The sequence below is a fragment of the Pogona vitticeps genome, chromosome 4, assembly GCF_051106095.1.
Source record: "Pogona vitticeps strain Pit_001003342236 chromosome 4, PviZW2.1, whole genome shotgun sequence".
Taxonomy (NCBI): Eukaryota; Metazoa; Chordata; class Lepidosauria; order Squamata; family Agamidae; genus Pogona; species Pogona vitticeps.
Genome location: NC_135786.1, coordinates 204,741,281 through 204,813,369, shown reverse-complemented (window position 1 = coordinate 204,813,369; position 72,089 = coordinate 204,741,281). Strand labels below are relative to the sequence as shown.

The window sequence follows — 72,089 nt, the reverse complement described above, 5'->3', positions numbered from 1 at the left end:
AGTTAAATAAGCAGGGTTGTTGTCTTCGTTTCCCTTATGAGAGGCTTCTAACTGGCAGGCAGACACAACACCATCTCTGTGCTGGGATTTAAAGCTGGATTTCCTAATCTAGCACTTTGACCACTACATCCCATTGGCTGCCCTATCTCAAGCAGTTTTAATCATCCCCTCTTTGCACTCTCTCTTTGGACATGCTTTGCTACTTACTGGTATTTTGTGGCTATGTGAACCTGCCCTGAGCTTCATTATCCATCCTGTGTTGGATGGATTTATCAGTTCTTTTTTTGTCCACTCAAATGCCTCTTGTAGGAGTTGCAGCTTAGCACACAGAGAGCAAAGCTCTTGAAATGGATGTATCCCTGGCTGCAGACTCTCTCAGAATATAATGACACTTAAACAGATGCATGGATGTGCAAACACACACCTTAACTAAAGACTGAAAAATAAAGCAACGTTGAAACAAATGACTTGTGACATCTCCTAGCAGGTCATTTTTCCTTTCTCGGCTCATCAGAGCCCTTACATCGTTTTCAGAATCAGATTGTCCTTGCACAAAATGTCATGCCTCAAACAGAAAGACAGTTTGGGCAGGATTCAAGGTGTCTGTAAAGTCACAGGTAACGACTGAGGATGTCTAAAGGGAAAGGGCTCCTCTATGGACATCCTAAAGAATTAGGTTACAAAGAATTTCCGAGGTCCCTTCCTGAAATCCTCAAGGTAAAACAGCAACAGTTGGTGCATGTTTTCTTGTAAATAGTCAACTGAGATAATGATTGTCAGAACATCTCATTGTAACTGGATTTATCCCACTAATTTGAAAAGATTTCAAGTCGCTCAGTTCTTAGCAAATAGTATGATTCACAATGATCTGTGATGCTAGAGGGGACAAATAGACACCAAATGACAGAGGCTGTTCTTCCTAATGTTTAAATATAATTTAATTTCTTGTAATTGGAATCCATTTTGGGATGATGCTCCAACCTTCTGGAGCTTCAGAGATCAGGTTTATGCAATCTTGTGTGTGACTGTACTTCAAACATTAAACATGGCTGTTTATCAATCCTCAGTCTTTTCTCCTCCAGCTCAAAGATGCTACAGTTGACCAATCATTTCCCAGAGGGCTTGTTTTCCAGATCCCTCAGCATGTTTCTTACATTCCCTTGGACATATTCCAAGTTTTCAACATTCTTTATTTTCTGTGCTACGCAGAACTGGGCACAAAAAGCTACATGAGATCTGGTCTATGTCTGCTGATGCCACCCAGAATTCCTTTAGCTTTTATTTGCCACTTATCATGATAGTTGTTTGCTTTGTGGTCCTTTTCATATATGCTACTAGGTGTCAACCACACTTGTGCATCTGATTCTTCCTGTCTAAAAATTTACAGTTATCTCTAGACATTTTTCCCCCACTGGCATCTTTTCCCCTTATATGATAACAACGACCACCACAGTGCAACTGGGCACAGATAAAACACTGGAGTGGTAAAAGGTGTCTTGATGCAAAAGCATGGACTCACTCACTGGAAACATTGAGGACACCTATCTGTGCTCTGCATGGAAGAAATAGATGTAAATGGAAAAGGCTAGGGTGAGCATTCACTAATTTCAAAAACAGGCTGAGCAACTCTTGAAGCTACAGAAGAATGACAGAATGGAAAAGGAGAAATATGTGGATATCTCACTATTCTTATCAGCTCTCTCTCTTTTTTCCTGAAGAGGAATACAGCCTGCAATAAGCTGTATTGTTCAGTAATTACATATTTGTAAGGCGCCCCGAGTAGATGCTGTCTATGGGGGGTGGGGTAGAAATCTAATAAATAATAAATAAATAAATACAGGAAAACAAGTTTGAAGCAACTGTGAGGTTGCTTCAAATCTAAAGTCCTCTCAAATTGGTCTTCAGTCTATCCTGTCCTCTGCTTTTTTCACCTTTCTATCTCCTCTGAAAGTCTTAAGTCCTCTTTGTCCCATTCTTTAATAATTTTTATAATCTTAAAATCATGTGTTTTTTGTAAATTCTGAAAGTTTTGAACAATACATTTATGTGCTTTTCCCTTAATACATGATATTTTGCTAATATAGATAATTATAATAAAACATTTTTACAAGCAATTTTCTTAACATTGTTATTTTTCGCTAATAGGCACGTATCATGTGCATATTCCCCTAATATATAGATTTCTGAAAGCTAAGAGAAATGAATATTTAAAATAATGATTCCTGAAAGTTTGAAATTAGGTGTGTTTTAACTAAGATGTCAAAACAAATTTCTTCCCTATTTCTAATGTGACCAACAGTGTTTAAAGAAGTGGCGCTAAGAGCTGTGCTATATGTTATGGTCATTGCAAAGCTAAGGACAAAACATGAAATATAACATGCAACCAGAATCATTATAGGATGATTAAACATTCTTAAATTTAAAAACCTTTTAGGATCCATGATTAAATGCATCTTGTTTGGGAGACAAATATAAGACAGGGACTCAACAAGCAACGTGCAAAGGATAGCTAACTCCCTAGAAGACAGAAACAAAATTCAAAATGGCCTTGATAGGATGGAGCATTGGGCCAAAAGCAACAGAATGAAAGTCAACAGTGATGAGTGCAAAAATACTGCACCTCGGAAAAAGAAACCAAATGCACAGTTACAAGATGGGGGAAACCTAGCTCAGGAAAACTACGAACAAGAAGGATCTTGGAATTGTCATAGATCATAAGCTAAATATGAGTCAAGTGTAATGTGGCTATAAAAAAGGCAAATGGTATTTTAGGTTGCATTAATAGAAGTCTAGTTTCCAAATCCTGTGAGGTGCTAGTCCTCCTTTATTCAGCACTGGTTAGGCCTCACTTTGAGTACTGTGTCCAGTTCTGGACACCACACTTCAAGAAGGATGCTAACAAATTGGAACAAGTTAAGAGGAGAGTGACAAGGATTATCAGGGGGTTGGAAACCAAGCCTTATGAGGAAAGGCTGAATGAATTGGGCAAGTTTAGCCTTGAGAAAAGAAGGGTTCGCGCGCTGAAGGGGCGAGACAACGCCCTCGGAAGCCGCGGCGAGTTTGCTTGCCCGGGGCCGGAAGCGTAGACAACGGGGCCCACGTGGCTAGATGACGCGAACCGACGCTATTTAAGATAGCGTCGGTTCGCCGCAAAGGGCTCTTTGGCGCAGGCATTGGAAGAGGAGAGTGCTGCCGGAGCTCTTGGACGTGGTGGTCGGCGAGGGTTTGTTGTGCGCGCGAAGGGAGGAGGGGGCTGAGAGGTCCGGGACGGAGCAGGCGGCGGCGGGGATTTTCGGCCGCGCTGCGGCTCCGACGACCAGCTTTTATTCCTTTTGCCTGTTCCCTCCCCGCTTGATCTTTTTCCACCCCCCCCCCAGGTCGCCTGGATCTGGCCTATTTTTTCCCTGGCTGGCTGCCGCGGGGCTGCTGAGGAGCGCTCCGCGGCTCCGACGACCAGCTGTTGTTACCTTTGCTTTTTCCCTCCCCACTTGCTCAGTTTCCACCCCCCCCAGGTTACCTGGATCTGGCCTGTTTTCCCTGGCTGGCTGCCGCGGGGCTGCTGAGGAGCGCTCCGCGGCTCCGACGATCAGCTGTCGTTCCCTTGTTTGTTCCCTCTCCCTCGCTCACTCTCCACCCCCAGGTCGCCCGGATCTTGCCTTCCTTTCTCTTGCTGGCTGCTGCTGGGCTGCTGAGGAGCGCCGAATCGGCCCGGCGGTGGTTGGCGGGGGCTGGAGGGGTGGGATTGGGGTGTGGGGGGACAGGTTGGGGGGGTAAACCGCGCGGCGGGTGCGGCGCATTGCCAATTGGGCGAGAGGGGCTAAAATATTTTAAAAAAAAAAAACCGCGAGGAGGAGGCTGCGCGGTGAACTAGGCGGCTCCAGCCGCGCTCCCTCATTGGGAATTGGGGGGTGAACTGAGTCTCGTTGGGAGGGAGACGTTGGCACGCTGCTAGGGGTGGTCAGGCTGCCCAGAAGAATTAAAAAAGGGTTTGTGAACGGCTGGTTTTGGGTGACGGCCATTTTGAAGAGCTTGATCGGCCGCATGGCCTACTGGCGGTGGCCATTTTGAAAGTTGGTTTCATTTTCAAAAAAAAAAAAAAAAAAAAACCCGAAGGGGTGTGGGTGCAGAGTTGGTTATTCTGGGGGATTGACAGTGCCTGTAGGTTTTAACTGCTGAGTGGGCTGGCAGACCAACTTTGTTGATACTGGTTTACAGTATAGATATATATATACACACAAATACATAATATAAATAAAAATATCTTTCATTAATAATAATAAATAAACACATATATAAATAAATACATAACATACACAAACAGGGACCAAGTTGGTAGGCATATATTACAGGATGCCGCCTAAGAAGGGAGGCGGTAGAAAGAGAGGGAAGGAACCGGTACAGCGACCGGTGGAGAAGCAGCAGTCACCCTTGCAATCATCCTCTGAAGATGAATCTTGGGCTATGCTAAGGGAGTTACATTCTAAGGTGGCAAGCATGGAGGCAAAGAGATTTGAAAAAAGGGCTAACAGTGGAGATGAGGTTACGCCTCGCCGGTCTGCCAGGGAGTCAAAGGGAAAACGGAGGGCTGAATTGAAAGCTCTTACGTGTGAACTAACCAGGCGTCTTGATGTAATTGAGTCTGAGCAGGGTCATGACCACGACGAAGGCGAAGGCACATCGACAGAGCATGTGGAGAACAGGGGACGCAAGCGTAGAAGGACAGGGGCGGCCAGCAATGTGGACGCTGGGGAAGGAACGTCCTCTGGGTATGACCCCTATGAGGACCCGGCAGCATACACACCGGGGGCTGCAGACGCTGCAAGGATTGGAGGAAGGGGTGAGTATGATGGAAAGCACAACACGGCAGCACAGGGGGTACTCTGGCCGTGGGGTGATGGCCCACAACAACCTATAGGATGCCCTAACATAGGGATGTCATCTCCCATGCCATGGCCTGGTGGTTTTTGGCCGCAGGTTGCCCCGCAATGGTTTGGATGGGGGATGCCTGGTACAGTGCCAGATAAAACTGGGTCTACAAAAGAAAATAGGGAGTTAAACATGGCTCAGCACCCTTCCGTGCCCAATACGGGCTATAACTCAGCGCCATTCCTAGCGGCCCCTTACACAGATTACAGTACTCCACTGGGAGATCACCTGACGCCAGCAATTAAGGAACGGATTTGGAGAGGCGATTACATTGACTTCTATGATCTTCTGAATAGGGAATATGAAGTGAAGGAGCTGGACAAGGATGATGAAAAAATTAAAGAAAAACATAGGCGGAAGAGACCGGATAGGAATTGGAATAATTGGGTGACTGGTTTCACCATATATGCCGGGGTGTTAGTAAAGATGCAACCCTGGAAGGCTTCGGCCCTTTTCCAGTATTATGATATACTGCGTAGAGCGAAGGCTGAATTTGAGGGTCAGGCGTGGTTACGGTATGATGAAGCGTTCCGAATGAGGAGTGCTATCAGGCCGGAACTGCGTTGGGATGAAGTACACACTGGGCTTTGGCTACAACATATGTCGCCTGCTAAGACGAATTTGGGTGACAGATTCGACTGTGGACACCTTAATATTAAGTTCGCAGGGAATACTGGTACCCGCCAGGGGGCGGGGCAGACGGTTCAACCCCGTCTGCCTTGCTATGAATTTAACAATAGGGGGTCCTGCAACAAGTCCCCTTGTAGGTTCAAGCATGAATGTATTACCTGTGGAGGCAAGCATCCAAGGTCCAATTGCTTCAGGGCAGGAGGACAGCGACAGGGCAGGCAAGGTGGTCCCGGTAGGAAGCCCGATGGGGGTGGCGGCTCTACGGCTAAGGGGACCAACACCAATCAGAATTGATAAATTGGAGGGGAGCTTATTGCATTATCCCAGACAGGACGATGCAGCATATTTGCGTGATGGGTTTAGACATGGATTTCGGATACCTGCCTTGGGTATTCGAAGAGCATTTTTTGCTAGGAATTTGAAGTCGGTTGAGGGTATGGAAGAGGTGGTTTTGAGGAAGATCGATAAGGAAGTAGGAGAAGGTAGGGTACTGGGGCCATTTGCCAGGCCTCCACTGGTTGACCTACGGGTTTCGCCTCTGGGAATCGTTCCCAAGAAACACCCAGGGGAATTTCGGTTGATACACCATTTGTCTTATCCGGAGGGCGAGTCTGTAAACGATGCCATACCGGAGGAGCTGTGCTCAGTTAGATACACATCATTTGATGAGGCAGTACGAATGGTTAGATCCTGTGGCATCAATGCTGAGCTGGCAAAGGCCGATGTAAAATCGGCTTTCCGGATTTTGCCTGTTCACCCAGATGATTTTAATTTACTGGGTTTTCAGTTTCAGGGCCATTACTATGTCGACAGGGCCCTCCCTATGGGGTGTTCGATCTCGTGTGCGGTCTTTGAAAGGTTCAGTACATTCCTGGAATGGCTGCTACGGCAGAAGATTGGATGTGCATTGACAGCGCATTATTTAGATGATTTTTTGTTTTGTGGACAGGCAAATACTAGTAGGTGTTCTAGGTTTTTGGAAGCTTTCCGGGAATTAGCAGCGGAGTTAGGATTGCCATTGGCGGAGGAAAAAACGGAAGGGCCGTCAACAACCCTTACCTTCTTAGGAATTGAGCTGGACACGACTCGACAGGCTTCCAGATTGCCACAGGACAAATTAGTAAACATTAGGCAGCTGGTCAGGAGTTTCGGGGGTAGAAAGAAGGCAACATTAAGGGAGCTGCAGCAGTTGGTTGGACACTTGAATTTCGCCTGTAAGGTTGTAGCGCCGGGAAGGGCTTTTGTAAGGCGATTTTCCAGCGCCATGTCAGGGTTAAAGAAACCATTTCATAAAACAAGGATAACACGGGGAATGAGAGAGGATCTGCGGATATGGGAACAGTTTTTGGATCAGTTCAATGGGGTTTCTTTTTGGAGGTCAGAGATTAACCTTAGGGCAGATGTCCAGGTGAATTCCGATGCCGCCGGGGCTTTAGGGTTTGGCATCTACTTTCAGGGTAGATGGTGTGCAGGGAGGTGGCCGGATGAATGGCATCACCTGGGTATTACCAGGGATTTGACGTTTTTGGAATTCTTCCCGATAGTCGGAGCACTATGGTTATGGGCAGAAGAATGGGCCAATACTGTAGTGCGATTTTGGTGTGACAATCAGGCGGTGGTGCACATTATTAATAATTTGACATCCCGTTCAGAGAGGGTCATGGAGTTAGTCAGGGCGTTTACTTTGAAGGCGCTCCACTGTAACGTCGTGGTGCATGCGCGTCATGTGCCAGGCTTAGATAATCGGATAGCTGACGCTCTTTCACGCCAACAGATCCGGCGTTTCAGGGAACTGGCACCGGAAGCCAGGGATCTGCCAGAAGTGCTTCCGGCGGAGGTCTGGCAGATTGGCGTGAGGAAGCGTCGCGAGCGATAGGTATGGCATTGGCCCCAAGGACGAGTACAAAATATAGAATGGTAGTGAAGGAGTTTTCGGAATTTCGGTGCAGGGCCCAACTGGAATCGAGGTGGCCGGCACCGGTTGAACACATACAGCAATTTATGGTGGAATTGCATAGGAAAGGTTTGGCCCCTAGTACCATTCAGGGTAAGTTGGCAGCTTTGAAATTCTATGCAAAAGCGAATGGTTGGAAGGATTGGTCAGGTGAATTTAGAATCAAGAAAATGATTGAGGGATGGTCTCGGGAGAGGGGTCGGTCAGGGGATGACAGGACCCCTATATCTCCAGGGATATTAGAGAGTTTGGTGGATCTATGGGGTGTCATATGTAAGGATGGATACGAAACAGTGCTTGTTCGTACAGCATCTTTGGTGGCCTTTTTTGGGGCGCTGCGGATTAGTGAGCTAGTAGCTTTAAGTAAAACAGATGAATCCCGGGCAGCGTTACAGAGGACAGATGTAGGGATACAAAATGATCAGGTCATACTTCAGATTAGGAGATCCAAAACGGACCAACATGGGAAAGGTGGACAGGTTAGGTTGGGTCGTTGTAGTGTAGATAAATTGTGCCCAGTGCGGGCTGTAAGTCAATTTATTCGTGTCCGGGGGAATACTAGTGGTTATTTCTTTCAACATGCTGATGGGATACCTCTTACAAAATATCAGTTTTGGAAGCTAACTGATATGGCGCTGGAAAAAGTGGGGGTCCAGGGCATGCGATTTGGCACGCATTCATTTAGAATAGGGGCGGCTTCAACTGCGGCGGCTATGGGTTACGATGCTGGACGAATCAAGCAGCTTGGTCGTTGGTCGTCGGGCTGTTACAATAAATATATCAGACAATTACCTAACGTGTAGGTAGTGTTGTTTTTTGTCTTTCAGGAGGAGTGATGCCGGAGGCACGATGGAACGTTATGATGGTGGGACATAGCTTCATCTATTGGGCAGCCCGATACGCTGCTGCTTCCAGGTGGGGAAGTGATTTAGGATTGGGAGCCCAGGCCTCCATTATATGGAGGGGCATGCGAGGCATGAGATGGATTCAATTTGGTCGGCTCACGGCCTTTGGATGTTCGCCTCCTGACATTTTGGTGATTCACTTGGGTGGCAATGATTTGCCCCAAGTGTCTGGTAAGGCATTGATACTGGATATACTGCGGGATTTGGATAGGCTGCATGCCTTATATCCCAGGATGAGGATCGTTTGGTCGACGATCATTCCACGATTAAATTGGCGTGGTGCTCTTAATGTGGACAGGGTAAACAATGCCCGTCGTTTAGTTAATAAGGAAATTTGCAGAAGGGTAAGCAAACGCGGCTTTGGTTCTGTGATTGGCCATCGCAGAATCGTGACATCCAAACTGGAATATTTCCGCGAGGATGGGGTCCACCTGTCTGATGCAGGTTTGGACGTTTTCTTGGATGATTTGAGAGGGGGCCTGCTGGAGGAATTTGGTTGTCTTGGTGGGCTCATGGGACATAGCCGATGCTAGTCCTCATGTGGTGGCGGGTAGTGCGGGAATAACTGGTCGTCACGGTGTTTCCCTTTTGGTAATATTTCTTAAGTAACAGTGCGTCAATGCTGACAGTTCCTGCGGATCGTGCGATTACAGGGCTGAAGGCAACTGAGGCGCTGAAACACCTTCGGACCAAAAAGTCATTAAAGGAGATGGCTGGAGGTCCGGGTGTTTTAATTAAGCCTTCCAGGTTCCACCGGTCGGTAGTACAGCTGGAACCTGGGGGCTGGGACTCGCCCATTGGCATATAAGGATTTATTTGGTGTTATTTCCCCGCACTACCGCAGGTCCCCTCAATATGGATTTGGTTTCATTTGGCTTAAGGAAATTTGATTTGGCTAATAAAGTGTGGCCCGTGTTTAATACCAAATGTACGTTGTCTGCGTCTTCATTTCGGGACTTGGGGAAGCAAGGGTTCGCGCGCTGAAGGGGCGAGACAACGCCCTCGGAAGCCGCGGCGAGTTTGCTTGCCCGGGGCCGGAAGCGTAGACAACGGGGCCCACGTGGCTAGATGACGCGAACCGACGCTATTTAAGATAGCGTCGGTTCGCCGCAAAGGGCTCTTTGGCGCAGGCACCCGCCCGCCCAACCCTCTTTGTTCTAGTGTGTTTGGGGTCGCCCGTTTCTGGGGGCCGGATAGGAATTTTTGACCTTCATCCTGATTGGCTGGTGGATGGGGGGATTTTTCGCCTATCCCACACTGGAACGGGGGGGGGGGATGTTGTTTTGGGGCAACGATTGTAGGTTTTCTTATATAATCCTGGTCACACTGGCGGGTAGTGCGGGAATAACTGGTCGTCACGGTGTTTCCCTTTTGGTAATATTTCTTAAGTAACAGTGCGTCAATGCTGACAGTTCCTGCGGATCGTGCGATTACAGGGCTGAAGGCAACTGAGGCGCTGAAACACCTTCGGACCAAAAAGTCATTAAAGGAGATGGCTGGAGGTCCGGGTGTTTTAATTAAGCCTTCCAGGTTCCACCGGTCGGTAGTACAGCTGGAACCTGGGGGCTGGGACTCGCCCATTGGCATATAAGGATTTATTTGGTGTTATTTCCCCGCACTACCGCAGGTCCCCTCAATATGGATTTGGTTTCATTTGGCTTAAGGAAATTTGATTTGGCTAATAAAGTGTGGCCCGTGTTTAATACCAAATGTACGTTGTCTGCGTCTTCATTTCGGGACTTGGGGAAGCAAGACTGAGGGGTTATATATCTGAAAGGCTGTCATACAGAGGAGGGGCAAGATCTGTTCTTGATCATCCCAGAGTGCAGGACACTCAACAATGGGCTCAAGTTAAAGAAAGCCAGATTTTGGTTGAATATCAGGAAAAACATTTTAACTGTTAGAGCAGTACGACAGTGGAAGAAGTTACCTCGGGAGTTGGTGAGTGCTCCAACACTGGAGGAATTCAAGAAAAATTTAGATAATCACCTGGCAGATATGCTTTGATTGTTTTCCTGCATTGAGCAGGGGGTTGGACTTGATGGCCTTGTAGGCCCCTTCCAACTTCACTTTTCTATGATTCTATGAAGGGATTGGAGTGGAAGCTAAGAGTCAGCATTAGCACACTGCCAAAAAAAGAAATGTGTCACCAAAAAGACAACAAATGTAGGCCCAGAATTACACACAACTTACCTGTAAGTCCAACCGGGTTGAAAGTGCCTAACTTTTAAAATTAAATAGGAAACACAATTAAAAATGTTCCAAGTACTTACATTTGCAAATACAGACAACATCAACAATGATTCAAAAGTATCTCATCCTGGATGCTTCATGTACATTTGTCCCCATCAGAAAATCATTGTTGCAGGAGCTGATTAGAGAAGTGCCCCATAAACCCTCTATACTTCCAAAATCCTGAGTTTTGATTGTTGGGTTTTTTGGTCCCCAACATCTGTGAGAGGTAAAATTTTAAAAACTTGAAATACAAAAATAATACATAATGCTCACCACAAATAATTATTCCTTTTCCCTTAGTGCACATCACCTAAAGTCTGTTATCTACATTAATATGCTATTCTCTTTTCTTATGATCCATCCTAACTTGAAACCTAATTTAGATTGGGCAACCCTCCCAAGAAAGGACAACTTTAGATAGAGGACTGTCCTATGTCTGTCCTTCAAACGAACTCAGGCAGAGATTGCAGAAGTTTTAAAAAAACTTGTTTTGGATCACATCTCCCAAATATCCCTTCTCCAGCATGGCTAGTCCAGCCTCCAGACTTGTCCTTGCTGCTATCTGAATATACAAGTGCAAAAGAATTAAGAAATGCTTGCTTGAAGAAATGATGGTAAACACTAGCATGTTGATTAGACTGTAAGGGGGAGGGGAGACACATTTAAAATAATGCATTCAAATAGATCCTAGAGAAAATGGCCTCAATGTAATTAATTGTATGGTGTTAAATAGATCAGCACAAGTCTTGAATGAACCAGCAGGGTCATTCAAAGGTCAGTGTGGGAATAAAACTGCACAATGGATGGGGAAACAACATGTGGTTTAGGGCCGTGACAAGAGAGAAAGGGAGGAATCAGCATGTCATTCAGCTGAGATAGTTCTGACATCCGTGCACATTCATTAAAAAAAATGAGAAGCCTAATTGCTATAAGGGATACCGTGGACTGATTTCAGTATACCAAATCACATGCCAGAAGAGAAGTGGAGAACCGCTAGCTTTGCTGCTGCATTGGTCAAATAGTTTGCAATGCAAACAATGGATACAGAATGTAGACAGGATTTACCTTTGCTCTCCTGAGCCAAATGTGATTCCTTACCATAAGGAATTTGCTGACTTCAGGGTGAAGCTGAGATCGTACACAGAGTTCTTAGCATTCGCACACAGCTATCTGCTGTAAGGAAGCTACCAGCGTCTCCTCAGATTGGCGGGTTTCAGGCATCACATTTGAGACTCATATTTTGGGGTTCATTATCCACATTTCAGTCTTTGGCCCTGAAAGGGAATGGCATCCTGCTGAGATGGCCATCTTATTCTGATCACCTTCCATGTTCAGAGCATGATAATACTTCATTCTCTGACTTCTGTTGGAATGCACATATAATGCTGTAGCATATAGAATGATTCACTAGGGTTGTTAAATAACTGGGGCCCACATCGTGTTGCATAGTTACACCTGCAGAAGGTAAACACCTTAGCCCACAGTGGCTGGCTGCTGCTAATTAACTAGTGCACTAGTCCAGTGCTTTGAGGTGAATCCAAAAATCTTGGACCCCTTAATTGACAGCAAGAAACTGCTGAAAACTACACCATTTGCCCTCCACAGCTATACAGATCTTGTCCTATAGATATTTGTCATTAGAGCAGATCAGAGGGTGAGCATAGAGGGTTACAGTCATGTGATAACATCTGTACATTTTAACACAGAGTTGAGGAACTTGTGGACCTCCAGATTTGTTAGATTTCAGTTCCAAAAGGGTGAAGCCACCTTGGCCAGTTGTAAGGGATTATGGGAATTGCCATTGTCTAAACCAGTGGTCCCCAACCTTGGGCCTCCAGATGTTCTTGGACTTCAACTCCCAGAAATCCTGGCCAGCAGAGGTGGTGGTGAAGGCTTCTGGGAATTGTAGTCCAAGAACTTCTGAAGGCCCAAGGTTGGGGACCACTGGTCTAAACCATCTGGAGGCCTACAGGTAGAGATAATAGCAAAATTTCCCAGTAACCCTTGTGGCTGGTGCTGACAAGCATGGCAGGCTGTGGAGAAGCTGATATGAGAGCAAACCTTCAAGATGACACTACCACACAATTCTTCACTTACTTCAAAATGTACTTCCCTCAGAGAGTCTGTGGAGTATGACCACAGAAAAAGCACAGCCAGCCAGCCCAACACAGTCTGAGCACACAAGAATAGCCCTAAATGTTTTTCTGCCTGAGGGAGATGATAGCATGATGCCTCTCTGCTTGCCCAATTTCATGTACAAAAGCTGATCAGACTGAATATGAATCATTCCCTGCCCCCAAAACTGGCAGCAGAACAGCAGCCTGCACAGCACCCAAGGACAGCCAGATAGCACAATGGATGCAGGACAGGCTACACATGCATTTCGATCTCTTCTGAGACCTTAAGTAACTGCCACCTGAGGAGGCACTTCAGTTTAAGAGTTGTAGCTAGCCTTGCATGAATAGATGTTGCAGTAGTTATAGCTAGCTAACCATGTTGTAGTTAGGGTTATTGGGTACATGGTACAACATGCAGTCAAATTCTCAAGCTCAGAGACTTGGTGCTTGTGTGCATGAGCTACATGGCACCAGAGTTCGTTTTCTAGCCTCGAAAGGAAATGTTGCCACTGATTAATATTTTAAAAATCTAGCAGCTCATTTGATTTTCCAGTTTTTCCATATAAATTGAAGTAATTGACCCTGAGGTAGAAGCCCTGGCTGAGCTAGTCTCCCTCTCTCCCTTGCCTTTTTGTTGTGTATAATGTTATAATAATATCCTGCTGTCTGAATCTCAAGAGTGATGCCATCCAAACAAACATGAGTACAATGAATACTCAGGGGTATATTTAGTCATGTACGATCTCTGGGACACCTTTGTATAGATTTGTTGTTGTTGTTGTTGTTGTTGTTGTTGTTGTTGTTGTTGTTGTTGTTGTTGTTGTGATGACACTCTCCCCATTGGAATTCTAGGAAGACTGGTAATAAAACCTTTCTGATGGGCAAAAATTTGTAAAACGGACACATGTTTTACACTGCCACCTAAAGACTCCGCGTGAAGTAAATGGATTTTCTTGGAGACTCTTCCTTGTGTTACAACTGCGATTGAAGTCTGCTTGCTTAGGATGTGAGAAAGGCTTTCGAGGTGGCTGCACCTAGACTGTTGAAGGCTCTTCCAGGAGAGATCCCTCAGTGTCTTTTCTTTTCAATGTTTAGCTTAAGACTTTTCTAATCTGCTACATTGACCTCACCTGTTGAATGCACTGTCTCCCTTTAAGTGCTATTTAGTTTTTTGTGTTGGGGGAAATAATCTCTGCTGGAATTTGTGTAAAAAAATTATTTAGTTATTTTCATGCTGATTTTCAAGGCTAGAACACTCCTTTCAAGGTAATTCACAACATAAAATCACAATTAAAGAGGTTGAAGTCAGTTATAACGATTTCATGTCATAACCTAAAAACAATTCATTTCAAGGTCTGCAGTAATAAAGTAATAGTAATTACAGCTACAACTGAAGTGCATGGATGAGTATTCTTGTCTTTTACAAGCAACAGTAACATTTGTTGTCTTTATTACCTAATGAAAGCAGATATAAACAACTGTATATTTAAAGGGAAGTCAAATGCAGTTCCTGTGATATGGAATTTTTATGGTAATGAAGCCATCACTGAAAAGGTCTTGTCTACCAGACAACATGGCCTCCCTAACCCAAAATGTCTGGGAGAGCCAAGTATGGATAGGTCGCCATTGAAATAAGTTGGCTTTAAGCAGTTTAGCACCTGAAGGATAGCAACCAGCACTTTGAGTTTAACTTAAAGGACACTAGCAGGAGTTCAGCTGGTGCAGAATGATAGGAATGCACTCATGTTCTCTGGCAAACAGATTGTTTGACAAGCAGGTGGCCAACTACTTTCTGTGCCAAACTATTCTCAAGTAAGTGCATATAAGATCGTAACTGAAATGTAACTAAACTCTTTAGCACCTAACAACAAAAACAGAATGCTTGCACTAAGGCTAGTTTAGTAAAAACTAAGTCATTATATGGAATCCAGATGATACGGCTGAACCTGTTCACATACATAGATGAATGTTAAAAAAATCTACCTTTGATAGACATTAAATATTAAAGAATTGTTTAACCAAATGTTAAATACAGTGGTGCCTCGCTTAACGAGTGCACCGTATAGCGATGTTTCCGTATAGCGATCCCTTTTTCGGGATCGCTATACGGAAACATCCCCGATTGTCGCAATGGGGAAAACCCGCATTGCGAAGATCGGGTATTGCGGCGGCCATTTTGGAGCCGCCAAACAGCTGATCGGCGGTTCCAAAATGGCCGCCGGAAGCCCGGAAATGGCTGCCGGCAGCCGTTTTCGCGCCCTGCCCTCGCTTAGCGAAGGCGCGAAAATGGCTGCCGGCACCTGGAATCCTCGCTGAACGGGTAAGTAACAACGGTATTGGAACGCATTAAACGAAGTTTAATGCGTTCCAATACATTTCCCCTACCCGTTTAGCGACGATTTCGTATAGCGAAGGTTAATCCGGAACGGATTAACCTCGCTATGCGGGGCACCACTGTACTTTATCTGTCCCATTGACCTAATGAAATTGTGAAACAAATCTACCTGGCTAACTAAAAAAAAAAAAAAAAAAATGTGTTGCAGAGTGCAGAAACTTCCATTCTGTTCAGTGACACTTATTCCCTATGAGTTGCTTAGGAAAATTTAATCTTAGACAAGCTTTGCTTTGGATAAATTGTGTGGTTTTCTTTGTATTACTGACAAACTAGCATTTTGAGCCTTCTGAATGAATTGTTTTCTACCCCTGCTGCACTGTTTTCCAAGTGTGACTACAAAAGTTTGGGCAATATGAAGTATTCCCCAAAAGCTCAATTATGTGTATATTTTTATTGAAAATATTATTGAAAGTTGGCTTAGCAGAACTGGGTAACATTTGGACCTGGGCTAGCATGAGATGCTAATTTTGAAAATGGTCTGCTAGTTAAGATGAGGTTGTCCAGCTGCAGCCATTCAGATGATGCCAGACTGGAAGTCTCTGCAGCCCTAGCTGAGGTGAGGAATCATGCCATCAACATCTGGAGGCTCTCATTATGAATATTCCTTGAATCAAGAATTTTTGAGGAACAGTCTTGTCTCTTTCTCTGCACCCCCAGGCAAGGAATAAGAGGAAGAAAGGGAAGAGATAGCAAAAAAAAAAAAAAAAAAAAAAAAAAAAAAGGAAAAGAAAGGGGAAAAAAGGGGAAAAAAGATGGTGGGAGGAGAAATAAGTGATATCTGATTCCTTCTGGGCAATGCATCCATCCAGCAGTGGCTTCAACTCCATCCACAACTGGCATATGCTCCCTTAACAGATTAGCCATTAAGTAGTTTGGCTCTTGACAGAGAAAACAAAGTTCCTCAGCCCTGGGATAAACCTTACATATAGAGAAAAACAGTGTGTCCTGAAAGGCTACAGTATGTCCTGAACAGCTGCAAGAAAAAAACATGGAAGGAAGAGAAAAATATACCAAAGGACATACTAGCAGAGCAGGTGAGACCACAGAAGAGGAACAGGTTAGTTTTATTCTTAGGCAGAAAGAGTTTTGAGCTCAAAAGAGAGCATTTATCCTACACAGTTATCAAGATCTTTCTTCTAGGTGTGATGCCATAGAGTGAGTCAGACAAGGCAATTGATTGACAAAACACATCACTGCCTGGACAGCAGGAGGCCCCAGAATAGAAACAAAGGAAGCTGCTTTCATACAGTAAGTATACTTTCACAGCATAGGTTTGTAGGGAGGTCCAGGTATCGTGGTGGAGGTCTTCGAGCCACATTACATGATGGTGTTGGTTAAGATCCTCAGGGTCTAGGAGGGTAGAAGTGCCTCTGGTACTTAAAACAATATCCAGGAAATAATCCCAAGGCTGTGTAATGATTTTTTTTTTTTACTGCAGCAGGCACTCACATTGACATACTTTTACCTTAGTGACCTAAGGCTGTTAAACATTTATCTCTACACTTTCGCTGTGTTGTTACAAATTGCTGCCATTGAGAAGATGTGCCACTGAAACACATATGTACATACACAAACAGAAACACACATAGACAACTTTGAAGACTTGGACATTTGATCCGTATTTTGGGAGCCACACATCCATTTCTACTTCAAGCAACCACTGACATAATAGTAAACTGTTTAAAAGGAAACAAAAATCATGAAGACTTTGCTTTGAACTTGAATAAATAACTTACTATTTGCATTCTACTATGTGATTGAATATGCCTCCGACTGATATTAGGACTATGGATCTTTTACTATTTGTCTAACTGTTGTTAGGTAGTCTGGATTATATCCCAATCTCTAGACTTATTTTTTGCTTCTTATACCGGTAATTGAGAGGGTGCTAATTTTGCACTATAACTCTGCAAATCAAACTTGGGTTTAAAATTATTGCTCACAACAGAGACTTTTCTGAACTACGGTTTCCAGATTACTTGGATTAGCAGGGCCACACTATCTTGGAATTCTGAGAATTATGGTAATTTCCCACCAGCTCTGCACAAAATAATACTCACTGATAGCAAGAAGGCTACACAAAGTGTTCCTCTTATGAACTCCAGAGAGCTATTAAAGACCTTGAGACAGCCCAATTGGTCATGTCCAGGAAACCTCTCATCCCTTGGGAAGAAGAGTATTGAATTATCTGCTGGTTAGTCTATTGGGACCAATACAGGAAAGCTTCATTATATACTTGTTCAAAAACTCAGTGAGCTTGTGTTCATATAGCCTAAACCATATACATTTGTTGAAATCATTTCAAAGAGAGCATCAATCCCAGGACAAAGATTTTTTTTTTTGGCTGCTTTCATTCTGATGGTTTCTGAGCCTATGGTGAAGGATAAAGGGTATATACTTTGTATTCACGAAGGCTTTCACGGCCGGGATCTAATGGTTGTTGTGGGTTTTTTGGGCTTTTTGGCTGTGTTCTGAAGGTTGTTCTTCCTAACGTTTCGCCAGTCTCATCTTCAGAGGACAACACTCTGTGCTCTGGTGTAGTTGGCTTGGGAGTGCAGTATTTATGGCTGTGAGATAGGCTTTTGTCTTTTTCTGTAGATGAGTGATTAGTGTGTCTTGTTGTGGGTGTATTGTTGTGCTAAGGAGAAGAGATTATCTGTCACTGTGGTTGATGGGTGTCATTAGCTAGTCTTTTGTGTGTAGTGATCCCCTGTCTTTGTGGCTGGGTAGAGTTCATTGACCTTTTGCATACTGTATTTTTGAGAGCTGGGAGCCAAGTTTTGTTGAGCTTCAAACTTTCCTCTTTTTTGTTGAAGTTCTGCTGGTGCTTGTGGATTTCAATGGCTTCCTTGTGCAGTCTGATGTAATGATTGCTGGTGTTGTCCAGTATTTCAGTATTTTGAAATAGAATTTCATGTCCAGTTTGTGTTATGGCATGTTCAGCTACTGCAGATTTTTCTGGTTGTTTTAGTCTGCAGTGTCTCTCACATTCTTTGATTCTGGTGTGGATGCTTCGTTTTGTAGTTCCAATTTAAACCTGGCCACAGCTGCAAGGTATCCGGTATACTCCTGCAGTGGTGGTGGGGGTCCCTTCTGTCCTTTGCTGACTGTAACATTTGTTGTATTTTTGTGGTGTGTTTGCAATTGTCAAACATATAGCTGCATATCTATATAGTTTCATGCCTCTGTGTGACTGAAAGATAAGAATCTATCTAGATTGCTGGAGATTTCAGTGGTTTAAGTATCTGGTTGCCTACAGGTTAGAGATTTGATTCCCCACTGTGCCTTGACAGGGGCTGGCCTTGATGATCCATAGGGTCTCTTTCAGTTCTGAAGTTCTAAGATCAGAAGCCATAGGGAGTCATCTTCAGAGTCAAAGGCTGATGGGAGAGCAATATCCTTAAGGTAGAAAAGGGGAGATTTTGAATTCTGCACACAGAAGCACAATATCCCACATTCATAAATGGAGGTGTGTTTTTTTTAAAAAAAGAATTGAATTAGCTACCTGTATATTTTTCCTTGTACACTGTTGTGTAAAGAGATAACAGCAACATTTCCTGGCACTGGATGCCATCACAGAAAAGCAAGTAGCTCTGTGATTTGTGGTCAGTTCACGTGACAATGTCACCAAGTGTGAGCAATCTGCATTCTCCCACCCCTACTCTTGTGATATCTGAAAGTGGGGACAGCTGAATGACTGAAAATCAGGATTCACTGCAATCTTTATAGGTATCTCACGCTGTGTTTATTTAACAATTTTTCCACTCTGTGGAGGTTGACTTCAACAAGCAATACGTGTCCAGAACCAGTGGCACTTCAAGAGTCTGACTTGGTCTTTTTAATAATAATATTTTTTAAAACCCTTAATGCTAAAAGCGGCCCTGCCACAGGGGGATCATCAAAGCAGCAGTAGCAAAGGCCATAGCCTCTATTTTTAAAGCAGCTTTCATTTCAATAATGCTGATTGTCAAGGTTTAGCTTTCACTCACTCTTCCCTCTTGTGATTCATCTGCTTTTAACTTTACAATTTTTTAAAGGAACTAAATTGAGAGTATTTCATGACTGCAGTTTTGATGGAAAGTCAGACTTGGCCTTTTCATGGGGACAAGATGCTCTGAAATCAGAACTAAAGCCAAAACCTCTCAGTGTGCTCGAACCACAAAGAGTTGTGCGGAACATTGGTGATTTGAGGGAAAAAATCTTTCACTGATAAAACAGACTGAAATGTCCAAGCATACCTAAATGAAGAGAAATGTCCTCAGCCCATATGGCAGGCATGCGAATGTCTGTTTTCAGGTGCATATATAAATTGTTTGCAATGTTCTCGAAAGAGAGCAAGTAGAATCTTTCTAAAGCTACTTGAGAGGTTCCTTTATCTAATTAGCTGGCCAGATAACTCACTGAGTTAGTAGTTTTAAAAGAGTTTGGTATCTGGCTGCAGAGCCAGAATTTGGGGGTTTGGTGGTTCCCCACTGTGACTCCAGGGAAAAGAGCCAGCCTATGCAGCCTTGGGCAAGCTTCACAGTCCCTGAGCACACCCAGAAGAAGGGAATGGGAAATATCTTCTGAGTATTCTCTACTGTACCTTGAAAACCCTCAAAAGCATTGCAATAAGTCAGAATTGACTTGATGGCACATTATTATTATTTGTCTAACTATCATCACAATTCCAGTGGGTTTTTTGTGGTGGTAGGGAGATATTAATTCTTCACTTTCTTTCAGGGACCTCAGAGTAGCTTAAATGGTTCTCTTCTTTCCCATTTTATTTTAACAACAACTCTGAGAGATAGGTTGGGTTAATGGCAACCGGTCCCACATCACAGGAAATAAGAAGAGTGCCTTAATCCTATTTAACTCAGGATTGCCAACACTGACCTACGGTAGTGGCTTTCTAGGGTCTCAGGCAGAAGTCTTTCCTAGTCCTACATAGAGATACTGGAGACTGAATCTGGGATGCAAACATGCAAGCAAAGCATGTTTTCTGCTACTGAGCTATGGCTTGCCTTCATGACTGATTGGGATTTGGACCTGAGTCTTCATAGTCCTAGGTGAACATCAAAATTGGTTCATGACACTGTTTGTTTGACATGTGCTGTCAATTCATATTCAACTCACAGTGATCCTAATATGTTTTTCAAGGTAAGTGCATTTCCATAGTCAAGCAAGGAATTCCAGCATAGGTCTTCTGAATCCTAGACCATCACACTATCCAATATACTACACAGGCTCTCACTTCATAACACTAGCTCTTCTGTATCAGTCTATATAGCTTTTGTACTCTGTTGCTGGAGTGCCTGCTTTGTGACATAAAGGTCAATCATTATGCTATAGCCCACAGGTCCAGTTTTTTAAAGAGATTCTGAGGTTCTTAAGGCATACACGGTGGCACTGGGAGTAGGATACTGGCAACCCACCATCCCATGGGCCTGTATGATGAAACACTGAGTATTTATGTTGTCTCTACTGATAGTTATAAGTGGAATCACTTGCTTTCTGTTTAATCCTGACATTTCAGTTGAATTGACCGTGGATGATAGATGACCATGTCTCCATCATTAAGGACTGTTTGTGGATCTGACTGGTCCATATCTAGTTTAACAAAGAACGGTAGGAAGAGCAGGCTTTCAAACTTGTCATTTGTTAGTACAGAAGTATGGATGGAAAAGAATTTACATTAACTGATTATTTAAAGAGATTTATCCAACTCTCTGTGTTTATGTGTGTGCCCACAAGTATTTTTTTTAAGAAATTTCAGGTGGCACATTCTTTTCCCTCTTCTTTATTTTTCAGATGTATACAAATAAATCTGTACAATTTAGAATGTGTAGCTTTGGACACACAAATGCTTAAGAAAAATAAAAACCATTTAGTCTTATATGTGCTAATGTGACTATTTCTGACAAGTAATAACAAATGGTTATTGAGCTGGATCTGACGTTCATAGAGTTTTCCAAGTCCAGGGCTTGCCGCTTGCTGGATCACAGTAAAATAATGAGCGGTTGGCGATCCTGAAAAGAAAAAGGGAGTGTAGGTAGAATAGTGATGGCTGAACAAGGGGAACCTCTGGACATGAATGGCAGACCTCTTGGATTTAGGAATGAATGTGAGTTAGCCATGGAAACTACATTCAATGTGCAGTGGGCACATATTCTGTTAATATTCACAGCAAAGAATTAGAAAGCAGGGTTATCAAATAGGATCCTGATTTAACTACTTATTTGCATTTTCAAAGCTGGACACCTTAGAAGATACCTAAGGTTGTTTCTAAAGCTTGCCTTTTCTAAGCATATCAGCTTGTACATAAAGGTAACAGGGGGCAATGAAGGAAAAAGAAAAAAAAATCTTCTGACCATAAGTTGGTTAGACATGAGCATGACATGAGTAAATTTTTCTGTCATAAGATATCTTGATGGGTATATATTGTGCGTTATCACGAATTGCCACAGCTGCAAGGGATTATTCCTACGAGTAATGATGGGACAACAGAATAGCCAAACATATTTCTAACTCAGCTATGAAATTAAGCAGGGTTATCATTGAGATAGAGATCCTGCCCTTTTTTTGTACACAGCTTGAAAAATAATTTTGAATTCCCATTATTCAGCAAGTTGAAAGTCATTGGCAAAAAAACACAACCTTTTGTGCAGGGTAACATAAACATTTCTTGGTGCTTTCACCTCACTTACATGCCCTTAAGTACTAGATTTTGGTTTCACAATCATGACCTATTTTACTAAATTTAAGCTGAGCAGAAATCACTTTGATTAGAAAAATGAAACCAATAATTCATTGTTGTGGGTTTTTCAGGCTCTTTGGCTGTGTTCTGAAGGTTCACACATGCCAAATTTTGATGACTTACACATTGATGATTCAGCTGAGACCCAAATGATATCCTATGACAGTAGAGTAGTTTGGCAGCAACATGGTTATCACCAAAAGTCTTGCTCAGGCATTATAAATGTTGGCATTATGCCCATGCTTACAGGGAAACATTTAACCCCACCCCTGCATTGTTGTTGTCTTCACAGCTCTAGCCCAGGTTCTAAAGAGGAGAAGGCCCTGCTTCTGTATTGGTTATTCATGCAAGCCAAACAATTTTCCCCAGTTTCCTGAACAGCAACACTCAGCAACAGGAGAGAAATCTCTTTCTGCAGACATGTTCAACAAGCAAGGTTTAATGTAAGTGATGCTTTGAAACCAGTTGCACAAAATTTTGATGGCTATTGTTTTATTTTGCTAAGGGTTAGCAGTGTGTTGTTTAAATCTTTTTTTTTAAAAGCCAGATAGTGGTTCTGTGCTTACGGTGTGTTTGCATATGTATTTGTGTGTGTCTGTGTACACACACTTTGATTTCAAAAGTGTGTCTGTGTATACACACTTTGATTTGAAAAAAGAAATTTCATTCATATTACTGAGTGAAGTTTTGCAAAACTTATGGAGTTTGTGACAATGAAAAATAGCACCCCTTGTCTTTTTCTTGCCCAGAAGGGAGCTTGAAAATTCCTTGCTGAGGTGTCATGTAGAGTGAATTTGAGAATAAAGAATTTAGCAAGTATTCTTTAAATCTCTATCAGACACCAAGAGGGCAGTTCCTAAGTTGTTTCTTCCTGCCTCTTAATGGAGCCTCCTGAAGCTGTTTGCTACCTTCAGGGGCAACTCTGAATGGTGCCTCTTCAGTTTTACTTATCTTTTGCAAATATGATTTTTGTGAATTGAGCCAAACACAGTCCTGAATGATGAGCTTGTTCTTTCTTTCTTTCTTTCTTTCTTTCTTTCTTTCTTTCTTTCTTTCTTTCTTTCTTTCTTTCTTTCTTTCTTTTTCTTTCAAGAAGTAATCAAATTATAACTCTATGCATGGCAGAGAGAGAAAGAATAGAATCAGGTTATTCTTCTTCATCCAGTAAAGATGAATAGTGAGAGATTTGGAACAGAAGAAGGGTCTCTAAACGAGGTACGCAGCTGCCTGGATGGGGCTTCTTTGCCTGCTCGGCCAGACAATACGACACAGGTTAGCTGCATCTTATTGGGCGAGGAGGCTGGACTAAGGGAGCCTTTTAGAAGGCAGCCCAGGTCTGCCTTGGCGTCTCTCAGATTGTTGGTGTTTGGAGGGGTACTGCTGGATGTGCTGGGAGCAGTTTTATTTTTTTACCTCATGGCTTGTGCTGCCTCTAGAGCTGCAGGTAAAAGGGCCCTGGGGGAAGGAGAACAGAGAGCCTGGCCAGGCTCCAACAAGCATGCATTAATTAGAGGTGGGAAAAATCAAATAATAAACAAATAATACATAAAATAAAACAAATAAGATAAAATAACAATAAAGGGAAGAGAAAGACAGCAGGCCAGGCCAAAAGGAGTGGGGCAGCCACCCCTGGGAACTGGGGGAAGGAGTTCTGGATGCCACAGTGCTGGGTTATAGGACTGTCTGGTAATAATATATTGACAAAAAAGGAGGGAGAAAAGAGGAAAGGAGGAAAGAAGAAGGAGAGAATGAGACAGCATAGAGCAGGGCCTAAGGGCTACAGTAAGGGGTTGGTGCCTCATATTAAAAAAACAACAATACCCAACATCAGTTTAGCAAATGTTTTTGGCTATTACCCAGAGGGAGAATAAGTGTGGATTGGTTTACGACATGTACAGTGGTAGGTAATATTAGTAGAATGGGACCCAAAAAGGGTTGAGGGGGATAGAAAGGGAAATAGCCGGTGAAGTGCAAGGCTCCCCCCCCCCCGATCTCCCCTGGCTATATCATCATCAGATGAGGAATGGTCTGATTATAGAAACATGTTAGAAAGGGAGAGAACTCAAGCAAAAGGAACTGGAGGTTTGCTGGCCATTTGGAGGTTCTGCAGGGAGTCCAAGGCTCACAAGTTGGCTGAACTCAAAAGGATGAGGGACATTATGCTTTCCTATATTGCCGTTTTCGAAGGGGAATGACTAAGCCCTTCAATGATGTCTTCAGCAGCAACAATGATGATTTGGGACCCATTCCTTTCGTATAGGCACTGTGTCTACAGTGGCTGCCCTAGGTTATGGAGTGGAAGACATTAAGAGGGTCGAGAAGTGGTCATCCCACAAGTATCATTCATATGTTCAATCCCTCCCACGGTTTTAGGTGCTGCCTTGCTGTGTTGTGTTCTTTGCTGCAGCTCCTGAGGTGCCATTATCCAGAGTTCAAGTTATGTTATATGGCCACAGTTATGTGTTCTGGGCAGAAAAGTATGCCAGTCATACCAGCTGGGGTCAGAATATAGGCCTTTGAGCATGGCTCTGCTTGAATGGAGGGGACGAGAGGCATGCTTTGGAACGGGTTCATTGAATTGCCATACCAGGGTACTCTGATGTGACCCCTGTTATCTTGTTGGTTCATCTTGGAGGAAATGACTTGGTTTGAAGATCAGGCAAGTCTTTGATTATACAGGTCATCACTGACTTGAACGTTTTTGTAGCATACTACCCAGCAATGTGCATTGTGTTGTCGGCGATTACTCCATGCCTCGTGTGGAAGGGTAGTCGTGACCCGAAGTGTAATAATCGGGTCCGGAAAGGAGTCAACAGAGAGGCTGGCAAGGCCATTGAGGAGGGCCTCTGGTCAGTTATAACATCCTAACATCAAGTTTAGCAAACCTGGGTTATACAGGGTGGATGGAGTACATTTATCAGATATGGGGCTAGATATTTTCTTATTTTCTGAGGGGATTTGCAAGAGGGCCTTTGGTCTGAGATTTTCAGCTTGTTGGAGCACATGGGGCATACTTTGTAGCCCTTATGCTATGGCAGGTAGTGCAAAAGGAACAGGTGCAGGTGAGTTCCAAAAAGGAGTTACCCAGCAGGTGTAAGACACCCCTCCTTTCGGAAAGACATTAGCAGAGCTTTGGATGAGGAGAACCAAGCAGGAGACCCCAGTGGAAGCTGGGCCTTTAGGCCAGAAGCACCACCTTGGGGTACTCTGGCTATCGGAGGACAGAAAGTGTGCTGTTCAGCAGGACAGTGCACTTTCGCAATAGGAAATCCCTAGGGTGAGATCTGGACTGGAAGGGCAAGGTAGACTCCAGTTGCAGACTTTTTTGAACTACAATATGCCGCCTTGTGAAAGGGAAAGTTAAAGGTAAAATTAAATAAGTTAATAAAGTTGCGGCCCTAGTTAACCCACACAACAGTGTTTTGTCTTGTTATTCCAGGCTGGGCAGGCAAAGAAAAAAAATGCTTTTCTACACAGCTGCAGGATGTAGTGATATGTGTCAAAATGGGGTGGGAGAGGTAAATCGATAACGGCCTCATCCATGGTAGATGAGTCATTGTCCTCCCACCCCAGAATAATGAGCTGAGACTCAATGATGGGTTGAAAACAGGGCCACACTTTATTAATCATAACACTTTCCCACTCTCTGGCCCTTGAAAGAAGCAAATGGGGCCTGCAGTTGTGCAGAATCATGCTGGAAGAAAAGGTCTCACAAGGACCCCTTCTTGATGACATAATATGCACCTTAAAAAAAGGACCCCAGCAGATTGCAATCCCCATATAAGGACAGGTGATGTATTAATATGAACTCTCCTTCCGCCTTTTTTGGAACAACACCTACGGGTGAAGTCCTAAGACGAGGAACTGGTGGCTGTTCAAAGGGGCCCAAAATCCTCCTCTCACGAGCCTCCTTATCAATCTTTTCTCTCACTACATGTTCCATACTCTTTACAGATTTCAGGTTCTCAGCCCATGAGCCCTTCCTTTCTCTCACTACCGGGATTCTAAAACCAAATTTAAATCCTTCTAGTAAGTATTTTGCATCCTCCTTCCTTGGATAAACCTGCAACCACCTTTTCAACACTGCTACCTTAATGGGGCTGAGTCCCTTTTGCAGGGGGCTGCCCACTCGCATCGGTTTTCTTTCCCCCACCTCCTTCTTTGCTGACGGCTCTCTGTTCTCTCCTAAAATAATTGGAGCCTGCATATTGGTGTGGCTTTCGAGAGCAGGTCCCTCTGGAGTTAAATTCCCAACATAGCAGGTAGGGGTGAAACACCTCCTGTTAGGCTGGCCTGCTTTACATATTAGATGTTCACTATCAAACTTCTCTCCTGTGGCTGGCCTCGCTGGTGTCATGAATTGCAACCAAAGTCCTGGTTGCAGCTCGTCCCATTGTATGTTTGGATGAATCGCCACTCTCACCCTAAATGCCTGGTCATAAAGAAGCCATGTGTGGCCCTGGTAGTCCACATACAACCTATAGATGAGATCCAGATAATGAACAAATGACAGGGCTCTCCACAGTTGTGCTTTCACAATTACTCCAAAGTAAATGAGGTAACCAGGCAACCAATTCACCCAAGAATGTTCCAGCTTCCTACGCCTTTCCTTCTCCCTTTCATCCTCCCTATCTATATCCTTCACATCCATTTTCTATTTAACAGGTCGAAAAAGTTGACATAGTTTCCATATCAATTTTTCTCTTTTGTGGCAGGAGTCAGGTGATCGCCCATAATCACCAAATGACAGTGCCTTAAGTGGAACTGAATTGTAACCTGTGTCCGGCTCTGATGGGTACGCCCAGATCCCCACTCTTGGGGTAAGCCCAACTGGAGTTGAGAATGTGACCTGTGGTTAAGGGGCACTCCATATCCCGGCTGCCCACCCCTTTAGTGGTAGTGCCTGTGGCTGACCCACTGAACTCCCAGGGCTCCCAAAGCCCTACTGCTATGTATTATGTGTTTGCACCTGGCCCAAGCCAACTGCCAGCTCACCTGATAGGGGAATCATGGCTGTATCCTGCTCCAAACATATCACCTGTGGCTCATGTACTGGCTCCATCCCCTCACTGCACTGTCCGGCCTTTCTGCTCTGACATGGTCTGGCTCTGCTTGGTCCCAGCTGGTTGAAAGCATTGTCCACCTCCTGAAACCCGTCTCCGACTGATCAGGCTGTTTGTGCAGCCACTGCCTTTGAAGGCCCTTGCATGTCTGCCTCTAGAACAGTGTAGCCTTGCGTTTCTCTGGCTGCTTCCCTTTACTTTTACCCTGGCCTTTCTTGGGACCCATAGTTCCTTTTGATATCTGTATCTGTATACCCACAGACTAGCACCCTTGCAATTATACTCAACTAACCTTAATGCTTCCGCGGCCTCTTCCTGTATTTCTAGATAAATAAGCCACTAAATTCAGTATTGCTTCAATAATGTTGAAAGTTATTAACGCCTCCTCCCTTTTTTAAAAAATTATTAGATATATAATAAAAGTGCATGGAGGTACACCTACTGCCTGAAAATAGGTTAAGTGAAGGCCCTTCTCTTTCGCTCTCCTTCTTTTTTTAAATGAGCAGCTCAATCACCCTATCCCAAGTAGTAGTTTAATATTTTATTTTTATCACAGCAGCCCCCACCCCAACTCTCTTTCTCTCAAACCTCTCTTTTACTTATTTATTTTTATTTTGCAATTTATTTGTATATTTTAATATATATAAGCCGCTGTTAAATGGTGGGGGTGCACCAACTTGCCTCAAACCCACACGTCTGGCTGCCTATGTGTTTCTTTAAGGGAGGGGGAGTCAGTCCGCTGCCTTACCCAATACCAGGGGGGAGATGAACCTCAAATCCACAGCCTACTGCCGCCCTTTCGTGGGGGTAAGCCCTTTAGGGGCCACTGACCCTATAACTCCCCCTCCCCTCTCCCTCTTATAATCATGTACTTTCTTTCTCCATACGAGGCTTCCCTTTATTTTTTAAAATTTTTTAAAAATTACTCCCAGCAGTACTAAAGGGGAAAGTCCCCAATCCAAACTGATGGGGACGTGCCAATGCAGTCCCCCAAGAGCTCTGTGGATGCTGAATCCAAACGATGAGGGTACAAATTGCTGCTGCATCACGGCAAAACAGAAACCAGGATCGCTCCAACACAGCAGCCTTATCTCCAGAATGCAAGCCTCAAAGAGGCCAATTGGGGGATGAGGTGGATTCAGTGTCACCCACCTGAGTAGCACAACTGAAGAAAGGCAAGGAAACAGTGATTCAGGTGTGCATTCGTTATCTACTACACAGAAACACCCATTTACCAAAACAATAAAATAAATAAATTAACCACTACACAAAAAAGACCAGCTAATGACACCCATCAATCACAGTGACAGATAATCTCTTCTCCTTATCACACCAATACACCCACAACAAAAACACACTGATCACCATAATCACCCATCTCCTGAAAAGGACAAAAGCTGATCCAACTGCTAAAAATACTCAACTCCCAACAAAATGCAGCAGAGCACAGGGTGCTACTCCTGTCCTCTGAAGATGCCGGCCACAGAGACTGTTCTTCCTAACGTTTCACCAGTCTCTGTGGCCAGCATCTTCAAGGTACAAGAAAGTACCCTCACCACTGCCAAAAGGAGGGAGAATCCCCAAATAAATTAAGAAGGGAAAAATAATCCTAAGGAAAAATGTCAGAATAAGCTAATTATCCAGCAGCAACAGCAAGAACAAAATTAAGATGTGAGGGAAATAATCCACCGAAAAATCAAAGGCGGGGGTGGAGTAGGGAGAAGTAAAGGATCCAAAATGAAGGTACTGGCAGGTATAGGCAGGTAAGGAGGGAAAATTCCCACTCCCTCTGGATGCTTTCATTGGCTGCAAGCAGCTCTCATGGCTGAAAAACTGGATGAAAGCAATTTTAGGTGATTTGGCAGACAAACAACAACAAAAGATTACACAAAAGAGGGAACACACAAGAAACAAGAAATGTTCATGCATTTCTCTTTCACAATTGATGAAAGAACATAAATTACATGAAACCTTTCATGTTTTGGGCCTTCTGATTAAATACAAAAGGATCATCCTTAGTCATGTAACATTCAGAATTGAAAGCACTGAATTCACCCACGTTATAATAATAACAGTGCCCTGTCAAGTCAATCTTGACTTATCGTGATCCTAGGGCTTTCTAGGTACTGAATACACAGAATCAGTTTACCGTTCTTTGGGCTTCTTTGGGACTGTATTGCTTGCCCAAGACCACATGGGATGGCAGTGGGAAATCAAATGCCCAACCTCTGGCTCTGCAGCCAGATACTTTAACCACTGCACTATCAGCCATGTTATTGCAGAATTAAGTTTTCTGAAATAAGTTTTATTCTGAGTGAAGCCACATGTCTACCACCTATGTGACAGGCAAGTGCAACATGTCTTTCTCTGCTGGGATGTACATATTAAAAGTGGTGCAGACGGTGCAAATGCTGCATTTGCACCATTTCTGAATATTTTAGGAAATCCATAAATTTCTTCATATTCAGAGCAGAAAACAAGTTTAAAGAGTCTGATGTGGGAAAAAGCGAAACTCACAGATTTCCCCATCCATATAACCCAGTTGGCCACTGCATCAAAAATAATGTTTGGTTAGACAGGCCTTTGATCTGATTTTAACACAGATATTTTTGTGTTCTTATGTGATAGAATGGAAGTGCTGTTGAACTGACGGGGGCTTCCATCAGGGTAAACATGTGTAGGATTAAGTTGTAAACATGTGAACTGCCCCAGTTATAAAGTGCTGTAAAAAAAAGTGATGTCAAGGCACGTAATATTGCAACAGCAGTGGCAGTACTCCATCTGTTGTGGTTGTTTCACCCATGCAAAGTTCTCACTTGGTGTTGCAAGTTACCAATGGAGGAAACTCACCTTAATTGAGAATGTCACTGTGCCAGATTCTACTTGCTCATATCTGTTAACTTCAGCAGCTCAAGTTGTATCAATTTTCGGAGGTTATCAGGGAGAAAGAGGGCATTTCCAAACTTGCTTCAGCCCTCACTATAATGATCTCAGACATGGCACTTTCAACTTCTAATTCTCAAAAATCATTTGGAAAGCACTCCATGCTAGTTGAAGGTTAAAGTGAAGCTTCTATTAGTGCACACAGCAGTAATCCAATCTTGAAGTGACAAAGGGTTGACTGTGGTGAGGTTTATATCCCAAAGGAAAGGTTGCAGTCTCATTACAAGATCTAGAGGGGGTAGCTGCTGATATTTCACCAACTCCATCTAGCCGGGTATTCAAAAAAGACACTTAAAATTGTACTCCTTATTTGAAAACCCCACACAAATCCTTGGTACAAGGAAACTTCCCATTCATCCTTGTATTCCACATTCTTCTGTTAAGTAATACATTTTCTTCTTATTATTATTATTATTACATAATGTATTGCATACTGCATTTAAATTTTTCTTTTTAACTTCCTTCACCCAATGCACTCGATTATTATACTGTAGCTTTATTTCAATGCTTAGCAAATCTTTGAGACAGGATGGGTAACATGACAGTGATTTACTTATTCAGTGGTCAAAAGACTGAGACTTGGAAGGGCAACTATGAAAGAAGTAGAAAAATCTTCAGGTACAAGGATGTATCACTTAAAATCTATGGTGTGGTGTTCCCAATTAAACTGTGCAGATGTGAAAGCAGGAAAGTGAAGCAAGTCAACTAGAAAAAACATCATCATCATCATCATCTCCATTAGTATTACTATTACTGTGTTTCCCTGAAAATAAGACAGGGTCTTATATTAATTTTTGCTCCAAAAATGCATTAGGGCTTATTTTCAGGGGTTGTTTTATTTTAGTTTCATGTACAACCATCTACATTTATTCAAATACAGTGATGTCATCTTCTTCTCGTTGCTGCACAATGGTGGAGGGCGGGGTTTCACTTAAATAGGGCTTATTTTTGGGGTACGGCTTATATTATGAGCATCCTGAAAACTCATACTAGGGCTTATTTTCAGATTGGGTCTTATTTTCGGGAAAACAGGGTACTATTACTACAACTATAACTAATACTATTATTGTTCTTCAATTATTCCTGTCCTTCCTAGAGGGCCAATCTCAGATGGTACAGCTTGGGGAGGCATTGCCCACCCATTTGGATCTCTGTTACAGAGTACTTCAGGAGTCATCTCCCCAATGCTTTTTAATATCTATATGGAGCCACTGAGAAAAGTCTTCTGGAGAGTTTGCTGTCATCAATACATGAATGGCACACAGTTTTATCACTACTTTTCTTCATCTGCAGATGAGGCTGTGTTCTTCTTTGAGCGCTGCATAGCATCAATAATGGAGAAGACAAGGGTCAAGAAACTGAAACTGAATCCAGATAAGATTGTATTGTTGGTAGGATCATCAGATTGCTTACAGAGATATTTACCTGGTTTTGATGGGGTTATACTTCCCCTGAATGACTGGGTTCACAACTATTGGACCCAGCTCTCTGCATGGATCTGCAAATTCTGCTGTGGCCAAGAGTGCCTTTCATCCACTTCAGTTGATTGCCCAGTTAGGCCCCTACCTGGAGAAGAAATGCCTAACAACAATGGTGCATGCATTGGTAATCACTAAAATAGACTGTAATGCCCTCTATTTTGCCCTTGAAATCAGTATGGAAATTTCAGCAGCTCCAAAATGTGGCAGCCAAACTGATTACAGGTATCAGCAGACACTTCCAATCTTGGCACACCTTCATTGGTTCCCTTTTAGTTTCTGTGCTCGATTTAAGGTGCTGTTCATAAACAATAAAGCCCTTAATGGGTCAGAATGTCAACGTTTGGCAGAACCTCTCTCCCATGAAATAGCTAGCCATCCCATACACTCCTCGCAGTCCTTGATGTTAAGAATTTTACACCCAAGTAGGAAAAAAAGTCAGTACAAGGAACCGAGCTTTCTCAGTCATGGCCTCTGGAACAAGCTTCCTACAGAGGTTCACCAGATATTATCCATCTGAGTTTTTAGGAAGCTAATTAAGACTGAATTATAAAGCTGCCTTCTTCTAGTGTGAATACTGCCCTAAGATAGATTTTAATTTGTGTATTTTTGTTTAAAGGGGACAGGGTTTATTTTGTTTTATTGCATTTTCCCTATTTATTACATAGAGTTTTAGTGTATGATGTAGTGTATATTCTGAACCACGCAGAGTGGCAACACTAGTGGGGTGGTGTAGAAATGGAAACAAACAAACAAAATTTTCCAGTGCTAATGCTCCTGTGCATTGATCCAACCAGGTTTTTAAAACATTTTTTTTTCCAAATGCTACCAAGAGCAGAATCATAGAATCATAGAATATGGGAGCACAGAATGCTACTCCTGTCCTCTGAAGATGCCGACCACAGAGACTGGCAAAACGTTAGGAAGAACAACCTTCAGAACACGGCCCAAGAGCCCGCAAAACCCACAACAACCAACCATAGAATAATTGAACTGGAACGAGCCTATAAGGCCATCAAGTCCAATCCTCTGCTCAATTCAGGAACAAGCAAGCCCACAGTAGCTACTATGATGCAGATGGCGTATGAACCTGTTCTGTGTGTTTAGTCGTTTAGTCGTGTCCGACTCTTCGTGACCCCATGGACCAGAGCACACCAGGCCCTTCTGTCTTCTACTGCCTCCCGGAGTTGTGTCAGGTTCATGTTGGTTGCTTCACAGACACTGTCCAGCCATCTCATCCTCGGTCGTCCCCTTCTCCTCTTGCCATCACACCTTCCTAACATCAAGGTTTTTTCCAAGGACTCTTTTCTTCTCATGAGATGGCCAAAGTACTGGAGCCTCAGCTTCAGGATCTGTCCTTCCAGTGAGCACTCAGGGTTGATTTCCTTTAGTATTGATAGGTTTGTTCTCCTTGCAGTCCAGGGGATTCTCAAGAGCCTCCTCCAGCACCACAATTCAAAGGCATCAATTCTTCGGTGGTCTGCTTTCTTTATGGTCCAGCTCTCACTTCCATACATCACGACAGGAAAAACCATAGCTTTGACTATTCGGACTTTTGTCGGCAAGGTGATGTCTCTGCTTTTCAAGATGCTGTCAAGATTTGTCATCGCTTTCCTCCCAAGAAGAAGGCGTCTTTTAATTTCAGGGCTGCTGTCTCCATCTGCAGTGATCATGGAGCCCAGGAAGATAAAATTTGACACTGCCTCCATATCTTCCCCTTCTATTTCCCAGGAGGTGATGGGACCAGTGGCCATGATCTTAGTTTTTTTGATGTTGAGTTTCAGACCGTTTTTTGCACTCTCCTCTTTCACTCTCATTACAAGGTTCTTTAATTCCTCCTCACTTTCTGCCATCAGAGTGGTATCATCTGCATATCGGAGGTTGTTGATATTTCTTCCGGCAATCTTAATTCCGGCTTGGGTTTCTTCCAGTCCAGCCTTCCGCATGATGTATTCTGCATATAAGTTAAATAAGCTGGGGGACAATATACAGCCTTGCCGTACTCCTTTCCCAATTTTGAACCACTCAGTTGTTCCATGACCAGTTCTAACTGTTGCTTCCTGTCCCACATATAGGTTTCTCAGGAGACAGATAAAGTGGTCAGGCACTCCCATTTCTTTAAGAACTTGCCACAGTTTGCTGTGGTCCACACAGTCAAAGGCTTTTGCATAGTCAATGAAGCAGAAGTAGATATTTTTCTGGAACTCTCTGGCTTTCTCCATAATCCAGCGCAAGTTAGCAATTTGGTCTCGAGTTCCTCTGCCTCTTCGGAATCCAGCTTGTACTTCTGGGAGTTCTCGGTCCACATACTGCTGAAGCCTACCTTGCAGGATTTTGAGCATAACCTTGCTAGCGTGCGAAATGAGTGCAATTGTACGGTAGTTGGAGCATTCTTTGGCACTGCCTTTCTTTGGGATTGGGATGTAGACTGATCTTTTCCAATCCTCTGGCCACTGTTGAGTTTTCCAAACTTGCTGGCATATTGAATGTAGCACCTTAACAGCATCATCTTTCAAGATTTTAAATAGTTCAACTGGAATGCCATCACCTCCACTGGCCTTGTTGTTAGCCAGGCTTTCTAAGGCCCACTTGACTTCGCTCTCCAGGATGTCTGGCTCAAGGTCAGCAACTACATTGTCTAGGTTGTCTGGGATATCCAAATCTTTCTGATATAATTCCTCTGTGTATTCTTGCCACCTCTTCTTGACATCTTCTGCTTCTACATATTTCAGATATTTCAGAATACGGAAGAGGAAGGAAGTACTCAGGCTTCTACGTACCTTACTAGATAAGGACCACAGGAACAAAAACAACATTCACATAATGATACTTTGAAGGTTTATTGTGGAAACACCAAACAGAGCTTCAAAAGTATCACTCTTTAATCACTGCAAAGACTTCAGCCATGTGAATACTGCATCATAGAGCATCAACAGGAGCATATAAATCATAGTCATTGCAAACAAATAATAATGTTTTCTGTTTCCGTATGGTCAGTAATCTATAATATCTGCTCTAATCGACAGACATTTTAAAACTTGTTTTAAAAAAACACTACATTAAAAAAAGGTAGACATTTATGGTAAGTTTACAACTCTTAACCCTGCGATATTATTGAGGTTTGCATTTATCTGGATAGATGTACAAATTTGGCCAGTTTATAGCAACTCATTCTACTTCAGATTGAACCCCATTTCCCCAAGAAACACTCTTCTGCCCCTTTTTGTTTAGCATTTCAATTATGGGTGGCAATGTAATTTATGTTAATTACATGATTTTTGGTAGAATTTTTTTTCAAATACGTATGTTTGAGCAGGCCTGAGATCTCCTTCCATTGAGATCTCCTTCCATGGATGCCGCAGACAGAGCTTCATCACAGAAATTATTTTTATTGTCAAACACAAATATAGCCACTTTGGGCAGTTAACAGGCATAAATTGCTTTCAATGGGCACCAGAGATTTTAATGTTCTCCCAGACAAACAGTTGCCCTTAGTGAGAGCCGTTAGTCACCATTGTGGGTCAGAGTGAAGCCCCACATCATCCACAGTTTCTTGGATACCTTGCAAATAAGCAAGGCAAGGACTTCCACAGCAGTGATGCTGAATAAAAGCCTGCACTTCTTCTTGCAACCAGGTACCCTGCAGTCTTTTTTCAGTTATCCTGGTTTAAGCCTTGACTGGTGCTTCATAACTAGGCTGCTGGCACCTCTCCTGGGTTGCACATCTAAAGTCCACCTTAATTCATGCAGATTCTGGGGAACAGCATGCTGTAAGAGGAGCACATGGAGGGGAGGACTTAGCAGGTAGACTCACAGGAGACTCCTGGCCATCCTCATGGACCAGGACTGCAGATTCTGGGCATCTCTGCTGGCAGCAGCTATGGTGATGCCTTGCCCAGTGCTTCTCTTCCCAGCACCTGGCTTCATCCCTCCACACTCAAGCCTCCTCCTCCAGGGAAATCAGGAATGACTCCCACCATCTTGTTTTGGGATCCTCTCCCAAACCTTCTTAGAGAGTTTTTGGGGTGGTGGCTCCTCCTGCACTGCCAGGGCTTCTGAATCCTACTCATCTTCCTGGGTCTCACTCCCCTCATTCTTCTCCCAGTGCTCCTTAAATCCCCACGCCTCCAGATTTAGCCAGAATGCCTCTAGGGCCACTTTGGGTCCCTTGTTGGGAGAAATGCAGCATATAAATAAAATAAAACTACTACTAATAATAGGGCCAGATCCTGAAGCTGAGGCTCCAATACTTTGGCCATCTCATGAGAAGAGAAGACTCCCTGGAAAAGACCCTGATGTTAGGAAAGTGTGAATGTAGGAGGAGAAGGGGACAACAGAGGATGAGATGGTTGGACAGTGTCATCGAAGCTACCAGAATGAATTTGACCCAACCCCGGGAGGCAGTGGAAGACAGGAGGGCTTGGCGTGCCCTGGTCCATGGGGTCACAAAGAGTCGGACATGACTTAACGACTAAACAACAGCAATAATAGGGCATCACTCCAGTCCACCTCTAGGGCAACGCCTCAGTCCATAGGTGTACTCCATGTGGGAGAGCAAGCTCTTGCTCCCGAGGAGATAGAAGACCACTTTTCACAGCAAAGGGTCTGGGCTGGGGCTTACACTTTACATCAACAGAACAGAAATGTTAAAGTCTATAAAAATTCATATATTAGTAAAAATGAGTTAAGAAGATATGTCCGTGAGGAAAATAATGCATTCAAAATATGAGCAAATGCCCATGCTGAAAGGCAAATGAAATAGCCCTTTCACCAAACAAAACAAAAACTCAAGGGAGAAAAAGAGAACAACAATAAGAACCCCAAAAACATCGTACTAAGAAAGTTTGTATATACTGAGCTAATTCTAAATAACCCAAGGAGAATTTTTCTTTCACTAACTGATTTCTGCTGTTGCATCAGACTAACTAAAGAGCATAATAGCGTCGCAAGAGTTGAAGTGCCATAGAGGTTCAGTTCTCTCCTTTTTATCTTCAACACTGCATCGGCTGCTTTTATTGTCACTGCCACAGGAATGGGTTGGCCTCCATGGTTCTTGGGATTCTACACAAAGGATGGCCTTCTATCTCACCACCTAGCACTCCTTTCTAATTATGTAGAGAATGAAAAATACAACATGGTTATTTTCCTCTTTCGAGCTCTGATACACTTTCAGAGACATTCTGGTTGCTAAAGTGAAGAGAATCTAATGACTAATATGGAAAATACCAGACAAATGCTTTCGATTCAGTGTTCTGTTAATTTCTCATTAAACATCTGGTGTCTGTTATTCTTGCATGCATTTAATGTAACAGGTGGTAAATCCACTACAGGACTGGAAAGACCTGAAACCTGTTATTTCTCTTTTTCTCCACCTGCTTCCCCCCTTGCTGTAATCCACCGAATCTATGTTATCTGTTACACAGATTTATTCCAATCAAAAACACTTCTGTTTCAAAGTAAGTTCCCATGAAATCAGCAGAGCCTCCTCTCAAGTAAATGACTGTATAAAACTTTTTCTTAACCTAACTTGTCTTCTGAAAAGGTTATTTCCTTCATAGTTCTATAGGGGTGGGGATAAGAACAAACATTCCCACAACCGTTTTAACTACAACTCTGATGCACCAATTCACCAGTGGATTTCCCCCCCGAATTTTCAGTTTCTTTGTCCTTTTAAAATAAAGATGAATCTGTGAGGAGATAATTTGTGCCATTTCTTCTTAATACTCCTCCCACCACCACACATGTATATGATACATAACACATTTCCTTCAAGATGAACTAAGCATGTTTTAAAAGCCAAATACAGATACGTATCCACTTTTGTGGTGCACATTTTTCAGATGCACACATTTTCTGTGCAATTATCCCCACTAAGAGGGATAGCTATCCAGCTTGATAGACAAAAAGGTTTTCCCATAGCTAGTTATCTGAACAGCTTACTGAGATGCAGTTTAGATGCCTTAGCCCAATAAACCATGATTTACAATCCTGGTTTGTAATTAGAATGTAAAAAGCAGTTTCCAGGTTTGTACATTAGAAGAAACTGCAGTTTAATGGGTCCTGGAAGTTTTCCATGAATACATACAAGGAAAGAACATCAAGAAGAGACGGACCACTAAACTATGGTTTGATCTAAAGGATTCTTTAGTGACATTTGGAATGCAGAGGAGAAAAGAAGTGGAACTGCTGAGTAGAGAACAAAAATCCATTTGACAAAAGAGTTTCTATGAAACTTTCAGAGGTTTGAGCTTTTCAAAAGACATAATTTTTTGAGACAGCCATTTTACTCCTCGTCTTATAGTATACCCTTTAAAAATGTTATTCTCCATTCTGTTCAGGCTTCTGTACTTTAGAATCGGTTCACTGTGTTTAAAACCCATTGTAAAAAATGTCAGTCTTCATACAGCCCAGTGAGGTAGATGACCTTGTACTTTTCTTTGCTCTTACATCACCTGCATTAATTTCAACTTTCATTACTCAGTTCCACTGCTTTATGCAGTATTCACTCTTTTTTGTTGTTTGTTAGTTTTAGTCTTTTGTCAAAAAAATTGCATGTACAATTACCTGCAGAAAAGAAGTAAGAATTATTAGTGTTTCAGCTTTGATACATCTTTCTTTTAAAGGATATTTGTAAATGTATTTATAAAACTTGTACGAGTGAAGAGAAAACTTGAAAATATGTAGTTAGAATACAATAACTTCTGTGGTCAAATCCAAATAAGCAGCGAGTCAAAATGGATGGCCACATCTAATGTAGGTGTGTTGAGGATACACCTTGTGAGAAAATTCTTGGATTAGAATACACTTCCTCAGATGCAGGGGTGAAATGTTTAGCCACAGGTTTACATGCAAGTATATATTGTGGTGGGAGAACGCAGCGACAATGAGTATGGGCCTAGGAAATGAAGTTTCAAACTGTCACAAGCATTATTAGTATCAGAGCTTTGAGATCTATTACAGAGTATCTTGGGAGGTTGTCTTGAAATGAACAAAAATCCATTTGACAAAAGAGTTGTCTCTGTGTAGCCATTTCTGACTTTCATCTTGTGTCCACTCATTCTTTCGCATGGCAGTTACCATGTTTGACCTATGCAGAATGCAGAAGGGGCGCTGCTGGCAAAGGATGGAATAGATTACATTAGCAGATGACAAGCATGGGTCACTCAAGCAGGCCCGCAAACTGATGGCAACATTGCTCTCCAACTACTAGATAATACTTTTAATATGATTGCAATTCACTTACTGTGTGTGCAAACTAAATTCTGTCCCAACTTCTCTAATGCAGGATTTGCCATGTTTCTGTGTGCCTCTGCTCCCAATGAAAAAGATTCATGTGTGTCATCTTTAAGCAATGGAGAAGAGTGCTGAATTACTGGTAGTCTTTTGTCTAATAACCTTGAGAGGGACTTTCTAAGCTACATCCTCAAAGGGGAAATTTGAAAGTCCTGGCTCTGAACCAACTCTGCAGCCCCCATTTTGAAACTTGCTTTAAACAAGGGAATCTGAGCTATACATCAAGCCATAATTTTTAGACTATGATTTTAGGCTGTCTTAACAGTCTAAAATCATAGGCAAGTATAGCCTCTTTTTAAAAAGTTGAAATCCAGCTGATCAACTAATTACAGATTCTTGGAACTGATTTTAACCTTCCTCTCCATTCTCTATCGCATAACTGGTAGTATCTCAACTATATTTTTTGAAGGTGGGGGAGAGCATTACTGAAGTTGATCTGAACACACTCCAGTGGATCAGAGCCTGGATATGTAGAGTGATGACTTCATATAGATCTTAAGCACAGGAAGGTTTTGGTGTTTGACTTGTAAAGATAGGAGTTTGAGACATTTTAAGGCTTTAATCCTCAAATCAATGGGTTTTTTCCCCAATGCAGGTGGTTTTGAAGATGAGCATGTAAATCTCAACAACATCAAAACAAAATGTCAAAAACACTGACAATATAAAAGCCTTATGACTTGTCTTATCCTTTAGGGTATATTTGTACGACAAAAGATGATGGAAGATCGTTGCCTGCTGGGGAGGGGAAACTGTTAAGGAATAATATGATTAAAAGAAAATGCATGAACTGCCCAGCAATAATAATAATAATAATAATAATAATAATAATAATAATAATAATAATAATAATAATAATAATAATAATAATAATGTGTCTTTCACCTTAAGATACAGAGAGAAAAAATTCTCCTAGATAATTGTTTCCAAGTGGTCAGAAATGGAAAATGTATCAAATTCTAGAAACAAAGCACTATTGGCCTTATTGTTATCCTTTCCTCCTCCCCCGAAGCAGACATTAGTGTTATTGCATTTACTTTGCCAGACAGGACCTACCAGTTTGGTATGCTCAATTATCTGTTCTTAACAGCAACACATTATTTTAATATAAAGTTTTCACTGCCGTCAGCAAATATTGTGTATTTTGTTTAAACTGACATGTCACATCTTATTATAAATTATAAAAAGAAATAGCGGATCCTCTCTGGGTTAGACCAAATCATTTACTGTGGTTTGGCTCACCCATACGGCATATTTTCTGCCAGCAAGCCCCAACAAGCTGATGAGAAAATAGTCACACACAAAAATAAATAAAAAAGAATTGAAATGTTGAAATATGAGCTAATGAGAAATTGTTTACTTATTTTATGAAATTAAAAACAGAAACTCTGGAATGTTCGCCTCCTCCTGTTTATAGAAAACATAAATATTTCCCCTATAAGACATTTAATAACAAAGATAAAGCAGCTTTTAGGTTTTGCTGGCCTCCAGACAAATGGGCTCTCCACTCTGAATGCCACTTTATATGTGTTAGCCAAAATTGGATGTCAGGATTTGTGTTTAAAAACAATAACGTCTGAAAATAAAGTAGCAATATTTAAAGGTCTTCATTGATTGTAGTTTATTATGCAATTATCTTAATGCTGAGCTCAAGGGGAAATGGGAGTCACACATCACAATCTTGCTCTGAAATCAAGACAGTGAGACTAAATAATAAAAAAGAGAAGAGTTTGCTATTGTATCTGCTGTAGTTACTGATTATACAATCCAATCAACTATTAAACGGTGCATGCTACTATAAAAGCAAAGGTGCTATAATGTTAAGAAATCTTCAGTAATATGAATGAACTGATGAAACTTTATTTCTCTCTTCTTATCCTCAACATCAAGTGGAAAAGAAAGAGTTCTTGTCTAGGTAATACAATATCATCAAATTATTAATTGATGTAATACTTGATTAAGGAGGATTTGGCAATGGTTTTTCTGATACTTTCAGATCAGAAATTTAGTCCTTGAAAATTATGCTTCTATAATATATGAGCCAAAAAAAGAGAAGCTTAAACAAGAGGTGACATAAACTTGTCAGAAAACTTAACTGATAGAGAATGGGAAATATAAAGTCAAGAATTTATTTTTCTAGGAAGTATGTCTCGATTGTCCTACCTCATAATATTAACTGAAATTAGACAGTAATCTTTGAAATTAATTGAGTAACTTAGGATCATTTAAAGTCTTTAGAGGGCATTATCATGAGTTGAAGTCCTCAGTGATGTTACTAAGAAGTCGACTGGTATGTTTTCTTCCGTATGGACATTTTTACTTAACATTAGAGATGGACACACACACACACACAAAAAAAACGAACCAGGAAATTAGTCAAAAATCGGCAGCATTGAAGGAAGAGGAAGCAGTGTCAGGAAAAGATAGAAGGGCAACAAGGACAGAGGGAAGGGGGTTGGAGGTAGGCTGTGGGGGCAGGGAGGCAGTCAGTTGTTGGTTTGTTTGTTTTTTTAGACAGCTACCAGGCTGTCTTAAAACCAAATTCCCAAATGAACCAACAACCTGATTTGTGGTTAATTTGGAAAAATTCATAAATTCATGGTTTGTTTTCCATCTCTACTTATCCTATATAAGTTCAACTCTTGAAAAATTTCGATGGCCTCATTTTCTAGTACAGGCATTGAGATATTTTCCATGTGTTGAAAGAACATTTAGGGTCCTAGATCATGCAGGCTTCCCCCACCCCTCATTGCTAACATACTTACTACAGCTTTGGTCTCTGCTGTGTATGCGCTTGGCTTTATGTCCATGCTGAAATAAATATGCAAGGCTCCTTCCTATCTAAGGGGAAACTGACTGAGGTCGTCTGTGCTCATTCTGTGTATATATCAGTGTGTGCATTCCTTCACATGTCTTCTGAACCTGGAGATGATGGAATTTATGACCACTGAAACTTCATGAATCTTGCCTTTTTTCAGGTTCAGTGCAGCATGTGTCTGGAATATGCATAAGATGGAGACAGGCTTGAGAGCTTACCTGACCGAAGTGAACTGTTTTGCTGCAGACAACCTAACTGCTCGCGCAATCACACAGAAAAATTTTGATGCTGCTGCTTTCCAGTATTATGAATGAAGAGAAGAGAGAGATGCTACTTCCTTCCTCCTTGATAAAGAGCAATATTGGATATCTTTGGGAGACCTGTGAGACTCAGTTTTGTAGACTCTGAAGACTGTCCCCAAATTCTACATTGAAAAAAAAGCCCCATAAAATTAGCAGTGATATCTACCAAAATCAGTGGCACAGCTTCCCAGCAAATCTTCTAACTGCTTCTCTAGCTTTTCAATACCTACGTATTTCATGTTTATTTCAAGTTATTTTAAAGGACTCAGTGTTTCAATGAATCATTGGTTACTGCTTTTATTTTTGTTTGAAGCTGCTGCTCTACACCTTTATTGCTATAATTGAATAAGGATGCCTCCAGTCAGAAGTCTTCAATCAGTTTCCTTCCAGGTTAATTGGTGACTATTTGTTATTTCCTTTTGCAAGGCTCTATGGTCAGGGACTGTCCAGGCATCAGAGGACTACAATTCTGTGATTCTCTGGTCAGGAAATGTAATAGGGAACAACAAAAAAATTGCTGATGAACACCAGTTGAAGAATTCCAATCAAAGATTTTGGACTGATTGTCCATTTTTGATCAATCAGCCTGTCTTTATATGCTTATTGCGTTGAGTGCTTAGGAAAAAAGAGGGATAGTTTTGCATTGCTGCATTTGTGCAAAATACAGAAACATAATAAAAAAGTATGTGTCCTACTTTTGCAGATGAGAATATCTGAAAGGGCAGAACTATCCTCATCATGTTCAGATGGCCTTTTCAAAAAATTGTGTATTGGCTAGATTTTCCCACACCTTTTGTGTGCCTTTTGGGAGAGCTTGGCAGGCTGAAGCCTACATAAAGAATGGAAAAGATGTGCATTATTTGAAGGAAAAGGTACACTGTTTTCTAAACCAAAAGTGGGACAAAAGTAATTCTTGGTCTTCTCGCATATTTCAGAATGATCTACAATTTGTCAGGTTGACCCTGGAAGCAGATTAGGGAATCTAGGTCAGCAGCGGAGGAGGGGAGTGAACTTGACCCTCAGAATCTTAAACCTGGAATTTCTTTAAACAGGTAAAGATAAAAACTAAAAACTTGTAAAGGCAGAACTCTACAAAGAAGCTTTTAAAAACTTAATATCCCTAAGGTAATGATTTTAGGAACTATATCCGGATGTCACCACATGTTTTATTTTATTTCTTATATTGCGTGATTAATTTATGTTCCTTATAGAAATGGACTGAGATTTCATGTTTTATTTTCTGTGTTTACTGTGGTAAACAAATAAAAAACACTGCTGTCAAGTCTATGATCCATGTTGTCGTTATTTAGTCGTTAAGTCATGTCCAACTTTTTGTGACCCAATGGTCCAGAACACGCCAGGCCCTCCTGTCTTCCACTGCCTCATGCAGTTTGGCCAAATTCATGTTGGTAGCTTCGGTGATGCTCTCCAGCCATCTCATCGTCTTCTCCTCTGGCCTTCACACTTTCCCAACATCAGGGTCTTTTCCAGGGAGTCTTTTCTTCTTATGAGATGGCCAAAGTATTGGAGCCTCAGCTTCAGGATCTGTCCTTCCAGTGAGCACTCAGGGTTGATTTCCTTCACAATGGATAGGTTTGTTCTCCTTGCAGTCCAGGGGATTCTCAAGAGCCTCCTCCAGCACCACAATTTAAAAGCATCAATTCTTCAGTGGTCAGCCACCTTCATGGTCCAGCTCTCACTTCCATACATCGCAACTGGAGAAAACATAGCTTTGACTATGTGATGTCTCTGCTTTTTAAGATGCTGTCTAGATTTCTCATCGCTTTCCTCCCAAGAAGCAGGTGTCTTTTAATTTCATGGCTGCTGTCACCATCTGCAGTGATCATGGAGCCCAAGAAGGTAAAATCTTTCACTGCCACCATATTTTCCCCTTCTATTTGCCAGGAGGTGATGGGACCAGTGGCCATGATCTTAATTTTTTTTGATGTTGAGCTTCAGACCATTTTTTGCGCTCTCCTCCTTCACCCTGATTAAGAGGTTCTTTAATTCTTCCTCACTTTCTGTGTGAGGTACAATCTGCATATCTGAGGTTGTTGATATTTCTTCCAGCAATCTTAATTCTGGTTTGGGATTCATCCAGTCCAGCCTTTTGCATTATGTATTCTGCATATAAGTTAAATAAGCCGAGGAACAATATACAACTTTGTCGTACTCCTTTCCCAATTTTGAATCAATCAGTTATTCTATATCCAGTTCTAACTGTTGCATCCCGTCCCACATATAGATTTCTTACGAGGTATATAAGGTGGTCATGACGACCAGCTTATTCTCTTGACAAAACTCTGTTAGCCTTTGCCCTGCTTTGTTTTGAACTCCAAGGCCAAACTTAGCTGTTGTTCCTTTTATCTCTTGACTCCCTACTTAAGCATTCCAGTCCCCTAGAATGTGAATAACATCCTTCTTTGGTGTCAGTTCTAGAAGGTGTTGTAAGTCTTCATAGAATTGATCAATTTCAGCCTCTTCAACATTGGTGGTCAGTGCATAAACATGGATTACTGTGATGTTGAAAGGTCTGCCTTGGATTCATATTGAAATCAGTCTATCATTTTTGAGATTGTATCCCAGTACAGCTTTTCCCACTCTTTTGTTGACTTTGAGGGCTGCTCCATTTCTTCCACAAGATTCTTGGCCACAATAGTAGATAAGGTAATCATCTGAATTGAATTCGCCCCTTCCCACACATTTTAGTTCACTGACTCCCAGGATGTCAATGTTTCTTCTTGCTATCTCTCAAGGTTCATAGATCTTACATTCCAGGTCCCTATGCAGTATTTTTCTTTGCAGCATTGGACTTTCCTTTCACTTCCAGGCACGTCCGCAGCTGAGCGTCCTTTTGGCTTTGGCCCAACCACTTCATTAGATCTGGAGCTACTTGTACTTGTAATCCGCTCTTCCTCAGTAGCATGTTGGATGCCTTCTGACTTGAGGGGCTCATCTTCCAACCTTCATATCTTTTAGCCTTTTGTTTCTGTCCATGGAGTTTTCTTGGCAAAGATACTGGAGTGGCTTGCCAGTTCCTGCTCCAAGTGTATCGCATTTAGTCAGAACTCTCCACTATGACCTGTCCGTCTTGGGTGTCCCTGCACAGCATAGCCCACAGCTTCTCTGAATTACTCAAGCCCCTTTGCCACAACAAGGCAGCAGTCCATGAAGGATATCCATAGGTATCATTAATGTTAGTATTTTAACTCTGTAAGTTGAATGGTGGCTTTTGGTTTTGTTATTAGTTTGTGTTTATTTGATATGAATTTGAAATGGTCTGAAGACTTCAGCTAAGAACCTACCTACAATTAATAGACTTCACATACAGACTTTCTGATCTTGGGTCAGCAGTATCTCACTCCCTGAGATATCAAGAGCAAAGCCTGAAATCCAGAGACTGAAAGCCAAAACCTGAGCTTCAAAGATTGAGACCTGGTAAGCAGGCTTCCAGATGTTCATCCCTTTTAATTTTTGAGAATAGAGACAGATACACACTGTTCTAGAATTCCATCAGGTTACAATCTTTCATTGGTGGGTTTCTAATTTAAATATAAATATGGGGAAAACTCAGTAACATATTTTGCTATAGTTCATCTTTTTCACTACCATTATTCTCTCCCTTCTCATTAATATATGGGATTCATTCATCAAAAAATTAATTTCAATAGGCTGGAAAAGGATGAAGAAATGCATTTATAAAGTACAGTTTCATAGATAACATAGCACTCAAATGGCAAAAGAAAAAGAAATGTAGCTCAGATTATGCAAAATAAAATAATTGCCTCTCAAATCTATATTTTCACTACTCTGGAGCCTAAACAATCTGGATCATCCATTCTGAAATAGTCCTCTTGGTTTCTTGTGGTAGCTAAACCAATTATCTAGTGCTTCAGTCTTGCATTTCAAGTACAAAGGTACAAAGAGACTAAATCTGCTGCTTGCTTAAGCCCTGTGGCTTAGCCATCTTCTTGACAACAGCTCTCAGAATTCCAACCAACTGCAAGCTTCCTATAGGGATCATTCCCACTGCACCTGAATTAGTTCATGCAAGTTGTGCAGACATGGCAGTTCTTACGCTGTTCATTTATGTCTCAAATCAGTCTCACTCTGCTAATTTTCTTCTCAGTCTTTTTATTCTACAAATAGGTCTGAAAAATGGTGATGACAAGCTTCTAGTACCATCTTGACCCTCCCTTGGTGGAGAGAGTACAATCTGTGTGACCTTTTCATTTCATTTCATTTTCTCCCATGGTCCATGCTGCAATTAGGGTCTTCTTGTCTCTCTCGGTATCATTCAAGAGACATTGATTAAAAAGGGGATGAATTGTGTTTCTTTTGATGCCATAATCTTAATTTTTTTTCTTTTAGAAGAAAAGCTGCATATGAACAGAGGAAAAAAATCCCCAAGGATTCAAGACCCGATGTGACTTCCTCCACACATTAATCAGAATAAAAGAAGATGAGAATACAGCGGAAATATTTTTATTTGCATACTTTATTTATATTTATTGATTAAAGTTAAAAGCCATGCATTCCAACTTCCAGACATCAACATGTTTGCACAGTAAAAACATTAAAATTTCACATAAACAAACAAAAGAGTAACATAAAATTGAAGACATTCATTGAGCAGAATCTCCCTCCAATTGTGCAGTGGTTATTTGTGTGATCATTTGGTGTCTTTCTAAACACCACAGGGTTCTTCAGTACCCCTTACACAAGTGAAAGCCCTGTTGCCTTGAATCGGAAAATTTCTGTAGGAGGTAGGGAATGCCATAAATTGCATGTGAGTTCTGCAAGTGATATGAGCCAGTTTTAATAGTCAGTAGCCTGTTGAAAGCTCTGCCTGTCATTAAAATTAAGAGTGTCCAACATTGAATGCCCAACGAATAACACAATCTTCATTACCCATGCAAAGGAAAATAAGGAAAGTGTCAATCTCTTCTCTCTCTGGAATGAATTCCATTCCTATGCTTTTGCTACCAAAAAGGCCTTCTCTCAAGTACTATCAGTGCCAAACTATTTACATTCCAATTGCAGTTTAAGAAAGTTACCTAATTGAAGACAGGAAAACTGCAAAAGCAAAGCTGGACATAATTTTTAACAATAAAGGAATGGACATGTGATACTCGTCATTAAAATTTCCCTCCATTCAGGGTGTTTTTTTTTAAGTATGTAGAAGTCATTGGCAATTCATGATGGCTACTTTGGTGGTGATCCTACACATATTTATTGTATTTTAATAATTCAGGGAGATTAGACATCAGCACTTTATACTCTACATCAAGTCTGGCAAGTAGATGCTGAGAATAATTGAACCTATCAAACTTAAATAGTGGAGGTGGAGATAATCAGCACCAGCAAATTCTTAAAGTTCAGGATGGAAAGAAATTGAATTTTAAAAAGTTGAATATAGGAGAAAGCAAATTTGACAGATTTTCCCATCACTACATATAAATTACAGTGAAATAAAGTAAAAGGAATGTAAAGATGACTTGGCTTTCATGCAAATCAAATAAAAGAAATAATCTGCTTGGACACATAAATTGATTCCTGACCTTTAGAGTGATCAAATTGTTCCTTGAAGCATGAGATTTGAGCATCCTCATTTTGTTTGGTTTCGTTTGCAATACAATGCAAATTATATTATTGATAATAAATTCACCTGCCCCACCTACATTTTTTAAAAACAGTCTGTTGTAGCTTTCTTCCCCATTATACAGCAACATGCTGAGCTTTAAAAGTAGCAAACCAACATAACTGATGAGCTGTGCAGCCTTATTTTTCACAGTGTTCTATTTACCATGTGACTTATTTATCATTGTTTTGGTACTGCATATAATATCAGTGATACCAGTTGATGGAGGCTGCACTGAGAAATGAGATTGAATGTATAGCATTCACCCCTCCAATGTATAAAGCCTGGGCAGTGTGCAGTTTTCATTTCACTGCAGAGTTAAAATTGTATCACAAAACACTTTTGAAAACTTCACTTGTTGGGTTCCCCTCAAACAAATCATGTTGAAATGAAATTATGAATATAATGTCTTGAGCAGATAATTCCAGCACTTAATAAGAGATCCTGTAATTCATTTCTATATGTATCAGAACTATCTCAGTTTACCCTGTATTTACAACAATCGTCTATACCACCTGGCTACTCAAAACCAAAAATAAGTCAAGATGGGTATCCTTTTTGAGTACTTAAAATTGTGAGCACGTGCACAAAGTAGCTACTTTCCCTTTTAGGATTTCACTACAGAAAGGTTGAACTTTGAGCTGGCAAGACTGAACTTCAAAGAACAAGCTCCTTTTCCAATCCACATTATTCTGACAACAATATTTCCCTCCTGCATTTTTCAGTGACAAAGGCTAGTTGACCCTTGCATCTTCTTTTCCTGTATTATATCAAGGGCAATAATTTAGCCTTGATATAATTAGTAAGTAGTACTTGTGACTATAGCCATTAGAGCATCTCAGCACTATTACACAGCTTTTTGTTTTGCTCATAGGTGTCTAGAATTATGATGTAGTACTGACACCCCTCTAGAGCATAGTAACAGAAACAGCATCTTACAAGATGTATACTGTATATCCACCTCACAGAGAGTACATTTGCAGAACCTTTCAAGGAATGAACAGTAATAAGGTTTGCCATTTTAATGTGGTTTTCTTTCTTTCTTTTTCTTTGCACTCAGAATATTATGTCTTACTTGTGCCTTATTTTTAAAGTTAGCAGCCTATATAGCCACAGTGCCCCATTTGACTATGGCAAGACAGAAAGAGTCCATGGAAATATTCGGCTGACAGAAGTCTATTATCCCCAATCACACAAAATGACATGGATGTCGAGGCCAGGACTGTCCTTGTCATTAGGCAAAGTGAGTCAGCTAGGATTACCAAATCTCGGAGCATCACTTGGAGTCTCAGGGAATTGCTATGCTTCTCTGATTCCCCAGGCGATAGAAACAGGTTAAGGCACCCTGAAGAATTAAACGCTTTGTGTTTGTGGGTGATGTGATCTTAAAGCTTGGGCACTCATCCCCAACTATTCTAAGCTGGTGAAGATGTCTGTATATGTGCTGAACACATCTCATATTGCCACACCAAGAACAAGAAGAGAGAAATGTGGAGAAAGCCAATAGGTACATGTGCTTGAGACCATCATATTAACTGAAGCAAGGTAGTTTTTAAAGAAACCCTGCCAAGGCTTGGGGATCTTCATAATTGTGCTGATTAACCTTCCGCAAGCCCCAGCAATTATATAGGACTTTCGACAATTCCCCATGTATCCTGTGTACTATAAGTAAGGGCACATGAGGTGAGCCTTAGTAGGAATAGTGGCAGATGATGGAAACTTTTGCCACTTGTCCAACTGTGTAAAAACATACGTCAATTCTGGGGTGCCATATTTCCTGGTTAGCTGGGTTTTATTGATTCTGGGCCCATTTACCAGAAGCAGTTCCAAGCTGCGCCCCCTCCACACACCTCAGCCCTCCACTCCACCCTGCCAGATTTTGGCTTTGCATAACTCTGAATAATTACAGGATGCAATTGCCTTAAGAGTCAGAAAGCAGTAGTAAGGTGTTGGAGTACTATTGTATGTGTCCTGTGACCATCCAAAGATCCCTTAATTTTCAGGGGTGCTGAAGGTAGTTGTTGCATCACTTGTAACATATACTGTCCTCATAGCTTTTTTTATATGAAATGAACACATTATTTTGTTTCACATTTCAGGATGCAAAAGGTGCTTGGTTTCCGACCACACTTGGATTTTGTATATGTGATTGAGCAGCTATTAAAGATAGGAACATCACTCTTCGGTTCAATGCAGAATTTGGGGAGAGATGGTGCTTCAGAGGAAGGGAAGTATATAAGTTATCTTGTTTAAAGATGGCACAAGTGACATCTAGAGAAGTTCAGGAGGGACTCTTAGGAAAAGGGCCATTGCCAAGTGGTAGGGCTCATCCCATTACACACAGAAGAACCAAGGCCAGTTCGAGGCATCTAAAATCCTGGAGACTTCCTATCAGTCAGCATAATGTCACTGAGCTAGATGGACCAATAGTCTGACTCATCAGGAGATCTCTCTTTCATATCCCTAACATTTGTTCTTTAAAATCATTTACAGATCATGTTTTAGCCTGAAAAAAACCTCCCCATGTTTGTAACCTATGTATTGTTGTTTAGTCATTAAGTTGTGTCTTGACCACATCCAGCTTACCAAGGTTCATAGATCTTACATTCCATGTTCCTATGGATAATTTTTTTTGCAGCATCGGACTTTCTTTTCACTTCCAGGCACGTCTGCAGCTGAGCGTCCTTTCGGCTTTGGCCCAACCACTTCATTGGCTCTGGAGCTACTTGTCCTTTTCCTCCTCTCTTCCTCAGTAGCATGCTGGATGCCTTCTGACCTGAGGGGCTATCTTCCAGTGTCATATATTTTATCCTTTTGTTTCTGTCCAGGGAGTTTTCTTGACAAAGATACTGGAGTGTCTTGCCAGTTCCTGCTCCAGGTGGATTGCATTTAGTCAGAACTCTCCACTATGACCTGTCCATCTTGGGTGTCCCTGCATGGCATAGCCCGTAGCATCTCTGAATTACTCAAGCCCCATCCCCATGGCAAAGGAGCAAGGGAACCTATGTATAGAAACATATAATGCAAAATCAGTAAAAGTATAACTTGATGTGGGTGATCACAGAACAAAGGAAGGCTAATTGCCTTTGGACAAAGGAGTCGACAGCACGGATGTCCAAACTAGCGGAGCCTAAAGGCAACACCCTGAGAGCTCTTTTATTTTCTTAGCATGATTACATAGTATGTTGTTAGAATTCAGATAAGATACTAGTTACCTAATCGCAACTAGGATTGGCTGAAATAACCCTTTGATCTTATGCTCTACCTCTAAGCGAAATGGCACAATAAGGGGTTACCCTGCCTGCTGGCAGCTGCCACTTCCTGCACATCACTGGAACAGAATGCAGCTACAACCTTTAAGCAGAAGTTTCCCATAACTCATAAAAACAGTGGCATTAGAAGATTAACAAAACAGAGAATGAGGTAGAAATACAATCAGAATAAGGCCAGTCATTATAAATGCTGACAATGCTCATAAATAGGGGGAAAGTTTTTTACTTGCTTCACAAGTATCTCCATTTATTCAATTTTATTTCTTGAATAAACTGAAAAGAGCCCAGATAACTCCCAAAAATATCAACCATAATATTTTGGTTGATGCCTTTTCATGTTAAAGAGGAATGTCAGGCAAATTGTCTCTAGTGTTCTGCCCTATATATATAATTGCAAAAAGACATAAGATGAACACCTCAGTCACCATGCAAAGTTATGGTAAGCTCAAACAGAAGAAATCCTAAAGGCCCTAAGAATGTGGCAGAAACAAAACTTATGGGAAATTATGCTAAAACCTTTCAACCTTTCCCTGCATCTGGACATAACCTGCTATCAAACTCACAAGGAAGGTACTATATTATAGATACAAAATGTACCTAAAATAGGCCCTCTAAATGATATACTTACAAGATCTGAGGAAGATGCTTAATGCTGAACTGCTAAGCCAAATTTTCTCAGAAGACCCACTTTAGCATAGGTGACAATAAAAATTTCCTTATTCCCATGCCTGCTGTATTGAAATAAAAATAAAAGCACTAGGATTTCCAGTCAAAAATCTCTTCATAACAGTGTTTGATTCTCAACCAAGCTATTTTTCTTGCTTATGAAATACCCAGAAAATAGTCACAAAGAATATTCCAAAAATAGACTACTTCTCCCCCCATCCCCACTTAGCTTAGTCCTTAACCCTTCTTGACTGCCTTCTCACTGAAATCTGAAACAGAAAACTTCTGTCATGAAGCTTTCCATGCATTCCCACAAAAGGAATGAGTTTGACCATATGGGCCATCTTACTTTGCCCTTTCTTCACCTGTACAAGAGTGTTGGGACTGCTCAGAACATCACACATTGCCTTTTTCCCACACAGAGTTTAATACATTGTAAAAGGTGTTTCTTTCAAAACTTGCCCATAGTGGTGCAAGCATCTTGGACCCATTGGAAGACCACCTCTCCCTAATGGCATTTTCTTTCAGTGAAACGGACTATTGGACTGCAACGAAGAAATCACAAGACAGATTTGATCATTTATATGTAAAAAAGAAGAAGAGGTTACGTTGCCCTTTAAGACATGTTGCTCTGTGTTGCTAGTCTTACTAGGAACAGGAATAAATCTATCCATTTTGCTCTCTCAACCTACTTTAAAAAACCCTCAACTTCTTTCCCCCATGTGAAGAACATTTGGTTTATTCCTAAAAACAGGAATGAAATGAAATGTTCTTCCATTTGTACTGTGGAAATTTAGTATGTACCTGTCTCTAAGAAGGGGGTGACTATCCTGTACCTTCCTGTCGTATAGGTGTTAATGATGAGGAGCCTCACGGAAAATAACTTGCCACAGCTAATTGAGGCTACTTTACAAGGTGCTGAGGCAAAACTCAGCAACACAATCAATTCTGTGACGAAGCACATAACTAAGACACTGCCTAGCACCTCAAATTAGCTGGCATGAACCACAGCAAGTTACACAAACATCAGTAGGGTTCTGGCGAATGTTTAAAAGTTTTTCTAAAAAGTAAGACAGCTACAAGTTGTTTCATAATGTTAAGGTATATAATTTTTATATAGCCTGAACATAATATGTGTGTGTGCAGAACAAGATTGAGATGACGTCATTCCTTCATCCCTGGCTGATGCAATTTCTCTGCAATATGAAGATTGCCACACCTGTGTGCATGAAGTCACCTTAGACGGGATTGGACCAGACTGATGCCAGAACTGTATTTAAGAAATGAACTCTGTACAGTCATTCTCTTCTCCTGTGTACTGATGTCTGCATGTCATGCTGCCGGTTTGAATACTGAATACTGAAGTGCTGTATGTATGTATATCCTGTATATATTTTGTAAATACACTGCTGAAAAGAAGAAGCTGTTGTGTGCGTTTATCTGCTCTTTACTCTGCGAGAGACAAGATAAAGTCACAGACGCACACTCCCTTAACAGAGGTTATGCGCCCAGCAACGTTCCGCTGCGCTGCAAACGTGAGTAAATGAGTAAATGAAAGAGGAGGAGAGCCTAAGCAGCAGTGATAGTGAAACCAGTTCGTCTGTAAACCCGGGGAAGGGAAGGATACAGAGAGCTGCAAGGATGGCATACAGCACGGGAGGAAATATAGGTGGCCTGGCCATAAATAGACTGAATGAAAATAATTATAGAACGTGGGCAATTAAAGCGGAGATGTTGTTGAGAAAGGAGGGTCTGTTTCGCTACGTTACAGCCCCCCCAGTGCAGCCCAGTGAGGAGGAAGAGGCAGAGCATGAGAGAGCTCTAGCCACGATCATTTTGGCCATTGAAGATTCGCTTCTAACCCACATTCAAGGACTGGCAACAGCAAAAGCAGTCTGGGATAAACTAAAAGGCATTTATCAGAGGGAGACAACAGGCACAAAGATTTCTCTTACCAGGAGGTTGTTCCAATGCAGGATGAAACAGGATGAATGTGCTTCGGAACACTTAAAAAATATGAAGGACATGTTTAATCAACTGCAATTAATGAATGTTGTCTTCCCTCAGGAACAGCGCGTTTATATTTTACTAAGTTCTCTGAATGACGATTACTCCATGCTAGTAACAAGTTTGGAAAGCATGCCAGAAACTGAGCTTTCAGAAGAATATGTGACAAACAGAATTCTCCAGGAGGAACAGCATTTAAAACAGAGAATGCTGAACAAAAAGGCAAACCACGTGCGTGCTGACCATGAGAGACAGAGATACGCTGATGGCAGCGTGCCCAGGAGGCGGGCAGACGGAGAACAAAGAGGAAGAGTGATGATGACGAAAGCCTGTTTCCTCTGCGGATCCACCAATCACCTGCAACGGAACTGTGACAAAAGCGGAAGTCCTCCAAGCAATAGAGACGGAAAAAAGAAGGTCTCCAAAAGGTTTCAACAAAGAAACGACATGAGGCCGGTCTCCTTGGTTACCAGAGGAACGAGGGACAAGGTTCCCGGCAGCCACACATTTGAGGCGTGGCTCATTGACTCGGGGGCAGTCGTACATTTGACTAATAATAGAGATCTCTTTTGTCTTTTAGATGAAACCAGCCTCAGAAGTGTGATGATGGCAAATTCACAAGAGACAGCCGTTGAAGGACAAGGAACTGTTTACATTCCTTCGTTGAATACTGAGATAAGTGGGGTATTTTACGCTCCTGAATTGTTGTTTAATATAATAAGTGTATCAGCGTTGGCTGAGCAAGGGTTCACTGTCACTTTTGAGAAACAGGAGTGTATAATTAAGAAAAATGGTAAAATAGTTGCAAAAGTGAAGCAAGAAAACAATCTGTACATGTTAAAGAGCCAGACACATGAAAGTGCACATGTGATACATACAAACAAACCACAACATGATAACTGTATACATTTACTGCATAGGAGGCTGGGTCATGTAAATTTTAGATCATTACAGAAAATGGAACATTTTGCCAGGGATGTAAACATAAAGGAATGCAAAAATTACTTGGACTGTAATGTCTGTAAAAGTAGCAAGACAAATGTGGCCCCAAAAGGGAGGAAAAGTGACAGAGTCACAACCAGGCCATTTGAATTAGTTCATGCAGATTTAATGGGACCATTTCCTCCATCATTAGGAGGAGCGAAATATGCAATGGTTCTAGTGGATGATTTTACAAGGTTTTCTTATTGTTATACACTAAGATCTAAAACAGAAGTATTTGATACATTTAGAAAATGGTTATTTTCAGTAGAGAGAAGATTTAACCACAAGGTGGCGCAGTTGCAAACGGATAGAGGTACGGAGTTTACAAACACTAGGTTTCAAAGATGGTTAGAAAGTCTGGGAATTAGACATAGAAAAACGAGCCCATATAGCCCATTTCAGAATGGTGTTGCTGAGAGACGCAACAGAGTGTTACAAGAGATGAAAAATGCATTGTTGGCAGACTCTGGGTTGCGTCACGGTTTGTGGAGTGAAGCGATACTAACCTCTAACTTTTTGGTTAACAGAATTTATTCTTCCTCGATAGATGACACACCATATTTCTTGTTATACGGTAAGAAACCATGTTTAAAATATTTGAGGGTGTTTGGATGCACGGCTTGGGTGCATATCCCGAAACAACTCAGAAGAAAAGGTAAAAATAAAACAAGAAAAATGACATTTGTAGGGTATGAACCCAATTCAAAGGCATACCGGTTTTTTGATGGGGATAGAAGTGTGATAATCTCTAGGTCAGCCAGTTTTAATGAAGGGGAAAACTGGGACCAAGTACATGCAAACTCACAGTTATACATCCCCCTACACGAAAGAAAAAGTCAATTAAGACAGACAGGAACACTTAAGCAAGGCATGGAGTCCTGTGCTGATGATGAAGAAGGAGGAGCTACTACAGATGATGAAGAAGAAGAAGAAAAAGAAGGTAGTGATGAGGAAGGACACGAAGAGGAGGAAGCACATACTAGTAGTCAGATAGAAACACACACAAATTCACATGGTCCCAGGAGGTCCCAGAGAGCAAATAAGGGTGTGCCGCCCAATAGATTTGGAGTGAATGGTATTACAGTGTGTAATGTTTATATTGAGCCCAGAAATTATAAAGATGTTTTGAAGCTTCCTGATTATGAGAAGAATAAGTGGTTAGAGGCCATGGAGGAGGAGATGAATTCCATGAAGGAACATCACGTGTTCACTGAAACCAAACTACCACCAGAGCATAAGGTAATAGGTAGTAAGTGGGTGTTCAAAAGAAAATTGCAAAATGACGGAAACTACAGATATAAAGCAAGGTTGGTTGCACAAGGTTTTACACAGAAAAGGTTTCTACATTATGATGAGTTATTTTCCCCGACAGTTAGATCTGAAACATTGAGAACAACGCTTGCCTTTGCTGTCAGTAAAAATTATGTAATTTACCACTACGATATAACAACTGCATACTTAAATGCAGACTTAAAGGAAGAGTTATATATGGCAAAAGCACCAGGTTTTGAGGGTACTAAACCAGAACTAGTGTACAGGCTAAACAAGGCAATTTATGGTTTGAAACAATCTGCTAAAAATTGGAATGATTGTTTACACCAAGTTTTGATAAAACTAGGATACAAGAACGGTCTAGCAGACCCTTGTTTATATACCAAAAAAGTTGGGAATGATTTAAATATTCTTCTGGCGTATGTTGATGACCTATGTTTTGTAGCAAAAGATCAGAGCCAAGTAGAGTTGTTTGAAAAACAATTAAAAAAGGAATTCAAATTTAAAAATCTAGGGCCAATACAAAATTATCTGGGTGTACAAATAAAGAAAACAGAACATGGACTTGAATTAAGTCAAGAACACAAAATAAAACAAATGTTAGAAAAATATTGTATGGGAGAGTGCAAGAATGTGAGTACTCCCATGACAGTGGATTTTCAAAAGGAAGATGAAATAAGTAAAGATTTTGAAAATAAAGATTTATATCACTCAGCAATAGGGAGCCTAATGTATCTAGCGAACTGGACGCGCCCGGACATAGCGGCGTCAGTAAACATACTCAGTAGATATATAGAAAAACCTAGTGAAAAACACTGGCAAGGATTAAAAAGGATTTTTAGATACCTAAAGGGAACATATAATTATCGTTTAATTTTGCAACCATCAAAAAATTTAAAACTGTCAGCTTATGTGGATAGTGACTGGGCTAACGATGAAAAAGACAGAAAATCTATGACTGGATTTGTTATAAAATTTGGAAGTAATATAGTTGGTTGGAAATCACGAAAGCAAAATTCTGTAGCAATCTCAACTTCTGAAGCAGAGTTTGCTGCTTTGTCAGATTTATGCTCTGAATTAATCTGGTATAAACAATTAACAAAAGACTTAAAGTGTAATACAGATAATGCAATAAAAGTAATGGAAGATAATACCACTTGTATACAAATGGCCAAAACAGATAGAGTAAAAAACAGGAGCAAACATGTTGATATAAAATATCATAACGTAAGGGAAGCTGTAAAAGGAAAACTAATTGAATTAGAATATTGTAAGACTGAAGAAAATATTGCAGACATATTGACTAAACCGTTGTGTGCTCAAAAGCATGAAAAGTGTATAGATGCATTGGGAATGTGTAATGGGTTCAGGCAATTTAAAAATTAGGAGGAGTGTTAAGGTATATAATTTTTATATAGCCTGAACATAATATGTGTGTGTGCAGAACAAGATTGAGATGACGTCATTCCTTCATCCCTGGCTGATGCAATTTCTCTGCAATATGAAGATTGCCACACCTGTGTGCATGAAGTCACCTTAGACGGGATTGGACCAGACTGATGCCAGAACTGTATTTAAGAAATGAACTCTGTACAGTCATTCTCTTCTCCTGTGTACTGATGTCTGCATGTCATGCTGCCGGTTTGAATACTGAATACTGAAGTGCTGTATGTATGTATATCCTGTATATATTTTGTAAATACACTGCTGAAAAGAAGAAGCTGTTGTGTGCGTTTATCTGCTCTTTACTCTGTGAGAGACAAGATAAAGTCACAGACGCACACTCCCTTAACACATAATTTGATAACATGGAACATTATTACACCCTTGTTATTACAAAAGATAGCATATTACTTTACTTCCAAGCTTTATTTATTTACCCTGGAAATACAGGGGGTGGCAATACAGGAGTTCCAGGACTGACTATATCTTAGCCAAGAGTTCTCCTTGACTGACATTCCTGCTCCTACAGCTTGCGATAACTTATGGAACACCCATTCCACAGTCTGGCCTGTCCCACCCTAGTTCCCTACTTGTATTATCTGCACACGAAGTATGTGGATTAGAGATGGGGACGAAAATAAAAATGGATCGCATTTGCCAAGGAATATAGCTGATTTGTTAAATATTTGTTGATCCGTATTTGTGGGTTCCAGAGACTCCCACAAATACAAAGGGATGAATATTTACCCATTTTTATTTATCCTTCGTATTGAAAAAACAAACAAAAAACCACCATTCTGCCTACCGGCCGCCAAACACCTGATTAGCCTGCCTTAAGGGAATCCAGGCTACCCTTTGCAAAGATGGCAGCTGCAGCTTCCCTACCCTAAATGAAGTCGCAGCCGCCATATTTACAAAGGGCAACCAGTCTCCCTTTTTAGACGTTGATCAGCAGCCAGTAAGCAAAATGGGCTTCTGTGCCGTGTGGGGGACCCAATTTGTGGGTGAATAACTCGGATGTCTGATATCCAATCTTCACCAAAGCTGGCAGGCATATTGGGGAAAGACATAGGAAGCTCTGTTGTGATTCTGGAGTCTCTAGGTACCTGGGAGGAGCTTTCCTGGTGGGGTCCTCTTTGTGTGATATTTATAACGTGGGGGCCCATGATCTAATGTAGAAAGGCATCTGAGGACGTTCCCTGCAAACCTGGTGTCTCTAGGTGGTTGGGGGCCAGTGTTATAGCCATTTATAGTGCAGATGAATCAACAGATCAATTAATCAATTCATCAATGAATATTTGTACATTCGTATTCGTTGATCCATTAACCTTGATGAATAACAGATCAAAACAAATCACCATTTTTTTATTTGTCCCCATCTCTAATGTGAATGTTTGTTCCTAGATGTTATCTGCAAGTTACTAAGGGTCAGTGAGTTCAGTAATTGTTCAGACCTTTAGGCCCCTCTACCACTGCCATGAATTGTGCCTTTAAGCAGCAAACATAAAAGGAATCATTAGAAGGAACAGAATAAGAATCCATGAGTGGTTTTAGTTATGAAGTTGCTAGAGAAATATGGGTTCTTTTATTTTAGTTTAGCAGGAATTTCTGAAGAGAACAGGGCCACAAACTAGCTGTCCCCATGGTCACTATACAGTCTCTATAATTCATATATTTTTCTATGAAATCCTGAGGAATAATGGATCTCCTGTAGTCCAGATTTCCTGCCCAAATGACAACATTCCTTCCATTTGAAATAAAAATGATTTGTTATGTACTGCGTAGTGTGTTGAACTGGATAAAGAAGTTTGTTTTCTTCCTTTTTTATTTTGGTGTAGACTATTGCATTTGTTTTCATATCAGATGAATTTATGTGTGAGAAAGTAAGCTCTGGTCAAACTCTCCAGGGAAAGCCTGTTTTTCTTATACACAGTGCTGAAATTAATATGGCTGCGGATTGTGCCCTCTACAGCCAGAATCTGAAAATTCTGAAGTGGCATCATAGAACACTTTTTAAAGTGAACTTTGGAGATCATTATGTAACTGAATACAAGAACCAATAATGTCAGCATGCCATAACAAGTCACCATGGTTCGATTTCAAATACTGCTGCGCATTTAATAGCTTCTTGCATGCCTGTTGTTCCTGCCCTCGCAATGTGATTAAATGTGGGGACAAAACTTAGCTCATTAGCATTGAGAGGCCAGATATTTGATAAGTATATATGCATATTGCTCCTGACTTTCAAAGAGATGTTTAATATTTCTCTGGAAAAATATACTGTTGTTCTTTTGAGACAGACAAAGGGGAAGGCAGAGAGGAACAGTTCTAGTTCATTTATCATTTGCTTCTTCATCTACAACTCCATCATAAGCAGGGTTTTCAGAAATATAATGTGCGTTAGAAATTTCTTAACTGAGGCTGGGAAAAGAAATCTAAACTTTAGGGGACAGAATTGTGCTTAGCAGATAACACATTCTAGGTTGTTAATAATTATTAACAGGATAAAATTATATGCATATCGGTCTGGAAGTAATCCTCACTGAACAGAATGCAACTTACTTTAAGGTAATCAGACTGCATGTCATATCTGTCAGGTCCGATAGACACAAAGAAGAAATGCAATATATGTTAAGACAAAATTGGAAAACAATTAGACATTGGAACAACAGTCAGAAATCAGATCCATTCTCCATAATATACATCCATCTGTCTCTTGAGGTAATTTACCTTTAAGTAGAGAAAGAGAGAGAGACTTTGTTAAGCTTTATTGGTATGTGTTACCCAATACCCCATACTCAATATCCCCACGTTTCCACTAATAGGGAAACATGTGCTATACAATGCCGAGATGTAAATAATTCCCCAATTTCTTATTAAACTCTCCTTGGCATACACAGTCACATATTGAAAAATAATCAACATAAATGACCCTTGTCTGGCATGCAGCAACCATTGGCTAGAATCCAGCAAACATGCATAAGTCCCATTGACTTTGGTGAGATTTCAGACTAGTGCACCTCAGTTGAGCCGGATCCCTGCCGCGATGGCAAATATCTGTTACACGTATTCCACAGCAAACCTACACAGATCTTTGAAGTGAATTTCTGAAGTGAACAATGAAGTCATGTATTCCTTACATTTCAATTTCACAACTGTAGGCAAAAATGAAACCTGTGCTTTATTCTGCATTTTCAACTGCTTTAAACAAACACATAACAACAACAAAAACCCCAGAAAAAAACCTCAATCTGAGTGCATGACTAATTTCATCCATAGGAGATTTAAATTCTGCCATAAGAGATGTTTCCATAGCACGGGCAATGTACATTTCCTCCTATATTATCCTTCCTAGATTATTGTACCTTCTCTTAGCCATGCAAAAGCTATAGTGTTTCAAAGCCGGAGATTAGTGATGGTGGCAGCTTATTCCTTTTGGTTATCTACAGCACCATCTTAGTGTCTCGAGGCATAAAAGAATATTATCTGTGTGACAGTTATGGCTGGAGTCATCTATACTGTTCATGCTATCAACACTCAAAAAGAGCTCAAAAAGAGAAATCATTCAGTTTTAGACATTTTTTCCTCTGTCATTTCATTTTTAAAAATGCTTAAAATTGTGGAAGTGTAGCATGTTATGTTGAAGGTTATATGAAAATTTCAGCAAATCTATGATGTGGAAAGTGTGTGTTGTCTTCTACACACACGTACACACACACACACACAGAGAGAGAGAGAGAGAGAGAGAGAGAGAGGTGGAAGAGATTTGGCTGGGGTTTGCTGATCTTTCATAAAGGCGGTTGACCATAAGCAAGACAACCTATAAATTGGCTTTTCTCCTTTACTTAATTTTCATCACAAATAATGTGCCACTCTGATTGCATGAAATCATCAGGAGTGTCTTCAATTACTGTGTGCAGCCTCTGATCAAAATGACTTCCTTTATTCTGAATCTGGGGTGGGGGAAGTGGGGGGGGAAGAATGATGTGATGTAAAGGGTGGAGGGATGGGGGTTAGATATGGTGGGGGTGATGAGAATGCACAGCTAGTTATGTATTACAAATGTCAGGTTGCCAGAAAAGTGTATATATTCATATTTAATAATTTCTAAGCTGGAGTTGTGATTGTAATAATGGCTCATTCATATCTGCATTTCATTTAAATGCACTGTTTTGACTTGCTGAACATTTGTCAAAGATATTATAGCTAAACTTTTTCACATGACCACTGAGGTAATGACAAGCATTACACTACCAGTAAAACTGCATGACTTGCTGATACTTCCATTTTCCTTAGCAGCTTATGAAATAATCAAAATGTGTGCATGAAATGGCGTCCTGCTCTGAATTTATTTTAATACAGCCAGGCTTAGAGAGAGAAATGAAGAAGAGCGTAGGACCTCAGACATGAGAGACAATGACTTCACACAAAGCTGAATTTTACTAGCAGGAAAGATGGATATATGGGTATTAGACTTTTCATAGCTATAGGAAGGATAATCTTTCAATCAGATTAATGAGAAAATATATTGCATGGGCCCTACAGCACTTTTTGCTTTCCAGGCTAATACGTGATTTAAATCCCCAAAGTACATTTTCGGCATTACAATATCCTTTGATAATAATGTCGCTTGCACAAAGACAGATAAAAATAAAACAGTCCCCCTTGATTTCCTGTTTTAGATTTGAAGTATATTTTCAGTCCTTGTCTCGGCATGAAGTGAATTCTGTCGAGAAGAGTCACATTTAATAAGACAAAGAGAATTTTCTAATTATGCTACCTGTCAAGATTGGAATCTATGGGATTGCAACAGCAATTGAAGAAACCAATGAGGCAATTGCATATAGGCTGCTTTACTTGGGTGTATGATGACTATTTGCACTTAGATATTGCTTAATGTAAATCAAGCAAATACACGGACACGTGCATAGAGGTAAACATCAGGAGGCAAGTTTCAAAATTGATTCCACAAACACAAGTTTCATTTTCATTTTTTTTTTTAAATTTTATTTATCACATGCCAATTTCAATAGCTTCCTCCCATTGCTCTAGGAAAAAGAGTGGAAATATATGAAATGGATGTGGGGGTGGAAAGAGACCACTGTGGAATTACATTTCAAACAAGATGAATTCTGTGGTGCAAATACAGAATTATATAATGAAGGATATTAATAAAAATATATAAAAAACTGGGCAAGGGACAAGATTTGTCTGTCTTTTTAAAAGAAATGAAGCACTCTAATAAAGACAACCATCTCAAACACACACTCTCTCACACACAAATTCTAAAAATCAGTGTGGTAACACAATGGCCTGTTGGTATTCTCTTTGCTACTAAATGCTTCTGGCTGCTATCAAGATGTTCCTGAATTCTGAAACTTCTCCTATTGTGTCTTTTGGGTGCTCCTGAGGAACTGTTCTCTGTTCAGGCTACTGCAAACTGTGTTGTTGGCCAAGTATAGCAAAAAGAAAAGCAAATACATTGTGGCATCTGAAAGAGTAGTAGATTTCAATCTGAGCTTTCATGGATTATGCTCCACTTCTTCAGATACATCCACATGTCTGACAAAGAACCTGTCCCTAGAAACACTGTGGAAGTATGGCAAGCTCTTCATCTGTTTTGCTTTGTTCTTCTGTATTTTAACTAGAATTTTACGAATCTGCTGCCCATTTAAAAATGATCAAACTCTACTGTGGTTCAATATCTTCCTTAGGATCAACTGAAATGTTCTCCAGAACTCTTCATCCAGCAGAATGTTAAACAGTGTGCAGAAATTGAGTGCAATATAGTTATTGACCCAGATTAGAATTTACCACAGTCTCTTGACCTGGAATCCAGGATGAGTTTTGCAGAAATTATTGAATTAAACTGTTCAAGTCCAAAACATAAAAGAAGAGTCATATAGTACTATTAGGACATGCAGCAAGAATGGTTAGTTATTCCATCATATGTGGCATATATATATGAATGTTCATCACAGATAGCAATTGACACAAATTATTGCAAGAAGGAAAACCCTTTTTCTGCTTATGTATCACCATTTGCTTTGTTGCTTGTGGTGAATCAAAACTGATTCCTAGAGACCAGAAAGGTCACTTTTACGAAAGTGATCCTTGGTTTATGTGTTCAGGAAAGAAACAAACCAAAACAGAAATGTCAGCATATTAGGGCAGGAGGCTTGTAAAATATTCACTGGATTTGAAGCTTGATAGTAAATGTACTACTTAATATTAGAAAGTGAGACAACAGTAACACTTTGAATCTCTAAAAGGTGTTGTTTAAAAGATTAATGGTGGTGGTGATGTCATGGAGGCTACAGAGTAGGACTAGATGCTTAGGAAATAATGATAGAAAAGAGTTGGTAAACACTTCTGTCATCCATGGAAAATGCTGTTAGATGAGACAGAACTAGGTGAGTTAAGCCAATGGTATGACACCATACAAAGAAGTTTCTTATGTTCCATTTCTGGGGAAAGGGACATCTCCAGGTGGTGATACTTGGAGATCAGTATTCTGTTATGGTTTTCATGCATGTAGTGGAAATTGTAGAAGTGATCATGACTACTTGGCAAGGCATTTATTGCATGCCTGCCATATGCCTGTTCAGTGTCACAGCCAACCATGGCTCTGGTTTCTGTTATGTCTCCATTCTTTTTAACATCACAATAAAACCACTTAGTTTGGAACTGCTGTTAAGCATGGGTTTCTATGGCCAGGAATATCATCACAACTATATAGATTAGTATAGCAGCTGATTTCCCCACGGGAATCTTCTTTTATTTTATTTTATTTTTTGCTAAAGCGATCCATGCCTTAATCCACTGGTTCTTAACCTTGAGTTATTCAGGAGTTTTGGACTGCAACTCCCAGAAGCCTTCACCACCAGCTGTGCTGACTGGAGTTTCTGGGAGTTGCAGTTCAAAAGCATCTGAGTAACAAAGGTTAAGAACCACTGCCTTAATCCATTCTCATCTTGATTGTTGTCACATTGTTTTCATTGACCTGCATTTGAATACCATTATGAACAGTTCAAAATGCTTCAGAAGACTTTCTTAACAGGGTCCGCGTTGCCATCATTCCACATTTCTGAATGGATTTCAACTACTCATTTCTGAATGGATTTCAAATGCTTGGTTTTGACCCACAATTCTCTAAAGGGTTTAGTATACTCCCCAATATTGAGTAGCCCACTTCCTTCTAGCTTCCTTGTCCTCTGTCCTGGTTCTTCTCAATTCCTCCAGAAAAAATGCTTTGGAAATAGGAAGTAATGGTGACTATAAACAGGAAATTGAGGAAGGAAAAGCTGTATCTAGGCCAAGAAAGGACCTATTTTGACCTTTTACCTTTGCTTCTAGGCATAGAATTTTCAGTTGTACCTGATGAATGTAGACATGGTAAGCTCCACAATTTTTGACTCCCTGTAGCTCCTACAAATACCAGTAAATTTCCTTTTATGTTTATCATCCAACAAGGTCAAGGCAGCATTTATTGCCAGTCTGAAGGAATGTGATTGACTCACAGGAAATTTTATGGCTCAGTGAGGAGTTGAAATTGCATCCCTCATGTTCTAGTCCAAGACTCTACTGGATCCCAATCTTGTAACATCAAGGACTCGTAGAACAATAAGAATAGAATGAGTGCTCCTGGTATCTATACCACCTTGCACAAGTGAATGCTTGGGTCCAATTTAATATCTTCTCATATCAGGCATTCATTACTATCTACTATAAATAGTTTAGGCCATGTTCCTAATATTATGAATGAAACAAGGGAAGAAACTATATGTTCTTGTTCTTTTCCCTCATTACAGCTTTCCCAATCTCAGTTGCTAGTATGCTGGCAGGTAATAATTCTTTATAGTGGAGTTCAGCAGCCTAGAGTCCTGGACTAAAACTCCCACAATCCTTGGTCATTGCCCAGTGGCCATCTTGTCTAGGAATTGTGGATGCAACAGCCAAAAATACCTGAGGACCACCATGTTGTCATTTGAAAAACACACATTTTCTGTTTATTCATTTTTCAGAAGTGACATCCTTCAGAGAAGGAAAGAACAGAGGAAGATGTAGCAAGGTGATGAAATGAAAATGGAGCATTATGTCATCATTTTAAACTGAAACTTGTATATGTGTGCCTAGCTTTAAATATGAACACAATATTCTGTTGATATGATAGCACTTTTCAAATATTTGAAAGGCTGTCATACAGAGGAGGGGCAAGATCTGTTCTCGATCATCCCAGAGTGCAGAACACTCAACAATTGGCCCAAGTTAAAGGAAGCCAGATTTAGGTTGAATGTCAGGAAAAACTTCCTAACTGTTAGAGTAGTACAACAGTGGAACCAGTTATCTTGGGAGTTGGTGAGTGCTCCAACACTAGAGGCATTCAAGAAAAACTTAGATAATCACCTGGCAGATATGCTTTGATTGTATTCCTGCATTGAGCAGGGGGGTTCGACTTGATGTCTTTGTAGGCCCCTTCCAACTTCACTTTTCTATGATTCTATGATTCTGTCTGACCCAATGCAAATAAAGACAACGTGTAGCACAATTCTTAGGGGAATAATGAGGAGGCAACTAGATCATTTTCAGAAAATAATGTAATGATTCCTAATGTGAGTTTTTACCTGTTAACTCTAAAATATTAATTTGGGGGGAGTATGGGTTATTTTCATATTTTATTTTAGTTTTTTAGTAAATGAAAAGGAAGGTGTTAGTTTACTTTACAGGGGACAGAATTCTGTTACTGCACAAATCTAGCATCATAAATCACTGTGGCTGATTAGGCCTAGTTAAGAAACGGGCAAATGTATTTCACATCACACACCAAGTCACACAACTGGTGTGCAACATGCAATGCAAGCCTTCACTTCCTAACTTGCAAAACTTTGCTACTGCATTTTATGTCAATAGGCTTATGATATTGGACATCTTCTGGGAACCTGCACCGAGCAACAAAAGGTCATATTACTGTGGAAGGGAAGAGTACCACCTAAGATATTATTTTAATGTTTCAAGCTCTGATATCCTAGACTAGTCTCTTGAAATGCAGTAGTAGTTGTAAATAAAAGTCCTATCTCTTTTCTTATTTTGCAGTGTGAAGTTGGAGAATGTGTATTTCTGGATATTGACAACTTCTCCGTCTACCCAGGACATATGACAACTCTGCTAACCTTTAAAAGAACATCTTGACAGCTACATTACCAGGAATCACAGAAGCAGAATCGCCAATGGCGCTCATGTTTGTATTCAAACAGCTGTTTGGGTGTCTGTAGTTCTGTTTTTTGATGCAGTAATCCCTATGTATAGTTTATTATTTTATAGGAATGGGCCTTTCTTGACATCTCTCTCACACACACACATACACACATACACACACACTCACACTCACACACACACACACACACACACACACACAGAGAGAGAGAGAGAGAGAGAGAGAGAGAGAGAGAGAGAGAGAGAGACATTTATCAGTTTATATAGCATTTTGGGAATCATTAGGATGAAAGGCACTATAAATGCAAGATATTATTAAAAATGAGATAAGTAAATGGAAAGAAAAGGCAGATAAACCTAGGCAGATCCCCCAGCTATTTCCAGCCATGCAAAGGAGAAGGCCTTGAGCAGATTATCTCCCCTTAAGCCTGCCTTTCAGGCCTTGTGTCCTGAATTTATTCAGGATTAATCCTCTACTTCAAAAGAGATGTTGCTACTTAAACAGCAATACATTTCCTTCCTGCACTCTATCTATTGCCCTTTTAACCCTGGTGAGATGCAGTTGGGGTATGCTGAGTGTTCTTTCTCAGTCCACGGTGAGTACTATTGAAGAGAGAGAGGTCTTGCTCAGAAATAACAGGTACCTCGGTCAGGTATCTTTGGCTAAAGTTGATCTTATGCCCCTGAAGAGTCAATACCATTCCAACTGAAGTACCATCTCCTTTTCCCTCTCTTCCACAAATTTCCATTGAAGGCATGTCTAAAGAGAAGCTGGGCCATGTGATACCCTTCACTTTCTCTCCAGTTGACCCGTGAGTTTGGAAATCTGAAATGGTTCTGCTTTAATTGTATTTAGTCCTCTGTAGTCTTTGACAGAGACTTGGAAAAAAGATTATTTTTTTAAAAAAGCCTATTAAGTCTGTTTTTCAAATCTTGCAGCACTGTACTGATTGATTTTAGGCAGTAACAGCTGCTCACTCTGAGGTCTTCATCATCCTTCATTGTCCCTATTAGTGGATTCTTTTCTAGTTATGCTCTCTATTAAATCATAAGAACAACAGGAGCTGGTCTTTCAGAGGAAACTGTTTCAGGGTATTAGGCGCGCGCACACACAATATCTAGATTGATCTAGACAGTGCAAGAAGGGACTGAATGGACAAAGCAGCCATTATCCAGAGTGCATAACAAGAATACAATGCAGCTGGCCATTTTGCAAATGGGCATTTTCTGCAGATCCCTTGACACTGGCCCACTTGCTGTGGTTATTGCATGTGTCTGCCTACTCTGCAAGTTGAATGTGTATAATCTTGCAGGGCTTGGCATGATCATTAATTCATAATAACCATGGATCCTCAAGTTGATGCCAATTTATAATGACTTTCCTAGTCTTTTTAAAGTATAAAGTGCTCAGGTTCGTCAGTCCTCCTTCTGGATGCACTCTGAGATCATGCAGCTTGCCCAAGGCAACAAGGTGACAGGATAACGCTCTCAGCCACACACACTGGTCGATCTTGGCTAGTCCCTCTTCTGGAAGGCGCAGTGCAGATTCATATGCCCAGCTTCTGACTCTGCAGCCAGAGACTCCAGCTCGTTGAGATATATTGGCAGCCACCATGGTAAATAGAGATGGACAAATCAATATGTATCTGCTCTGCATCTTATTTGCCAGTGTTCATATTTCTTATCTTGTTTATGCATTGATCTTTAATTTTAATCCACCATACATTTACATGTAACTCTTAGGCATAGGACTAAAATGGCACTTCTGAAGACTCACCTTTGAAACAGGCATTTGAAAAAGTGTTTTGATTTTTATTTTAAGACTAGAACTGCAACAGAGCATGTTCTCATCTATGTATTTGTCCAGGAGATGTTGATTGGATCGTATGTACAAGAATTTACAAAGATCTCTCCCCCTTCCCAGTTATTCCTAAATGATACAATAACCACTTCCTTTTACAACTACTTGCTCAGATAACCATTAACAGCCAGGATCATATTTCTTCTTTATAAACATGGTGGCACTTTCAAGCTCTATCTATCTATCTATCTATCTATCTATCTATCTATCTATCTATCTATCTATCTATCTATCTATCTATCTATCTATCTATCTATCTATCTATCTATCTATCTATCTATCTATCTATCTATCTATCTATCTATCTATCTATCTATCTATCTATCTGTCTGTCTGTCTGTCTGTCTGTCTGTCTGTCTGTCTGTCTGTCTATCTATCCATCTGGAATGAAAAACCCAATAATTCTTCATTATAGGAGCCTCACCCGATAGATAAAACCTAAATATTGTTCACTTGAGAGAAAGGTGTAATCTAGAAGGTTTTGTGGCCTAACTCCACCTAGCTTCCTGTTTAAAAAGGAAGTTCCAAGGAAGCACCAGGACAGCTTCCTTTTTGACCAGGAAGCTAGACATTGCTATATACTAAGCCATGAAATTTTCCAGCCTAGGCCTTTTTCCACATGAGCTAATTTAGGTGTCTGTACGTGTCTGTCTGTTAGGTGAGGCTCCCAGAGTTGAGATTTCTGGGATTTGTAGCAAAAAAGAAATCTCAAAAAACAAAACCCACCCAAATGGCATATCCCAACTCTGTATTCTCTCTTTCTTCTTGGCATGCATCTAAGAAATATTCTTTGCTAGACCCTCTTTCTTAAAATAATTAAGATTAATTTGCAAAACCATTTGCTCAACCTCAGAGTGACTTATTCTCAAGAATCTATGATGCCTATGAGTGGTTCATCTTTATGTCTTCAGATTTGGGGAACAATGTTGTGTTCATAATTCTTTATAAATCAAAATTTTCAAAGATGGTTTTCGTGATGCTCTGAAGGCATGTTGTGTCATTCAAAAAAACAAAAAAATGGTAGCTTGACCTGGTTTGTGGATGAACCACGAACCATGAATTTCCTCCTTGGCCCAAAGCTGTCTAAAAAAACACCTTGACTCTCCACCCCCACAGCCTGACCCAGCCCCCTTCCCATGACCGTGTCACGTCTTTACCATGGCTGTCATCATCTGGGCCTGCAGTCTGTGCCGCCGGCATCAGCATCCACAGCAGCATGCATCACAGTGGCCTCCACAGCTGCTTGCTACAGTGGCCTCCTCCGCTATGGCCTGCCTTTTTTATTTTTATTTTTTAATTTCCAAAACAAATACAAGAATACAAAATACTTACTAATACAATCTAAAACACAGTGCAGTCCCTTACCCATGGGACCCTTTGGAGCAATACTTTTATTTCCTTTTCTTTTCACTAATACAAATTCAATAAATCTACCCCAGATAGTATAAAAAATATTTAAACTTATTTCCCCTCTTTTCATCTTAAGTTCAGTAGTCAATTTATCATTTAACGCAATGTCCCATACTTCATTATACCAATCTTCTAATTTAATATCATTTTTATCTTTCCAGAATCTAGCTATTAATATTCTAGCACTTGTCATAAAATTAGAAATCAATTCCTTTGAGCAATAATAAAGTTCTATCTTATATAAAATTGACAACAAAGCAATGTTAGAATTAATTTCGATATCTTTTCCAAATATATCACATATTTCCTTAAAAATAAATTTCTAAAATTTCTGAATCAATTTAAACTCCCACCACATATGATAATACGTGCCAATTTCTTCATCACATTTCCAACAGGCGTTAGAATAGTCTGAATTTATTATGTTCAATTTCACCAGAGTCATGTACCACCTTAAACTATTTTTTTTTAAATTTATTTATTTATTTAATTTATACCCACCTATCTGGCCCACTGGACCACTCTAGGCGGCTTCCAAATATAAAATCAAATAATAAAACATAGACAAATACATAATAATCAAACAAGAACAGCAGTAAAAATAAAAAGGAAAAGTAAGAAAAAATCAAGAGTTGGCTGGAGGGAAGGCCTGAATAAACAGCCATGTTTTTAATTGGGTTTTAAAGGTGCCCAGCGTGGGGGCCGCGTGAATCGCCGGAGGGAGATTGTTCCTTTATTCTTACCAACATTAATCTTAAAACTCTTATCTTCCAAATTTTTGTTCAGTCCTCTGCTTTAATTTCTGTCTTTAAATCATTTTCCCAATTTGATTTCAAACCTTCTGTTTCAGTCTCTTTTTCCTCTTGTTCCAAAATTAGGTTATAAATTCTACTTACCACTCTTTCCCTCAAAGCATCTTTCTGCATGTTTTCATGTGATGATAGAAATTGTTCATACTTAGTACATTCTCTACATTTGCATTAGTCTTCAACCATTCAGTTGTCCAGCTATCTAATTGGATATAATTACACCATGATAGTTTATTAGTTTGAAGTTTAACTATAATCTGATTCTTCAATCTCATGTTAATCATCCAATTCTTCAATCTGGCAACATTTTTATCCTTAAACAAATCAGCTAAACCCTTCAAGTTTGCTGGGAAATTTTCTATTTCAATCACTAATTTTAGTGGTGAAGTAAAGGGACATAACTTATTTTTATATCTGTTCCAGACATTTAATATGTTTCTTAAAAAAAGGGTTGTTCACCTGATTTATTGTATTTCTGTTTAATATATTAAACAAATATTTTTATTATTTCCATTTATTTTTGAAGATTCCATATCCCACCAAATTAACCTTCTTTTCTTATATATAATATCTGCAATAAATTTTAGTTGACTCACTATATAATAATTTGTTATATTAGGAATACCTAAACCTCCATTTTTAAGCCTTATATCAATATTCTAAATTTTTTACCTTGATTACAAAATCCATTAATTGATCCTTGTCAATACTTAAAATCTTCTTCTTCTAATTGTTGAAAGCATCCTGAATAAAAAAGTAATTTTTGGTAATATTTTCATTTTGATCACAGTGATTCTCCCAAACCACAATAGCTTCAGTTTAGAGTACTCCTGCAAATTTTCCTTAATATCACTTTTTAATTTGTTAAAATTTTGCTCCTTTAATTTTTGAGTTACTTTAATTATATTTATACCTAAATATTTAATATAATTACATATTTTAAAACCATATTTATTTACAAACATTTCTTGTTCATATTTACTGTAATTAAACATCATTTTTGTGGAGTTTTTTTGCCAGTTAATAGTTAATTCTGTTATTTCCCCAATTTTTTCTAAATGATTTTTAATTTTATCCATACTTTCTAATGGGTTTTTAATGGTTAATAATGAATCATCAACAAATAAATTAATCTTACTTGTATCATTTTTACCTAATCCTTTAATTAATTCATCATTTCTTATTGCCTTAGCTAACAGTTCTATAATCATACAAAACAATATTGGTGGAAGTGGATAGCCTTGTCTTGTACCTCGGCCTAGAAAAATTTGCTCTGTTAAACCATCATTAACTATTACTTCTGAAGTATTATCTGAATATAATTGAGCTATAACCCCAATAAATCTACCAAATCCCCAACCCTTTATAAGCAACTTTAATGTTGGCCATTCCACACAATCAAAGGCCTTAAATATGTCTAGTGATAAAAGTTGCCCTTGTTTTTTCCTTTTCTACCTCATATATAATGTTCAATACTCACCTAGTTAAATTATCCATTTGTCTTCCCTTTATAAAGCCACGTTGATCCTCTTTAATATAATTTGCTATAAATCTATTTAATCTATTTGCTAACATAGCAGTAAAAATCTTAGCATCTTGATTTATTAGAGATATAGGCCTATAAGATCCTGGATCTGTTTGATCCTTGTTGGGTTTTAGAATAAGAATCATTACTGAGTGTTTCCAAGAAGGTGGCATTGTCTCTCCTTCCAATATTTT

At 40.6% G+C, this 72,089-nt stretch overlaps 1 long non-coding RNA gene across 1 annotated transcript; it reads left to right on the top strand.

The window, feature by feature from the left end:
* The first annotated feature begins 14,802 nt into the window (after positions 1 to 14,802).
* LOC110075900 (uncharacterized) lies at positions 14,803 to 45,544 on the top strand. Its single transcript, XR_002300026.3, has 3 exons — positions 14,803 to 16,410; positions 22,191 to 22,341; positions 41,651 to 45,544. It is a non-coding gene; the product is annotated as an uncharacterized LOC110075900 (long non-coding RNA).
* Positions 45,545 to 72,089: the final 26,545 nt, after the last annotated feature.